Raw genomic sequence first — 72,089 nt, 5'->3', positions numbered from 1 at the left:
ATGTATTACTTAAGCAATTAGAATAATACCAGTTGAATTCAATTCATCTGAGGCTAAGGAGTTAAATTATTGAATGACTTTCAGAACTCAGAAAGATTGAGGATTTTGACAACTTTTCTGAAATAAAATTAAGGGACTGGCTGATGTTGGCATGGGTACTAAAGCACAACAAAACCTGATCTGGCTGGACTTAAAAAATTAGAGTTATGGCCAAATTTTAACTGATAGGTGGGTATGAAACCTCATCTGTAGTCACTTGTTTACTTCTTGAGTATATAATCAAAAAAGAGCTGAGAGGGTTTTTTTTGATAGTCTAAAAAATTATTCTCAATGTCACAGTTCAACTGCTTGACAATATCTCCTTTATTGTAAGAAACTTTCAATATAGTTTCAAAATAATCATAAATCTATGAACCTTGTAAAAAAATGGGGAGAGAGTTTGGTTTTGAAATAAATGTTTCATATAGAAAGACGTTTGGTGTCCATAGAGACCTGGGCTTATTTCTGGGCTTTCTATTCTGTTCCACTGGTCTATGGGTCTGTTCTTGTGCCAGGACCAGATTGTTTTGAGTATGGTGGCTTTGTAGTAGAGTTTGATGTCCGGTATTGTGATCCCTCCTACTTTGTGTTTCTTTCTCAAAATTGCTGCTGCTATTCAGGGTCGTTTATGGTTCCATATAAATTTTTGAAATGTCTGTTCTATTTCTGTGAAATACGTCATTGGTATCTTAATAGGGATTGCGTTGAATCTATGAATTGCTTTGGGTAGTATGGACATTTTGAGGATATTAATTCTTCCAATCCATGAGCACGGTATATGCTTCCATTTATTTGTGTCTTCCTTAATTTCTTTTTTCCCATCAGTAGATGATTGGATCAAAAAATTATGGTACATATACACAATGGAATACTACGCAGCAGAAAGAAAAAAAGAACTACTAAACTTCGCGACAGCATGGATGGAACTGGAGAGCATCATGCTAAGCGAAATAAGCCAGGGGGTGAAAGGCAAATACCATATGATCTCACCTATAAGCGGAACCTAACCAACAATGCAAAGATGCAAGGAAAATATGACCAGCAACACTAAAAGGAAATCAACAGAGACAAGAGGGAAGGGGGGGTGCAGGGAAAGGGAAGGGAAGGGGAAAGTCAAGGAACATATAGCAAGTACTCATGGACAAAACCAAAGGGGAAGAGCTGAGGGAGGGAAGGAGGGAGGGGGCAAGGGAAAGAGGTGGGGGGGAGGCAGAGACAAGTGTATTTAAAAAGTAAATAAATTTAAAAAAAAAAAGAAAGAAAGACAGTTGGAGTCAGAGATGAGATACTAGAGGATAACATTCTCCTGATCACTGTTACAAGGTTAGTGAAATAAAGAGAATTCTCCACTTGAGAGGCGTCCTCAGTATAGAGATTACATATAATTTACACAAGAAGTATTTTATTTTAAATGGGATAGGGATTTCAAAGAACACCCTGAAGATGGAAAGAGGTGGAAGAATAGTCGACGGAAGGTTACTGGAAAACTATGACTGGAAGCTCTGTTTTTCTAACCATAAATTCTTCTTCAGTAAAGAATTATTCTTCAGTAAAGAATTACAGATCAGTGAGCCGAAAGTGGATGCATAAGAGTTTTATTAATAAACCCTCAAGGGAGAGAACAGGCCTGCTGAGAGTGGAGATAAAGGCTTACTTAAAAGCAACAGGAGGGCCTAGATTGGACTGCCTTAGCTCACTGGGAATTCAGAGAAATGGGCCTTAGGGAAGGGTTCAGGGGCTTAGCCTGGGACAAGCTGCCCGCTGCCTTAGCGTTTAGGAGATGCGTGCCTGTGAAGAAAGGATTTGGGGAGAAGAAGGAAAATGAAGATGGCACTGCCTGTTCCGTCTTCACATGCTGGGAGCTCACATGCTGGGTCCTTTTTCTTGAGGCTTTTTATCTTGTTGGCATGTGGGAATCTTAGGGGAAGTGCCGGAAGAGGATTTCAGCAGAATATTCATCAGTTTACCAGGGTGATGATCTTTTCTGATTGGTCGTGGAAGGACAGAGGTTCTTTACTCATTACAGGTGGTTCTAGCATTGCCCACCTGGTTTTGCCACTTTTCTGGGCCTGGAGCTGAATCACAACTGAGCTATAGGTGTTATTTCTGGGGAGGTAACCTTTTATATCTGCAGTAATTGCTCAGCTATTGTGTTCAGTTACCTGTCTCAGTTTCCCTGTTTTACTTGCCAAGAAATATCCCTGGGTTCTTACTATCCTATCTCAAATAGCCAAGAATATCTTGAGGATGAAAATAGAGGAGAGTAGAAAGGACCAGAAAAGCATACATATTTGTCCAGTACAAAAGTAGTTTAACCCTATTCATGCTTATTGAAAAAATCATAATTAGGAATTCCCTGTAAAGGTAGATCCTCACAAGACCGCGATATTGTAGAACTCATTAATTAAAAAAAAATCATTGTCCCTATCTCATGTAGTGCAGATTTTACATTTGCATTTCTTAATTCACTGGATATAAACTAAAGTCTACTATAAATTATGACCTAATTTAGAGGAAAAAAAACTTTTACATTCAGCAATCTTTCCATACTTTAATTTTAAAAAAATAATGAAAAATTTACATACTGTAAAATTTATTCATTTTAACCTAGAGTTCTATGCAATTTGACAAAAGATGCCATATTGTAAGCAAAACTAAAATCAAGATACAAAAATTTATATTACTTCAAAAAATCCCTTTGGGTGACTTTGTTGACAACTTCCCTAACCCAATCCTTTTGAAATTACTGATCTGTTTCTTCCCCCACCCCCCCGCTTTTTGATATATATATCAAAATTTAGAGAGAGGGAAAGGGAAGGAGAAAGAGAGAGAGAAAAACATCTATGCAAGAGAGAAACATTGATTGCCTCTGTTATGTGCCCCGTCGGGGATTGAACTCACAACCTAGGCATGCGCCATGATGGGGAATCAATCTGGTGACACTTTGCTTTGTAGGACAATGACCAACCAACTCAGCCACTCCAGTCAAGGTTCTTTTTGCTTTTATTTGAATGTATACACACACACACACACATACACACACACACATTTATGTACATACACTATATATGTATGTGGGAACATACAGTATATGGTATTTTGGGCCTGGTTTATTTCACCTAGTAGAATGGATTTGCACTTAAATTATGGCCTAGTATATTATCAATACTTATCTCATTTCTATAGGTGAATAGTATTCCATTATATGGATATACCACATGTTATTCATGTATTCACTATTTAATAGATATTGGGTTCTTTCCAATAATTGTTCAAAATTGTTTTTGGCAATTATGATTATAGTCAATATAACATTCATAAACATTATTTTGTGTGATCAAAAGCTTTTTTAAAGTATATTTTATTGATTATCCTATTACAGTTATCCCAACTTTTTTCTCACCTTTATCCCCCTCTGCTCTGAACCTTCTGCCCACCTGAACTCCCCCTTAGTTTATGTGCATGGGTTATGCATATAAGGTCTTTGACTTCTCCGTTTCTTGTTCTACTCTTAACCTTCCCCAGTCTATTTTGTGCCTACCAGTTATACTTCGTATTCTCTGTAGCTTTCTCAGTCATTCTCCCCCTCCTCCTCCCTACTGATAACCCTCCATATGACCTCAATTTCTGTGATTCTGTTCCTGTTAGTTTTTTTTTTTTAGGTTCAGTTGTTGATAGTTGTGAGTTTGTTGTCATTTTACTCTTCATAGTTTTTGATCTTCTCTTTTTATTAGATAATTTCCATTAATATTTCATATAACAAGGGCTTGGTGATAGTGGACTCCTTTGACTTTACTTTATCTGAGAAACACTTTATCTGCCCTTCCATTCTAAATGATAGCTTTCCTCAATAAAGTATTCTTGAATGTTGGTTCTTGCCTTTCATCACTTCAAATAGTTCTTTCCAGCCCCTGCTTGCCTGTAAGGTTTCTTTTGAAAAATCTGCTGATAGTCTTATGGGCACTCCTTTATACCTAACTCTCTCTTCTTGCTGCTTTTAAGATTTTCTCCTTATCTTTAATCTTGGGTAATATAATTATGATGTGTCTTGGTGTGTTTCTTCTTGGATGCAATTTCTTTGGGATTCTCTGAGCTTCCTGGACTTCCTGAAAGTCTATTTCCTTCGCCACATTGCGTAAGTTTTCCTTCACTATTTGTTCAAATAAGTTTTCAATTTCTTGCTCTTCCTTTTCTCCTTCTGGCACCCATGTGATTCAGATTTTGGAACTTTTAAATTTGTCCCAGAGTTTCCTCAGCCTCTACTTATTTTTTTTATTTATTCTTTTTTCTTCATTCTGTTCTGGTTGGATGTTTATGTCTTCCTTTTGTTCCAAGTTATTGGTTTGAGTCCCAGTTTCCTTCCCTTCAGTGTTGCTTCCTTGTATACTTTCCTTTTGGTCACTTTGTATAGCCTTCATTTCTTCCTTCATTTTGTGACCGAACTCAATAACTTCTGTGAGCATCCTGATTACCAGTGTTTTGAACTCTGCATCTGATAGGTTGTCAATCTCTTTGTTGTTTAGGTCTTTTTCTGGAGTTTTGATTTTTTTCCCTTCATTTTGGCCATATTTCTTTGTCTCAACGTATCTGTTAAAATGGGCAGACTCTTAGGTATTCACCAGGGTGGGCAACCCTCTTCGCTGCATTGTGGTGCTATCAGTCTGGATGAATGTTTCTTTAACTCCTTGCTTTTCAGACTTCTATGCAGTTTGATTTTCTGAAAGTTCTGTTTGTTTTTAGTTTTTAAATTGGTTGTTATCCTTCTTCTATTGTGTGAGGAAGAGAATTGTTTCTTCTTATGCCTCCATCTTGGCCAGAACCCCATGATCAAAAGCTTTTACTTCCCACACAGAAATTCTATCACATTGGGATTCCTGAATTTTGTGATAGTTTATGTTGAACTTTGAAATAAAATGCTGCATTTTCCCCCTTATTGCTATCTTTCATTTTATATCCTTGTTAGCTATGAATGAGAGATTTGGTTGCCTTGTCTCCTCAGAAATACTTAGTAGTGCTGGCCTTCTGTTTTCCTAAATTTAGCCACTGTAATAAGGGTGTGATAATACCTCCATTTCCTTTTGATTTATGTGATTTATGAACTGAATATGTGATTATGAAAAATAATATTAAATAGCTTTCATCTGCTTATTCATCATCCTTACTACTTAGTAAAATGTACATTCAGATATTCATGTTTTTCTATTTTGTTGTTTGTTTTCCTACTATTTAGTTATGGGATTTGTATATTCTGAAAACAAGTTATTTTTCAGATGTGTGGCCTGCAAATATTTTCCCTTATTCAAGGGTTTCAAAAGTTTTTAATATTGATGAAATCCAATTATGTTTTTTTGTTTGTTTATAGATCAAGTCCTTGGCATCATATCTAAAAAATTTTACCTCACCAGTATTTCAGACTTTCTAATATACTGTCTTCTAGAAGTTTTATAAATTTAGGTTTAATATTTAGGTCTTTGATAAACACATGGAATACGCTAACTGCTGTGTGCTTCCTGTTTTCACTTTTTTGAATAGAGCTATCTCCTTCAGTTAGGTTGTCTCTCTCATCATTGTATTTTGGGGCTAAGAGGGGATGATGCTATATATCTTTAGTTTTATTTAGTTTTATATATCATTGGTTTTAGATCAAGAGGGACTGCAATCAAAGAGATAAACTAAAAGAGCAAAGAACAGCACATGACAACCTCCATTTGTATGCACATGGAGGCAAGATTCTGAAGTTTTTTTTCTGATTCCATAGCAGGATGCATCTGATAGAAGCTTTGGGAAGAGATTGAATATATTTTGCATGTGGAAGAAATATAAATAACTTGTGGATAGAGGGTGCTGTATCAGTTTTAATGTGCCCACTCATACTTTGACATTTCAGCTATAAAGAGGTAGAGCTTAATTTCCCCTCCCTTGACTATGGAGTTAACATAGTTACTTGCCTCTGATGGATAATTTAAAGCAGAAATGGTGGTTGTAACTTAAGAGAATAGGTAATAGAAACCATTATGATTTTCTTAAGATTGTATTTATTTATTTTTTTAGAGAGGTGAAAGGAGGGAGAACAAGAGGGAGAGAAATATATGTGTGGTTGCCTCTTGTGCACCCCCTACCAGAGACCTGGCCTGCAACCCAGGCATATGCCCTGGCTGGGAATCGAACCAGCGGTGCTTTGGTTTGCACGCCAGCACTCAATCCACAGAGCTGCACCAGCCAGGGTCCATTATGACTTTCTCTGTGTTCTCTATTTTAGATTACTTGCTCTGGAGGAATACAGCCACCATATCATGGGACTATTATCTCCCTATAAAGAGACCCACATAGCACAGATTTGAGGTTACTGGCCAATACTCAGACTCACATAACAAAGATTTGCAGCTCCTGGCTAATACTCATGGCCTCCTGCCCAGAGACATGTGAATGGGCCATATTTATAGTTTCAGTTAATTGTAGCTCCTGTCAACATCTTAAATATAACCATATAAAATACCTTGAGATAGAACCACCCATCTTAACCATATCCAAAATCCTGACCCACTGAAACTATGAGATAATACATGTATATTATTTTGAGCCACTCAATTTTGGGGTAATTTGTTATGCAGCAATAGATAATCAATACACTGGCTCAGGCATGAGTCTCAGTAGGGTTTCCTAAACACTAGTGGAGTAGTAATTAATAAGCTTCTTTATCCTATGCCCTGGAAAATACTATTATTTCATGGAGATTCTTTATAATTGATTTGCATCTCTCAAAGTAATGTATGCTTTGCTTTAAATAATTTATCTTACTTATGTTAAGGAATATTCATAGTTCTTACTGACTTTATTGTTTGACAAAAAACCATGAAAGATTAAAATTCCAAGTCAAATTCTTATCTGTATATTTTTCAGAGGTAGTTATTTGCATAAATATAGAAGAAGTAAACTTCTCTTAATGAAGTTAACTACACTAAATTTTAAGAAGAGATACAGTTCATAGTGGGGTACAAAAGACTCATTCCTTAACTCTGGCCTCAAACATAGGCTTTCCCTGACATAAGAATGAAAACTTATCTGGACAACTTGATTTCTCTGAACTTGATGTACTCTATCAATATCCTTCGATTCTTTTGTGCCCTTAGTACCATGTCAGAATCAAGATGTGTAACAAACTCTGAGAATATTAATGCCTTATGTTAAATGGTTAACTCTGCACTTGATCTTAGCCAAAAGTCTGAGAAACAATCAAATGGTTAAATCTGAAAGCAATAAAAAATTATTTAAGACACTTCATTTAGAACAAATTTTATAACTTCATTGAGAGGAAATTAATTTTCATTTCAAAATGTTTATTTCTGTTGTGTATAGATTTAAATATTATATTTATTTAAAAAGTTATTCAAACAGAGGATTGGTGTTTCCTTGCAGATCGAGCATCTAATTGTCAAGTTCAATTGATGCATTTAGGATTGTTCAGCTCTTGAGTTAAGGATACATATGTAATCAAAAGGTCAAGACCTCACTGGAATAAGTATTTTCCATATAGATTTATGACTGCTGAGTAGCAAATGGGAAACCAATGATCTTTTTCTTTTTTTTACCATCACTGAAAATAAATTCAACCAAGGACAATGACTAGTCAACCATGAAATTGTGCACTTGAGCAGACTTCACGCTGACAACAGAAATGCTAAAGGGAATTTATATCTACTTGCTAGAATCTCTTCTGCTGAGTGTTATTCTGCAAGATCTTTTCCATGATCCATTTGTAGTGAAAACAGCAGTATATCCATTTCCTGTTTCAATGTCTATTTTCAAGATTTATATTTATCAAGGGTAGTTACTTCTGGTTTAAAAAGACAATAACTCATATTTTCACTTCACATTTCTCTAGAAAAGACACTTTTGATTGATCAAGAATAGTCAAATATTGAGAAATAGCATGTAGGATAAAATTATATCATAAATATATATGTGAAATAAATAATTCTCTGTAACAAACATCATAGCTATAATTATTTCTACTGTACATGAGTCAAAAAACTAAAGTATAGAAGTTAAGTAAATAGTCCATGATCATAATTTTGAACCCATTTAATCTTTCTCAGGTATCTTAACCATTGCACAGTTTGATACTTTAAAAAGTATGACACATATATGATAAATACAATGCCTATCAATATTTACATATTTGAAAAATCCAATTTAATATTTTTTGTGTATAATGTGTATAATATTATAATTATGTTAGTTATAAAGTATCTATCACTCACTATTTTTATAATATATACTAGGAACTATATCAAAGGATTCACATAAATTATACAATAAAATCTTCACAATAGTGCTCCATTATTTTACAAATGAGGGAATAATCTAAGGCAGATGGTGTGACTTCTGTGAGCCCAACTGCCAGTGACAGATACAAGATTGAAACACATCCATTTAAAGGACATTAATAAAAACTAATCTTTTATTTTATGGATTTCTTATTACATTACTAGAAACAATTTTAACTCAACATTGATTTTCATGGATTTTTCATTTACACCTGATTTATCTAAAATTAAGTGGTATGCAGCAAGTGGGAATTAAAATTTTACATTGTATGCCTGAAAGGTGAGTGAACAATCAGATAAACGGAAACACAGGAAAAGGATAACTCATAATTATTGATATCTCTTTTATACATCTCATTGTTCTTTTTAAATACCTTTAAAGATACATATTCTATGATCTTTATAAAAATGTTTTTTTAGATAGACTTTTTTTATCTTCTTCAGGAGCATATTTTTTCAACAAAGCAAAAAAAATATACATAGTAATTTAAGAAATATAAACAATCCCTGGCTTGCTCTGGCTGGGAGGTTCAGTTGGTTGAAGTGTCATCCTATACATGGGAAGTTAGCAGGTTTGATTCCCCGTCTGGGCACATACTTTAGCTGTGCGTTCAATCCTAGTTCAGGGCACCTGCAAGAAGCAATCAATGTTTCTCTCTCATATCGATGTTTCTCTCTTTCTCTCTTGCTCTCTCTCTCCCCCATCTTTCTTTCCCTATAAAAATCAATAATTAAAAATGCCCTCAAGTGAGGATTAAAAAAAACAGTCTGTTGTTTAATTAAATGCTGAGTAAAACATGATAAATATGATACCATTATTTGCTATTGTGGATGCACACTTCAACTTCTCTATGATTGTACTTAATATCCTAAGACATAGAACTAAAATTAAGGCAATCAAAATTTACTTTTGACCTATAGTTTGCAACAGTATTTATTAAGTATATTTTATTGATTTTGCCATTACAGTTGTCCCATTTTTTCCCCTTTATCCTTCTCCTCCCTGCACCCCCCTCCCACCAGAATTCCTCCCTTTAGTTCCTGTCCATGGATCATACATATGAGTTCTTTGGCTTCCCCATTTCCTATACTATTCTTAATCCCACCCCCCTCCACTGTCTATTTTGTGCCTACCAATCAACAGTATTTATCACATCATTATTGAACAAGCATAAGCATTGCATAATGTTAATTTAGTTTTACCATGTAAAACTGAATTAGAGATGAAGTTTAAATAAAATTAATATACATATAGTTCTTAAAAATATATGAAATCTTAATTAAATGTTTAGGTTTTCTATGAAATATTATTAATTAAATTTTATATTGAAATTAAAGGCCACTTTGCATCATTAACCTTACCAAATATCCAAAAGAGTCATTAAAAATATTTTCAATTAGTCCATCAAGAACTTAAGTTTTTAGGGTGGAAAAATTTAAAAGGCCAAGGACAGTGTGATGCAGGAAGGAAAAATAAAAATAATTGCTATTGTATGCTAAATATTTCTCTCTAGAGATTGAGTGCAAAAGGGTGACAAAAGGAACAAAATGAAGGTGAAACACAAAATGGTATGGAAATGATGGGCATGAAAAAGCACATTTGCATTTCTGCTTTGCTTTTTACACCAAATATACTCTATCAAAATTATACATTCAGAGGTTGTGCCCTGGCCAGTGTGGCTTAGTTGGTTACAGCATCCTCGCGTAAGTGAAAGAAGGCAAGTTTCATTTTCAGCCAGAGCACATGCCTAGGTTGCAGGTCTGATCCCTTGTTTCAGGTGTGTATGATCCCATGTCTGGGCACATAGTGGAGGTAGCCAATCAATGTTTCTCTCCCTCTCTCTCTCTCTCTCTCTAGAAGCATTGAAAAGAAAGCCTTTGGGTGAGGATTTTTTAAAAAGCTTCTTTTTTGGCAATTTTCAAATCTCTCTTATAATTTTCCATACTTCAAGTCAACATCACATGTTTTATTACACTATTAAAATTAATTTAATATTTTTAAGAAAAACAATAACTAACAACAACTAAACCTTGGTGACTTAGAGATTTCCTACAAGTGATTAAACACAATGGTATCAATTGTTTAGATACTGCTCCTTATCAATATAATCCCACATACTGAGGTCCTTCTTTACATATGTATGACTTAGGTACAGCAGATGTTTATTTCCTTTGAGCAAGAAAACCAAATGTGCCTCTGTCTTGGGATGAACAAGTTTACAACTTTAACTCCTTTTGAGTAAAACTTGTTTAACAACAGAGGAATGTGTTGGCAAGAAATATTGCTTACCCCTTCTAAGTACAGAAAACAGGTTTTCACTTCTTAAAATTCACTCACTGAATTTTAATTCAGTGTCTTTTTCGACAAAAATTTACTTTAACTTTCAAAAGTCATATAAGTGAATGAAAAACACTGTAACCTCAAATAGCAACTTTGGCCAGGGACTGCTCATTGTAAGGTTGTCATTGGAGTAGGTGGCTGCTTGAGCAATAACAGAAACTTCAAGCTCCGGAAATGGCGGGACAGGAAGCAAGGCAAAGCCTCAGACTGCTCAGGTGTCTGTATCTGCACTAGATCTCAGCATTGCCTGAAGCAGCATTATCGTGGCAATAAAGGAACTGGTGGAGCTCAGAGGCACCACGCTTGAGTTCCCGCTCCAGTGATAGCAAGGAAGCAAACAGGACCAGTCTTTTGGAATGGGAAAATCATTTTGTGTAACTATTGCACATACAGTGAAAGGAGTTGTAGAAACCTGTGATAAAAAAGCTAGTCTGCCTGATTTTTGTGAACAGCGATGTTTTTGTTTCCACTTTGTCACAGAAATGTGGTCAATTTCAAAAGCCAAAATTGAAAAATAATTCATGTGTGTGTCCATGTGGTCAAATTTGAAATGTGTATGTTTCTATAGTGCTTATTAGCCTACACACATATGCACAAGAATCTCATTTGATGAAATACAGCTTAATGTGCCCATTATTAAAATATTTGCTCTGTTACCCAACAATTTTCATTAAATTTTATATCTTGGCCATCTTAATGACAGAAACTGTCTCAAGAACACTGTTTTACAGAGGACCAAACTGATGAATCTTTCATTAGTTCTTAAGGGTAAAGATACTTCATTTTAAGTACAAAGGCATTTTCATTATCTGGAAGTGTGCGTGTGCGTGTGTGCGTGTGTGTGTGTGTGTGCATGCAATCGTGTAAGTTTTAGATGTGTTGCAGTGACAGATTTCAAAAAGTGCATTCATGATAAAGAAAATAAACATATTTTTCAGCAGATGGCCCTATAATCTAAATACCAATCCTGTAATTACCTTGCATTTTGATGACTCATTTTACATCATAAGAAACTCTCTACTAATCTCTGATTATAATACTGTTTTTACTATAATTCTCACTTATCTCAATCAGTCAGTTTTCTTCATCATTGCAAGTTTGGCAGAAGCGGGAAATCTCTGTAGGAATTAGGACTGATGTAATCAGATGTTATTGATAAAATGCCCAGATACTTTATTTTTTTACTGTCAACCTCATACAGTTCTTTCTCTTTTACCATAAAACTAATCACTAATCTATTTCTTAAACTCTTCTGCTTTGTCATTTGGATCCCCCAATGATAAAAACAATCCCTTCATTTTATCAGTGAGTGTTATGTCCAACTAGTTCTTTACTGACCCCTAGCTTTCTTAATATATAATAAGGATTTCTTTGAAGCATTGATGAATAAAAGATTCTTTTTCCTATAATTTTTCCTACTAGGTAATAAGAACAAAAAAGTGGCCAATATACTTCTAGCTTATCTCTGTGCATTGAAAACTAATTATTTTTTGTATAGTCAAATTTCTTCAAATACTTAATGTTTCATTTGCTTAGTTACACTAATCTCCCAAATCTAGATCATTTGCCTGTGTTCAGAGAATTGTTTACTTGACACTAATATTCTTTTTACTAACCATTTTAAATTTATTGTTTATGTAAATAAAAAATTAAAAAGTCTATCATAACTTTTTATTAATGTTCGTGGTCATCATAGGTTCCCAAGCAGTGACAAGTATAATAGAGATCCCATACCCTCTACTCATTTCCACCCAGCAATGACAGCCTGCAAAACTTTAGCCCAATATCACAAAATAGGTATTAACATTGCTCCAAGTAAGACCGGGATCCATTACTACAAGGATCCTCATGTTTCCCTGTTTAAGCCAGATCCACTTCATTCAAGTTTCCCTACTCCTTACTCTTGCCCTCAATCCCTGGATTCAAGGGTTCTGTTCTACTTCTTGAATTGTGTTATTTCAAGGATGTCATATAAACAGAATCATACATTAGGTAACCCTTAAGGGGTTGACTTTTTCACTCAATATAATTTTGTACAGATTTATGCAATATGCTGCATGTATTAGTAGTACTTTCCTTTTAATTGCTGAGTAATATTCCATGGACTGTCTATGCCGACATTAACCTTTAAAACACATTTATTTTACTCTCTGACCCATTCAAACAATCATTAATACAGAGCCTTGCTCATACTTTTAACAACTTTGCAATCTTAAGTGCCAATACTTAAGTGCCCCTTTTGCTCTCATCATTTATCCTCTATGTATCAACATCAGCCCACCTGCTCTCTTATAAGACTTTCACTTATATTTCAAATTATAGTCTCATAAATGTTATTCCGTTCTATGCCCATTTTTTTTCATGGGGTTATGAATTTGTCTATCTTACTAGGTTTCCACGCTTTACATGAACTATGCCAGGCATACTTATTTTTCTTGCCTTGTCCAACATTCAAAACTTGCTCAGTAATGTCCCCCAGCACACTGCTTAATCAAATCCTTAATTTTATTCAGTTTATGACCCTTGCACACTTTTCTAGGCAGGTTTTTGCATTCCTCACAAAGGCAATATCAAGGTTACATTAATTTCTGTTACACTTATCAAATGACATTGCCCACAGTTTTCACAGTTAAAATGATATTCATCGTGTAAGAAATCTGTTAAATTCCAGTGAAATATCCTACAAATACAAGTAGACAATGAGCTATCCAATCTTGTGTTCTATCTCTGATCATCTCCACTAGCAATTATTACATCAATCATTCCTCACTTTATTAGTGCTTCCTTTTTCCTTAATTCTGTCTTTTAATTATTGTCATCTAAATTAAATTTACAAATCTGTATTAGTAGATAGGAGCACAGTTATTCAAAAGTCATTTTGAAGAGACAGAATGTCACCTACTGTTTCGGACATGAGTAAAATCTAATTGAATGAAATAATAAGTGTCAGTAAGGAGTGACAACCAGAAGTTTAGAAAGGGTTGGTTACCCATGGAGGAAGAGTAAAAAGAGAATATCAGGAATAATCATTACAAAATGCAACCAAGTACTGCAAGTATTCTAAACCCATCTGCAAGGCCATCTGACTGATTTAAACTTTTCTAATTATGATTTGGTCTCCTCAAATATGTGGAAAAAAGGAGAAAGTACAATACACATGCTGACTAAAAAAAAAGATATTTATGTGGTACTTATGTGTTTTTTTTAATTAAAAATTAACAGATTAGAATTCTGTACGTATGTAATTTCGTCTCCTAATTTTATTCAGTGTGACATCAGTCTGAACTGAATAAGAAAACCCTGCCTTATTTTATTAAGTACATATTTTTTAATTTTTTTAATTGAAGAAACTCAATCTTGTATTTATATAATTCTACTGAAAAATGAATACACACACACACACACAATATCAAGAGCCGTACTTCTTGAATATTTTTGCTAATGTTTATGCCTTCTCTGACCTTAAAACACTTAAGCCAGTCTTGGTCCAGCAGTGAAGTCACACCCAACCTCCTTAGGAAAACAGAAGCCTTCAGAAACTTACTGCATTCAGTTCTGGTGCCCCAAGACATTTGTGTATGCCAAACTCTACTTCTGTCTCCTGGATCAAACAGCTGTCCAAATCTAAACTTGTCACTCTCAGTTTTTCGCACAAAAGTTTCACTCAGAATTTCTTTGCCTTTATGGCTTCTTGTCCCACAGTTTCCATGAGCTTTGCTCCTAACATGGGCTTCTCACACCCTGAACAACTGGAAATACTTTCCCCTCAGAGTTGATGTGCCCTTAGGGATACCCTTAGCCAATGACTTAAGGAAGTCCAGCTCTGCTTCCTGAAGGAGGGCAGCATTCTGGCTTGTCATTTTTATTTCACAGGTTCCTGCAGAATTGGGATAATGCTGGGACTAAACTTGAAATCACAGTTTTTACTTTTTCCATTTTACTACTTTTACTCCCTTATCTGTTTCCTTAATGAATCACTGTACATAAGTCTGCATTTAGTTTCTACTTCCAGTGAACCTGATCTAAAACAAAAGCTAATTATAACCACTCTCTCTACTTGGTATCATATCCCTTCTTGTATTCTACAGGAATTAATCAATTTTCAATTATGCTTACTTTGTTAACATTTCCCTTTCTCTGAACTTTTTCTTTGATCCACGCAACATCTTTCCCTACTTATTACCTACTTTATTTGTTTCCCTCATACTTGGTTTTGTAAAAAATAGTCTGATCATTTCTCACCTTATCACCTCTCATCACTTTCAACTCATTGAAATGTAGGTTGTGTCTTCCTTACTTTATTAAAATTATTTTACTAAGGTTAGCTAAAACCTGCTAATTGAAAAACCCAATCAGGTAATTTTTTGCAAGATATAATACTTCCATCCATTTATTTTTACTTCAAATATTTCTTTCTTGACCTTAATGATGCCAGTGTATTAATGAATTAATTCAATATGTATTCTTTGAGATATTTATTGAATGCCCACTATGCCAAACAGCAGACAAACTGAGAGAGGATAATTGCAATAATAGTAATAACATAGTGTGCTATGGAAGTAAATAATAAACAAACATAATCCAATCTTAACTGTTGGGATAGGGCAATTTTGTCTGAAAGACATAACACTTTGGCTGACTTCTGCATGATTTATGGGAATTATTTGTGACATCTTTTCCCACACCCATCATCTCATGTTGAAACAATAGTCAATCCTAATCGGAAAATTAAAATTTGAAGTAAATGTAATTATCTTCACCTGTGTCCAAACTCCTATCAGTTTCTTTGGAGATTTAAAATCTCCATTTGTAATGATCTCAACTTTTACCATATATATTATATACTGTATATGCTATATATACTATATAACTTAGTAAATCATATGTAATTTTATATACATATTATATATTTTTTTTTCTCTAGGTATGCCACTAGCTCTATGATCTGTTCCTTGAAATCCAGATAGTCGGATAATCTTAGTGCTATAAATACTTCTTATTATGGCAGCTCTCCACTGGCCCCAGCTTCTTAAAATGTCTTCTCAGTGATATTGCTCTTATCTATCATAACAGTTGAGTAAAAAGAAGTCTTATGATAGCAGAATTAAAGTCTCATGTTGGTTCAGAACTTACAGATCTCTACTATTAAAGCATATTGACTGAAGCTAAATCTCGTCTTTGAAATGCCAGGACTGGAAAATGCTAATGGGGAAGCGCAGAAAAACCTTTGATTAAAATATCTACCAATGCAGGTTAAAACTGTAGCCCAGGAAGCTAAGAAAATCTATTTCTGAATTATATAAATTATTGATATTGAATGCATTTAATTGTTCTTTGTTCTGTGTTCTAATGATTTAACCTTAACAAATCTTGGAAGCATAATATCTGCTCAGCTTCCAAATTACTGGCATGTTATTTTAAAAAGCACTGTTTATTTTATATGTGTTAGAAAATCTAGAAAAGTCATTTCTAATAAATGTCTATAATACATAATAGATAAGGAAGTTTTATACTCCTATTATTGATTTATTTGCCAAAGAACAGAGGTTAAAAAATGTGCAAATATTTGAAAAGAATTATTTTTTTATGTCTGGTTGTTGAAGAAAAAGAACTCCTAAAAACAATTCTTAAATCCACACAATAATGCCTTTGTCAAATCTTTATAAAGTTTGAAATATTACTAACTTTAATGGTGGAAAATTTTTTAAAAATATGCATTATATGGTAATTATGTATGTTTTGTGTTCTAGATTTATCTAAAGCTTGCATGGAAATACAATATGTTTACTTTTTATAGTATTAGCACAGGAAAATCATAAAATTTAACACTGATTTTCAACATAATTTATAATATAGATAATCATTGAAAGGCTTTATTTTTATTATTTCAAACAAAGACTGTGTTTTAAGAGGCAACATAAAAATTTTGGACCATGAAAAGAAAATATAAAAACCCTTAGACAAGCTGTTAGCTAACATTTGAAAAGCAAATTAAGCAGGTTTATTATATAATGCAGCAGATGGAGAAAATGTGATCACCCTTTGAATAAATTTTTCTTATCTATCATTTTAACTTAGCTCTGTTCATTTGGTTCTCAGAAAGTAAATCTGCCACCTCCCCCCAACATAACATGGTTCATATTACAATGAAAGTATGTTCTTTCAAGTACTTTCTGACTGTATCTGCTGTAAGTTAAGGGAGAGGGAATGTTAATGTAACAAAATGGTAAGATCATGTGTTTTTTTAAAGAATAGGCAGTTTCATAATTTTGAACAAAAAAATTCATTTATAGACTCACAAACCTTTTCACACAAAGCTGAGAAGTAAAAACACAAAAATTCAAATCTACAGCTTTCTTCCTTTCAATTTTCATTTTGCATTTAGCTAAAGGGTAAGGCATAAAAGTGAAAAAAAGTAAGAGAGACTCTGTAGTGAAGGTGACTGTCACCTGTTGAAATGGGTAGAGACCAAGTGGCAGGTACCACAGCAATCTACAAACAGCAAAATGGCAATATTTAAATATGCAAATATTTTAATTGTCTTTAGAGTCTAGATTAAAGTTTTCCTTAAGAACATAAATAGAATGTCTATAGACATATTTATTATGAAAACTATAGACTTATTAGAACTGACAATTGAATTATTTCCTGAGTATATTGATATTAATAATCTATTTTTTATTTTGCATCTAGGCAGCATTAAGTTTACCTTGAAGCTTGTTAGAAATGTTGTATCTCAAAACCCACCTTAGATTATACAGTCTGCATTTGAACAGGATTCTTTATTTATACCCAAATTATAATCTTAAAAATGTTGACCTTGTACATATAGATTATGTTGGGCAGATGAAGTTGCTCTAAATATTTTCCATAATTACAGTTGCCATGACAGAAGGAAAAAGTCCCCTAAGTCAAACTATGTGAATACAACCATTTTAACCACAAAACATTCACACCATTTTACTGAAAGAAAATCAGATTCGTATTACAATGTGAATTACCAAAATTACCTTATTTAACTTATCTGGAATTTAAAATTTAACATGAACACATCAGAGTTCCCAATTCAAAATTCTAAAACATATGGAACATTAAAAATTTTGAAATGTCAAAGCAGTTTCCCAAAATTTATAGGCATCAGATAAAAGAGATGTTTGACTTTATGATATATTTAATATGAGTTTGCTTCCAAAATTTTAAATATAAGATGACATGTAAATGGTATGATAATAGCCCCTGAAAAAGCTACCTGATAAAGAAAGGATATTCTGTTAATTATATATTTTAGTGAATAATAAAATATTTCTTTCTTATGATTTCTACATTTAAGTATCATGCATTTCCCATTGCTGAAGAAATAATGGAGATTGGGGTTCATAATGTATATTGCATATTAAATAGCTTTATTTGTGAAAAAATAAATAAAATATATTACTATTTAGCAAGAAGTTATATAAAAATAAGTGAATTGTTGTGAAATATTCAAAATGATTTTTACTCTTAAGTACTTTTCATCGTTATTTATTAGAAAGATTACATTTTTGAAAAACTAAATAGGTCTCGAAATAAAGGATTGGCATCTAATAAAATCATTAAAGATTATTATGAAAATATGTGATGATCACAAAAATACCTCCTTTTTTTTTGTTAAAGCAGCTATACTAAGATTTTACTTTTGATATAAATGAATGGACTAACCACAGAGAACATAAAATGTAAAGGATACAATTTACAGCGGTTATTTTTTGAGGACATTGCTACTAGTGATTTATTCAGATCTTTCTATTTTTGATATTATCTTCAAAAATTAGATATAGTACATTGTTAATGAGAAAACATTTTAAGTTACTAAAAAATGTATACATGGTATCTGATGATATTTCAACATCTTAAAGTTTTATTAATATTAGAAAATTCAATGAATATGGTACATAATGTATTTATATAATAATTTTATTATTATCTTTCCTCCTTTAGCATATTAACTTTGAGAAACTAAAGTATTATATTATGGAAATTAATTAAACATCCATACAGACAACATCAGAATGCATTCTATGTGAAATATGTCACCATCTTATGAAATAGATATATTAAGGTGAAATATTTTTGTAATATTCCAATGTGTTTATACAGAATTCTTCTCTTTTGTTTCTAATTGTATTGTCTGTGTCTAGTAAAAATTTGGATACACTTTGATTTGACTGGTAATTGACTATTATATAGAATATCAAGTATATTATAATATACTTTTTCATAAGAGCTTAATGATTAAAAAAGGCATCTATTTGTTCTTTGCTTTAAAAACAATGAAATAATAGGATTTACAAAGATTTATTGGACACTGAATTTACTGTAAATTACATCAAAATATTTTTTCCTATTCTGAATGGTTCAATATGATCTGTATATACAATTTGGGAATTTTTTCTTTCTAATTTGATATAGAAAAGTTGTTTTCTACATACCACTAAAAGTTATCTACCTGAAAGTTAAAAATAATGCTTCACAATATATGTGTGTTACTGCATCACTTGTGCTTCTAAAAACACTTTTGCAGAACCTTATTATTGACCATTTAATGTAATAATTAAACTGAATTTAGGTATCATAAGTAATGATTACATATAATTGTAAATCATGCTTTCCCTCTAATAAACACATTTTTATTTTATGAATTTTGCTTAATTGACTGTAATTGATCTAACATTATTCATTCATTTAAAATACTCAATTTTTATTGACACACTTTCCTAATAATTATACATTAATTATACCTTAATGAACAAAATTTATTTCTAAAACACTCACATCACTAAATTGTATTATAAGATAAAAATATATAATAGACCACAACTTGGAGTTATGAATAATTTAATATAAGCAGCATTATTTTTCTACTATGGGGAAATTTAATTCATGAAACAAAAAAAAATATAAAAGTAATATAAGAATGTCAGTTTTTAAATGGTCTTGATAAGTTTACTAATTTTAGATTTCACCTGAAGTACCTTTAACCAGGAGGCAAATTTTCATTTCAATTTATACATAGGCATAATCAGATACAGTAATTTTCTAGTGACATATGAATTTGTCAGTACATACAATATATAGTCTATGAAGTGTTAGGACTCTGTATACTGATCAATTGCAACAGAAAGCCATAAAAGCACTGAAGTGATACATTTCTTTATCCACATTATTAGAAATTGCTAATTATTTCAAATAGAGTTTTACAAAATATATTATTTACTAATTTAAAATTATATTTACAATAGTGTACCTTTATTGTAATATTTTTGTTTACACAACTGATTATTTTAAACATAATAATTTTCTCAGCCCATTATCCAAATTGGTAATCGTTGCATTCTTAATATTTCTATTTTTATTTCATTCTTTGCAGACAAAAATTTTCTCATTTGACTAGAGTCAAAATGGTAAAAATGAACTTTATTACAAACAGATGTTTATTTTATAACATAAATATTTAAATTAGTGACTTTCATGGAGCTCTTTAATGGAAAGTGTTAACTTTATTGAGGAAAATTTAATTGCGGAATGGTTATTACTGTGACTAAGTTTTTCATGTATGACTATCTACCTGTCTTTTATTTTTATTGCATCATTAGTTTTAATTGCTTTAATTATATCAAGTTAAATCTATTTGCATATTATCATTGTATATAGGTGTATATTTTAGCAAGCACTTTGAATCACAGACATCTATAATATACAGTCCATGGATAATTCTGAAATAGATTTGCATATTTATTATGGAGCTGTATTTTAATCACTGGGAAATTTTCCCAAAATAGAAGAACTCATTTCTGTGAAGGTATTAAGAAGACAGCTGTCATGTAGTGCTTCCCAAGTAGTTTTCAAAGTACATAAACAATATCCTGTACCGAACACTCAGATTAGCATATCAGATGAAGGTGTGGAAATTCTTCCTGAATAATTTCTTAAAAGAAAGACACTTTGAAAAATTAAAATGACAAAGATCCTTTTTCCTTGTCCCACAACACTGTGAGTTTTCAGCCTGAAGTTTGAGGGCCTATTTGCTGGTTTAAGCAACCTCTAAAGTGTTGAAGCCCATGGGATGCATTTCAGTGCGTTTAAAATAAATATGAAGCCACACTGTGGGAACAAATAAATGACAGGAGAATGACACTAACCTTTAATGAAAGTGGCCTTCCAGGCATTTTTTTTTTTTTTTTAATGAAAGGAATCTAAAGCATGAGTTTATGTAGCAGTCGGCGGGGTCGCTTCACCTACCTTTCTGTGCAGTGATGGCCAGAGGGAAGGCGGGGCTAAAATGGGGTCAGGGAAGTAGGGGAGGTAGGTGGACAAACGTGGGAAAATGGGGACATATGTAATAGTGTAAACAATAAAAATAAAGAAAAAAATATAAAATTTCAGAAACTAGTAAAGTGTATATAAAAATAAATATATAAATTTATATATACAAAATATATTGTATATATTCTAAGTATAATATATATTATTTTTAAGTTAGCAGTAGGGGAAACTTTGGGATCAGTGTTGTTAAGAAATAAGTTAACAATTAACTATCATTGATAAAAGCTAAACTATTTATTTACTGCTTCAGGTTATCCAGAATCAAAACGTCATGTATTAAGGCTACTAGGCAGCAATATTTTAAGTGGAAAGGCTGAATTCAAATGGGCGTATAATCTCAGCAGAGACAGAAAGTAAGAGCTTAGATACCTTTTAATAATCATGACCTCGAATGAAATTGCCTTATTGCAAAATTATAATTCATTTAACCAAATACGAATGCGTGTGAAGGTCCTACAGAGACCTGGCGTAGAAAATCCACTCTTGTCCCAGTTCATGAATAAGCTCTATCATTGCCTAGAAATTAACTATGAGTGTTAGCAAGTGCTCCAACTTAAAAAAGGAGAGAATGGTCCTCACAGAAACGAAGCATGGAGTGAGAGAAGCCAAAGAGTCTTATGTTTGTTACGGTCTCATGTTTTGCATGTATTGATCTCTTTAACTATAGTGGTACAAAATGTAATCAAACCAATCAAACGACAGCATTAAGTTAGGGAAAAAAAAATCTTACCTTGAGAATAATTACTATTGAATTTTGACGAAATGCACAAAACTATAACAACTTTTACAAATACGACTATAAAACAGTAAAGATGAGAAAAAGCAAAATTAAATTCTGAAAAGAAAATGGAAATAATAAATTTAGATGAAACAGTAAAAAGGATTGAAGAAAGAAAAAGAAATGGAATACACACCATTCATTTTACCAAAATTTTTCATATGCTACTGGAGATTTGTTTTAGTATATTCTGAATATTAGTATTTTGGGAAAATGCAGAGCAACCTCAAAATTATTTCTAACCCATTTCAAAACTTCCCCTCTGTTGATACACTGAAAGGAGAGGCAAACAAACAAACAAACAAACAAAAAAAAACCGATGCAAAGTGAAAGGTGAATACTCTAGACTTATTTATTTAAAATGAATCAGGATACATCTAAATAATAAAATGCACTCATTTAATCTTACTGGTTGCAGTAAAAATGGAAACAAATTCTAAAAATATATTTTTATACTTTTTAAAGGACTAATTCACTATGCAACTATCACCTCAAAATCCAAGTTAATGGTGCTTTAAAGAAGATCACACCATGATTAACATAGCTTAGTTGGTTGGACATCCTCCCACAAAGGGAAAGGTCACTGGTTTGATTCCCGGTCAGGGCACATGCCAGGGTTGTGGGTTCGGTCCCTGTTGAGGCAACTGGTCAATGTTTTTCTCCCTTTCTTCCCCTCTCTTTAAAAATAAGTAAATAAAATCATAAAAAAAGAAAAAGAAGTTCAGTATCTTTAAAATGAAATTTCATGTATACCAATTAAAATGGATTTTCATTAAAATCCTATGCACCAAGCTCTGGAGTTCTTGGGAACTCATTTGGCTGCTGAAAGTTCCAATTCCCAGGATCATCCAAGCAGAACAGATGCCAGCTGCTCTCAGGGCCAAGGACTGAATGCCTTATGTGGTTAGATACAGAAATGTGATATGTAGTGAGGGAAAGTGATTTTTCTTTTATTTTTCCACAAGAAAGAAAACCAAAAATAGTCACAAAAACAGTAGCTATTTGCATTATCCAAGTGAAGCCAATGTCAAACTTCTAAGGTCACAGACAGTTTACAGAGTAGAACCTGTCTGTTTTGAGGCAAATTCTCACATTATCATACAGTGAGACTTGGTACATGGTGGCAGGCAAATTAATTTAAAATTGATTTTAGAAATAATTTACAAAAATTTAGAAGCATGGATAAAAATAATCAGTAAAATTAATCAAGTCAGTTAAGGAAGTGGCAGGATTAATCATGAATACTGCTTTCACTGGTAAAAATTATGAAATTATTATAAATATTGTGGTTATAAAAATTGTAACATTGTATTTTAAAGGTCTGTTCAAACTAAGCATAGTATTCTTGCTTTAAGGATATAAAATATTAAATGCCAATTTAGTTTACATATTACTTGTATGTAAATGTGTAACATTATAAATATATAAAGTATTTTATAGACAAGCTAAACTTCAGCATGTTACCTGATCAAATTAACACTCTTAATATAGCATTTTCCATCGAGCTGTTTCTGGTCATATTAAACATAACTTTATGTTTATCTTTGATTCTAAATCATTATAAATACATGTGTCTATGTCAGAGAGTAGTTATGTCAATAAACAATTTGTGCTTGTCTTAAACATTTGTGTAAGTAAAACCAGTGAAACGCAATGCTTTTGAAATATAAAAAAGAACTTTAAAATAGCAGTGAAAAAAAGTTACACACAAAATTTTATATTACAACAAGATAGAAAAGCCCAGTCAGAGAACACTATTTTCCCAAGGATGTTCTGCAGGACACCAGGGAGCTGTTAAGAGTAGAAGAGCAGAACAAAATATTTCAAGGTCAATAATTATCCTTATATCCAACACAAAACCCACAGGATCATAGTGCACATTAGAATTTTAATGGCTCTGATGAGCCCTGCTGTAAAGAAGCTGTTTGACTTTGCTTAATGCAGATTTTTTTTTTAGTTGCTTGTTTAATTACTAATATCAAAGAAGTATGTTCTGTGGAATAGAGTACCTGACTGTGACATTTTGTTACAGAAAATTTCAGGACACATGAGGATGATAAAATACTGCAAAAGTAAATATTACAAAAAGAATACCTTTGGTAGCAAAGGCCTATAAAGACATCTTATTAAATTTATTTTCAATGTAATATTATTCCATTTATTTGTATGAATATCTATTGGAGTAATAATAGAGTTAATGCTTAATGTCCAATTTACTTACAGACTCTTTAAAACAGAAAATAGTATCATGAGTCATAACTAATGTAATTATTACAAAACTTACTATTTTAAAGTAACACCTAGAATATATAAGAAATTGCAATTAATAAGAATATGATACAGTACTTGATTCACTCTAAATGTATATTAGAAACCTATGTATGTATGAAAATAAATATGAAAGAGGACATTTCATTAATGACAGGAAAAAAACAAAGTTAAAGAATAGCTTTTGCATGAAATGCTAAATGCTATGTTTAATAAAACTGTGAAATTGCAATACAAGAAATAAGATTTGAAAAGACAAAGCCATGCCTCGATATTGATATGGAGAAACATGAGCTCCGTTAGCACCCAGGCTTTGATTTTGAAATACCATTCTCCACTAAATTTACTCAGGACTTGTGGAGAAGTATCTGGCAGGAGGAAGTCATTGTGAAAACAATATTTTCTTTAGGCTTTCAGATAGTTTATTTACATTTATATTTGCTGTTAGCATGCCAATACCCCTCTTTATCACATTAATTTCTGTCCACTTATCTTGCGTGTATCTTTAGACCATGCCCCCTCTTTGTCATCTTTATATTCCAGAAAGTATGATATAGTATGTTGTAAAATATGCTCTCAGTGAATCATTGCTGAATAACTGTCTGCACAGATATTTTTGTGTCACATTTTCATTGGGGTTTTAACAGCTAATTCAGGCCTTTTACTAAAGAGATATGCAATCAAGAGTCCACTGAAGAATTTGAGCAGGACAGTTATGTAGTTACATGTGTAATTTAAAGAGATTAATCTGAAAGAGGATTTTATAATGCATTGGAGCGAGACATGCATAAGGCAATTACTTCTGTTAGGAGAGTGTTTCAGTAGTCCAAGTGGTAGATGTAATAGAGTAAATTCTAGGTGGCTGATAGAAAATAAGCAAGAAATCAATCACATGGAAATATGCTGTGGAAACTAGAAGGAAGAGAATCTAAAATTTCAACGTTAGGTGATAGAAGGAAAAAAGTGCTCATTTATTTTTAAAAAGTAGACTATTAATTATGTCACATTATATATATGTCACAACAAAAAGTTAATATTCACATCATACAAATAGTAAGTTCACAACATAAAAATTGCTACCTATTTATCCTACATTGATTAAAAATGCTTGAATCATTCTATTTTTTAATATTTTAATTTTGATTCATACAAATAGAATTTGCATTTGCAATATATATTGATATTTTTATAGCTAACAAAAAATTGGTAATAAAATGTGATTTTATTCATAATCAATATCCAAAGTATTAGTTCTATGAAGTTTTAAGGGAGTAACAATATTGTTGCACTATCTAATATAAAAGTATAAATCTAATTATAATTCATAAAATTAATAGTTATTAAAATAGTATGTGGATTTTATTTAGCTATGTCCCGATAATTTCCTAAAAATATAATATTTAATAACTTTGTTTCATTAAAAGTTGAATCTCTAAGTGCAATCTTCAAGGGAAAATATTATTAGATGGCTTTGATTTTCTGCTTAAGTTACATTAAACTCTTTTGAAAGGCACTCAGGGCTCTCTCCTTGAAATTGGTTTTGGATTATCTATAATCTTGAAATTATATGCATAACTGTAGTTATGTATGAATATGTGAACCTTTATACAGCTGTTGCTGACTTTCATTATGTTTTAAAATATGTACAAAAGTTAGGAATCATTGTAATACAGAATGTGTTTTTAAAAATAAATGATAGAATTTTAAATTGTATTAATTATCTAGTCTATATTCTAGTTTAAGGTACATGTTTCATTGAATGTGAAATATGTTCACTAGTTGCAGACAGGAGAATTTACCCCAGCTACATAGAAGGATATTGATTCAAACAAAATGTATACTAAAGATTACCATTAGTACACATGCAAGCTATGCAAGCTATTCATAAAAATATACATGCATGAGAAGATAGCAAAAATTTTTTAAAAAGTCATTTATAGAGCAGCTTTGGGTGCATGGCAAAACTGAGTGAAAGGGAAAGGGTTGAATATATTTTTCATGTTTATTAAACAAGTGGTATGAGAGAAAGTAGAAATTAAGCTGACATAAAGGCCTAGAATTTATGTTTGCCTTTAACACTAAAGATTATATATGGTTTTACTGTAACTGGCTCACCTCGGTTATTATGAACCTATTTTCAATTCTGAGAATTTTGTGAGTTAGGTGTTACATGTAGCCATTATCAACTATTAATACACATAATCATATATAGTAAAACTAAATAAGTTAATTAAAAGGAAATGGTTTATATATGTAAATATATGACAAAGCTACAGGAAATTAAAATTAACACAGGTGGCTTAGAATTTGCCATGGTATTAGTTTTTACACCATGGGAATTTGCAAAGGCTACAGATGATGTCTTTTGTTTCAGGAGAGTCAATTGGAGAACATTTGGCAGAACACTGTGTTTATGTGTGCAATTTGCAAGGATTATGAAATATTTAACTACTGTGAATGACCACTCTTTCCCCAATGAAGGCTTGTAAAATAAAGTGCATTTTAATTTACTAATAATTTGGTCTCTATTTTAATAAACCATCATAAATAAAACATGGAAAACTATGCTTTCACAAATAGGAAATCACAGAAGCTGATGGAAATACATGGTTTAATATGGCTAGGTTCCATAGATATGATAGATGGAGGTGGAGCAATGAACTCATAAGTACATGAGTCAGTCAATGAAAAGCTGTGCAATTAATGTCAATCACACAAACATGGTAATCACAATGTTAATATGTCTATCCAGAAGGAGTTATGAGTCATCCTTTACTTATTACACAGTCCCATAAGATCAATAAAAGGTCTCCAGCACCATTAGTTACTAAGGTAGTAGTGCTGGGTGATTCTTGATGTCTGCAGAATCAAGCTCTCTTGGACCACTCTCTCTAAAAAAGCAAGATCAGCCCACAAAAGCATGTGCCTATGGAAGATGAAGTGATAGCTCCAAGACTCCTTACATTTTACACGAAAATTACAAAATGTTTGAGACCTTGTTCTGGAATACAAAGGGCATTTGACTTCCAATTTCCATTCTCCGCAGAACAAGAGGAGGTCATTCCTTTACTGATATGCATAAAATATATCACATTTTCTGTGCTGTTGATGCCATACATTCAATATCATGTAACCTGAGATCTCTAGCAGTGGAAGGCTTAAACAAGAATGGGTGCTGCTAGAACAATGCTGCTTCCTTTGGTGCGACAACTGAGTATCCATCTCCCTCTCCCTCAGGTGGTTTCTGCAACGCATTAGAGAGGTGAGGAATGGTTTAATATCATAACCAAGTCAGAGTGAAGACATTGGCCACAGAATACACACGCTCCATTTTTTTAAAAAATTCTGACTCTTGGGCAATTGGTCTCTTGAAACCACTTTCAGACTGATACAGACTGACCTGATTTATGCAAGGTTGATAAGCTATTCCGATAGTGTAGCTTTAGTATGCTACACTAGTACATGGTACCAGCAACCCTGGAGTTCATAGATGGACTTGGGACCCAGCGGTTTTGAACATGTATATGGAGTTTAGGAAATTTATTTTCCAACCCCCATTGATCAAATGTTTTTCTTTACCTTGTACACTTGACAGCTAAAAAACCATAACATGGGAGTAATAATGGATTTAATTTACAAAATAAAGTTTTGTTTTGATGTGGGAGTTGTCATGAAGTTGTGTTGAAGTAACGTCTAAGTACATGGGATACTGAGTACCCCTTGAAATGGATTTGTTCAGCCATTTACATTAATGAGCATTTAAGTGCAACAGATATCATTTCAGCTGACTTAACATGAATGAGTAAAAGTCAATGCTATTGGATTAAAAAAAAATTGAATGGAGAAACTCTGCCATACACACACTGTGACTTCTCCATGATGTTACAAGCTTTTGTTTGTCTTATATAAAGCACTCAATTATAGGGTTAAGGAAAAGAGAACTGTCACTTCTGAACACTGCAATTTAATACTTTACCCTTAAAAAAACATTTTATTTCAACTTATATTTAATAAAATTGTATTATTATCCTATATGTTTTCTGAAGAAAAAATATAAAATATTGATTTTCTTAAGGAGAAACCACATGAAAGCATGTATTACATATTTGTCTTTTCCACTAAACTTAAAGTGGGTCATTTCTTCAAAAGGTATTTCAGAGCAGAGTTTATCTCTTTCGGTATTTAATTCATTCTCTACTGGAGACATAAAATCATATGCATTTCCTTGTTTTTTCTCCAACTTTCATAGTAATTAATCAAATGTTCCCAGCTTCTTACTTATCAATAGCTTTGTGTGAGATTTGAGAATTTATCATGATTTCTAAGACATTCTATATCTTCTGTAAATCTTACAGCCTCATTTCATAAGTTAATTTCATTGTTTCAGTGAACTTAATTTGTTTCTGTTGGTAATTAGAGAGAAATGAAGACAATAAGTTGAAATAACTAAAATAAGGACAGTGATAAGTATAAACTAATTGTATAAGGATTCAATTCATTAGTAAATTATTTTATTTCATGATGATTTTTTTGTTGTCACTCTAAGGAGGACCTAATCTTCCTTCAAGCAAAATAAATAGATACATTTGAAGGGTATGGGAACTACCTTTACACAAGCAAGTAAACAATATGACTTACTGATATTCCAGTTGTAGTGAGAAGACTTAGAGCCCTTGATGCTGAAGGGCTAATATATAATTTTAAGGACATTAAAAATTAGGGAAAACACTTTCAATGTACTGAGCCTTTCCTCTCATTCTTAGAGTCTATTATAAAGCCAAATTCCAGAGGGTTTATGCCCCCTTGGAACATATATCTGCAAGATCAAAAAGTAATGTTGTGACCAGTGCTCTTTATTCATACAGAAGGTTTACCTATGTCAGGACTTCAGGGCCTTCAGAAGCAGAAACCATTTGCCTGTATTAAAAATATTCTTGTGCCCTGGCTGGGGTAGCTCAATGTATTGAGCACTAGTCTGCAGACCAAAGGGTCACCATTTCAATTACCAGTCAGGACACATGCCTGGGTTACAGGCCAGGTTCCCAGTAGAGGGTGTGTGAGAGGCAACCACTCACTGATGTTTCTCTCCCTCTCTTTCTCCTTCCCTTCCCCTCTCTCTAACTACAAATAAATAAAATCTTTACAAATATTCTTGAAAATATCTTATTAATAACAATGTTAAATTATCTATTTTAGTGATTATTGGTTTGAGATACTACAATCAAGAGTATATATCATAGTTTTGCCATGACCAAGGTCAGATAGATACCACCAAATGCAAATAATTTACAATGCCAAGTAAATCCAGGAAATGCAGTAAGTACAGAAGGTTTAGGTCCTGTGTGTGTCAGGTTGGTACACATTTTGTTTAGCACTATGTTAAAGGCCTCATTCATTAGGAAATAACAAGAGAAAACACACATGAATCTACTCTGTTAATAACCAAAGGATTAGAGAAGAGGGTATATGTAATATATGTACATTGACCATTGGAAACAGTTCAGATAAAAGTGATATATTTATTATTTTTTAAAGAGGAAAAAATAACAACATGAATTCCTCTAAAAATAAGTTTTTGTAAAAGAGTCGTGGAGAGAATTTGGAAAAATCATGGGGCAAATGTTTCTTTGTAGATAGATTTGGTGACAGATAGATTGACTGATAGGTACATATATACACAAAAAATTTCTATGACAAAACTCTACTGTGTTCCAGTTATAGAAATAAATCATAGTTTCTGCCCTAAAAAATCTTTGAGTGGTTGAAGAAATGTTGTATTCATTACTAACTGCTGCACAATATATTACGAAAATACAGAGTAAGGTAGATTATACACCAGACTTTAGTTGTCAGTATATTTTAAAAATGCATGAGTTCTGGAAACAAAATATTTAAACATAAGGGAGAAACAGCTGATATGAATTTGAAAAGGACTGTGTTGAAAGAGATTCAGATAAAGACATATTTTGAGGAAACTAAAACTTCAGATGCAAAAAAAAAAAATTCTGCATGGATTAGTAATGCAAAAACAACTTCAAGATCTGCCATCATTTAAAGGTAACTAGGCAAGGCACGACAACATAGTGAACATAGAACATAGTGAATAAAGAAGTCAAGGTATACAGTTTAAACCTGCGAATACTAAGTGGAGTTACAGAAAATATGGTAGAGATATGAGAAAAAAACTATATACAGAGAAGATGCCATAGTATAACAACAGTGAAAATAAATTAACATATCATTTATATCAAGAAAGTAAAAAATAGAGTACAATAAAATAAACTAGACAAAACTAAAAAGTAGATAATATATTTAATTTATAAATATATTAAAAAGGGTTAACATCAATTCACAAAAAGAGCGCATTTTTACATATAATAAGATTCCTGGAAATCCATAAAATTAAAGACAATGTATTTAAAAAGCATAATATGATCTAGTTAACAAATGGACAAAAGTTTTGGACAGGCACCTCACAAATGAATATTTCCAAATAGTTTAAACATGTATAAAACACAACGTTATTAAATATTAGAGAAAAGAATAAAAACCCTAGATAGACTCATATACTCAATAATTTATTCACTTTTGGCAAAGGTACAAAGGCAATTCAATGGAAAATGGATAGATTTTTCAGCAAATTACAAAGAAATAACACTTGTATGCAAGAAATGATTATTTTATTCATTTTTATCTACCTATCTATATGTTTATTTTTTATATAGTTACATATCTGTGTATTTATTTATTGTAGATTAAGCTGCTCCATGACGGCACAGTCCTTTTGGTATTTAGTGCTGTAGCGTACCATCCATTTACAAAAGAATGAATTTTTTCAGTTATAGTTACTTCTATATACTAACATTTGTAATCTATTTAACCTAAACATTCCTTCTGCATACTTAATATTTGAATGTAATTTTAGTGTCCTTAAGTTTTTTAAGTATACACATATTTATTAACACTACAGCTTTCATTAGATAAATTAAAATATTATATATTCATAATTAGCATCATTTCTAGATGTAAACAGATTTTTAGTTCTTACCACCTTTTATTTTTCTTTCATAGAGATCTTCCACGTTTATTATTATTTTTTTATCTTTGAGAGCTGGAGCTCTATGAATACAGAAATGTACTAGAATTTTAATAGATACAGGAATCTGTTGTGTAGTTTAACATTCTATGACATTTATTTTAGTGTGTTTATGTCAAATTCTGTATATGTTCTTGTTTATATTTATATATATAAAATAGATATTAGCCAGATAATTAGTTTAAAATAATGAAACATTAAAGTTACCACATATCTTTATTCGGCAAATTTATACATACTGTAACCATCTCCACTCTTCTGAAGCAGCCTTAACTCAAACACATATTACTGATTCACAATACTTTATAGCCAAGTACAGTAACTAATGTCAGTCAGAAGTCATCAAGAGATTTTTTTGTAACTTTTTCTGAAATTTTCCTGAAAACATTGATTTACTCATCATGTCTCTGGCGGCTGTATCTGAAGTTTTTTTCCCCTCTCCTAAATCATAAAGTGATGTGCACAATACTTATTAACTTCACTGACTAGAAATCTTTAGAAGGTGATTGATGCGACTATTCTGAAGAAAAGCAGCCACCAGCATTTGGAACTACAAAGGTGATCAGTGAAGAAGACGGACTGCTAAATTCTGAGGAGAGAATTTTTCTAAGTTATGATAAACGACAGCAAATGCTATGTTAATTTACTTTTCCTTTTGCTTTAACATCTTTATTTTTTTTAACTTAAGCTTTCTAATCCATCTTGAACTCAGAAGTGGTTTATCAAATATTAGTTTAAAAAATAACTGAAAATATTTGCAGACACCTAAACTACCTGTTTAAAGAGAATGACAAAGTGCAGTTAGATAATTTAATCAAATTTAATTTGGTAATTCCAATAAAAACTTGTTAATAGTCTTGCTAAATTTATCAGATTTGTTTTTCTGCAGTCACATATATTAGACTTATAGCATGTGCTAGTCCTAATAATTTTAAAATTCACAGTTCCTCTTAAACAATTATTAGTATACTATTATCACTGCATCCAACCAAAACAATTAGCTTTAGGGTTCTGAAGTAGAATTTAATCTAATTTTCATGTGCTCATAATAAATTATATATTCATATAATGTGAACATATACTTTCTTTTTTGTGTTTTTGCCACTGTGCAGAAATCACATCTTGTCTCAATAGGTACTTTAAAAATAAACTATACCATACCCACAAATACATATTTCCATCTTTGATATATTTATGTAAGCTTAAAAGTGAATGACTGAATCCTACGAACCAAACTATATAGATCAGCCAACAGTTTTAAAACTTGTCCTGTGGATAATAATGAGAGTGGCATATTTTATTAGATGTAGAGTCCCATACTTTTAAAAATATATCATTTACTTCACCAATATTTATGTAAATGGATTATAAAATATTCAGTAAATGCCACATTTCTGTCCTTTTTCTTTTCAGTTACTGATCAGGAAGTTTGAATTATTATGCCAGCTTACTCAAAAATTTGAATAATTTAAATGTTATTTGCTTTCTTCCCCATGCCATAAGTTAACATTAAACTGTGTTAATGACATGCAGTGTTAGCAAACTAGAAGTAAGGAATTCAAAACTGACATATTTTTGCTGGTGTGTAAAACACTCTCAGTGAAATAATCCACCCATGTTAGAATTTTAAAGTTCTTTTGATTCTTGTTAATGGGTGCAGATCTTAATGGCTTCAAATTAAAGAATGACAATAATAACAATAATATAAATATAATAATGGTTAGCATTTATTCAGCTGATTCTATGCAACAGACAAAATATTAAGTTTTATTATTTATTAAAATATTAAGATGTATCATTTAATCATCACAAAATTCTACAAGAATTTCTAATACATTACCTATGACACATGAGAGAAATAATTTGTAGAAAGATTGAGCGACATTTCCAAGGCAAAGCATCTTGTCAATGGAAGGTTTTAAGACAATTTATATCTATTTCTTTCCTCTGATACAATCATGTTTGGCTACATACTTGAGTTTTCGCAATACCAAACATTTTGTTTTTTAAAGTAAGTAGCTCTACTTATTTGCCCTTGTTGAGGGAAGTTCAGTAAGTGTATATTCACTACATTTTAACTGAAGGAATGTGCCAGCCCCAGCGGCCCTAACATGTAACTCAGATTTTGGCATAGGGTGACCGAGGAACCCTTTTAATCAGAGCAGGAGAGGCCGCTCAAGGAGGGAAATGCACAGGTTGTGAGAAGGCGGTATGTTCACTGAAGTTAAGTGCCTGGACTTGCTTAAGGCTGTCCTCAGTAAATGTGAGTTCTTCTAATCATTATTTATAATTTTCTATCTAATTGAAATAGCTTAGCCAGAAAATAACAGTGACATTTATTTTAGTAAGTTCTGTCCTAACTATAAATAAAAGTTACATTTTGTGGGAAAGGGGTGTTACAAATATTTTGATTTAAACATTTGTTCTACTAGATCATCAGTAAAAAAAAAAAAAATCTTCAGAAAATATAAATTGTATTCAGCATAAAGCCTTAAGGTGATTTACAAGAAGACATAAGAGAGTCATATGCAGTACATAGCTATCTTTAGTAATGACAAAGCATTATAATCAGAGTAATTAATTATCTGTTTTTATTTTTTTAATTTATTTTTAATTTTTATTGTATTTTTTCACATTGCCTTTTAGTCCCCTTATACCACCCTCCCTCCAGCACTCACTACACTGTTGCACACGGCCATGGGTCCTTTTTCTTATTTGCTCAATCCCTCTATCCCTTCACCTCCCCCAGCCACTAGCTGTCATCCTGCTCTCCATCTATGAGTCTGTCCCCATTTTTCCGAGCTAGTTCAGTTTGTTCATTAGATTCCACATATGAGTGAAATCATATGGTATCTGTCTTTCTCTGACTGGCTTATTTCACTTAGTGTAATATTTTCCAGGTCCATCCATACTGTCACAAAGATAAAGTTTTCTTCTTTTTTATAGCCAAGCAGCATTTCACTGTGTAAATGTCCCAAAGTTGTTTTATCCACTCATCTACGGATGGACACAGGAACACTTCTGAAAGTCATACTCTGTGCTCTACAAAACCTATAATTTAACCTTGTCATAGTTAAAGAGAGAAGTGTGAATGAAAAAATAAACTAGGTGAGACATGGATATTCTTTTTTAATATTTTATATATAAAATGTTAAAAATAATTTTAAGGCATACTGTATTTCCAATAATGCTCTAAATTTTTTAAAAGGTAACTAGAAATGTTACTTTTTTCCAAAATATTTTTATTAGTTTAATCTCTTTTCTAAATGCAGTTTAAAAAGAAGTGCTGATACTCTATTTATTGAGATCATTAAGAATTTGGACCAACTCTCTTAACAAAGATAAAAAAAACACCCCCAAAACTGGGTAGCATACAAGATAGGGCAAAAGTAGGTTTATATCTGTGAGTACATGAAACAATTTATTCCGTTATTACTATTTATTATTATATTACTTCCATACAAACAACTGTAAACCTAATTTCACACGCCCTGTATTTTTTAAATATTCTTTCATGTCTTGAAGAACTGACATGATATTAAAAGCTGATTAATCAAAAATAAGTAAAGCTGAGAAGCAAGAAGAACATTCCCTGAGAGCAAATCCTGTTTGGAGAGAATGTGAACTTAGATTTCAAGACTTCTTGCGACATAAGCGAAAGAGTTAAGGATCTCTGGTTTGTCTATAATTGGGCAACTAAGAGAAAATTATTCCCAATTATTCTGGAACACATAAAGTGTTTCAACCTAAAGTTAATGGTGAACAAAAAATAAACTATGCACACACATACACAAACAAGACTATGCAAGATATAAGGCCTGACCCTGAGATGGGCAGGAAAGAAAACGTAATTATCAGCTGACCTTTTCACAGCTTTGCAGCTGAAATTCTCATTATCTTCATTATCCAGAATAACTCAAGGCGAGAAGTGTGTTTAATGCAGTTCTGGCCAATGGTGGCACCAGAATCTTGGTAGGCGAATAAAAACCTCTCAACCCTTTTCTTCCTCTTGTCCGTCAGAGGAATCGCCGGGGACATGGACAAGGTCTTCTCAGCAAGGGGATCTCTGCGAGATGCCCAATCCAATGTGGTCTCCGGAGGCGGTGCAGATCTTAGGATCACGGCACTTATTCCCCAACCTGCCAAAGGTGTCTCATGCTGAGGGCTCCGCGCTGAGGCTTCTCTAGAATTTCACTGGATGGCAGAAAGGGGCCACTCCCCGCCCCCTTATGCAGCAGCCGGCAGACAGAAACCCGATTGAAGCTCTGGGTTCAGTGAGTGGACCTCTGAAAGGCTGTCTGAGTTGTAGAAAAGCTCCATCACAGTCCCTCTCCTTCTGCCTAGTTCCTGGGTCCTGACTTCCTTACAGGAGATGTTGTGAGTGTTCCTCAGTGAGCTCCCTGAGCTGAGTCTCAGGAACTACTTTCCAGGAGCTGCAATCTATCTAATGCTGACAAACATGCCCCTAGCGTCATGGGCTGGCATTTACTTCTGATAACTGTGGCCCTCGATAAGATCTCTGCTTGAAGATCCACACAGTTTGTACCCTATTCATTTGACCACAGGTCTCTTCCCTTCCGGACAGTTCCAACACTTAGTCCTAATTCCCCTTTTGAAATGCACAGAGGTATATTTTCACTTCAACACTCTTAGGCCATGGAAGACAAGAAGTCAAATCCTGGGAATACTGGAGGCCTAAACATAACGTGCCACGGTTTAAGCATACTTCTGGACAGCCAAGTTATGTGTGTGGGATTCCTTGGTGAAGCGTCCAGTTAGAATTCTAAGCAGAATGTACCCTTAGGTTCTTAAGTAGAATTTTCACTCTGATCACATCTCTGCTTAGTGCTCCAGGCTTCACTCCATTTCCAAGGTTCAGAATGTCATTTTCCCTTCCCAAGTGGCAGAACTGACTTTACCTCTTGTCCTCTTCCTTACTCTAAGATTTACACTAAAAGGTGTGCCCTGAATTCCTTAAACCCCTGAGTTCCCTAAACCTCTTCTTCTCTTTATAAATAAAAACAAAACAAAAAAGAACTCCCTTTTCCAATGACAACTTTAGATTTTACAGCTATTTTCTCCCATATACCAGGAATTGGAAAATGAGTATTCTCTCCCTTGCCTTGGGTTCTTATTGTTGTCAGTAGAAGTGGGGTTCTTGCAGTATCTAAAGGAAAATAATTTCCTGAGACGCACATGGGAGGACATGACTCTGTGGTGTGGTATATTGAAGGTGTACAATTAAGGGGGGTTCCCCTCTTGACTTCCCAATGTCCCATCTCTGCCTGTCTCTCCATGAAAAATGTCCAGTATTGTCTTCAGTAGGGCCAAGATGAAAGCCACCGTCCAGAGTTTACGCTTCACGGTAGGCCCAGTCCAGTCCAGTGTTTGGGTAGCTCAGTGTGTGCTTCCAGCCATGGTCTGTTGCTGTGCTGCAGAATCCAGGCTGCCTCCTGGAGCGAACAGGTGTGTGAGCCATTCCAGTGAAGGTCACAAGCAAGAGAGCGCTTCTTTGTTCCCTTGGAGGTATATTAAGCTTGGGAGTGGCACAGGCCAGATGCCTTTTCAAAAGAACAAATCAAATTCCCAACTTTTTGCTGGCTTGGATGGGTTTACACCCCCTAGTTAGACTGACCTCTATGGTCCACCATCTCTCCTGTGCCCCCAACATTCCAGTCCTGGAGGGGGGAAGGGGGGAGTGTTGATTCCCTTAGAGGGGCAGTGCTGTGACGCCCTGAAGTATGAAGATGAGGCAAACATGCTTCTGTTCCCCACGTTTTTAAGCTCAGTGTTTACTCGTCTCTGCTCTCCTTTTACTAGCTAAATAACAATGGTAGCATTATCTCACTTGAAAAATGTCTATATCCACATCCATGGATAAGTGGGTCAGAACCAAGAAATTTACCAGTAGTAAAATATATTATTCAAGGAAATGTGTTATAATCCATACATGTATAATATGTAATATAATATACATTTGCACATTTCTTTTGAATAATAAATGTATTATTCAAAGGAAAGCTGAGCAAGCTTTCATTTTGAGAAAAGTCTCAACATTGGTGAAAGCCTTTTCCTGAGGGAGTCTGACACGGACTGACTTGGTCCACTTGAGGAGGTTTACTGGAGTAAAAAGGCAACCAAAACTGCGCTGAGATCCCCAACAGCTTGACCAAACCTTAGGCAGCCTTCTCCTGACTCTGGGCACCAGAGCTCCCTGTTCTTAGACCATTTACTTTAGGAAACTTGGTCCCTTTTCTCTGTCTCTTGGTGATTTAAAATCCTTAATCGTCATAGGAAAATAGAAACTTAGCTTCTGTGGGACATATTGCCCCAAGTTATAAAATGAAGACATATAAAGCATGTTTCCTTTGAGTAAAGCCAATTAAAAACAAATGGCCTTCCACCTACTTAATTCCATCCTAGGCCTTAAAAGCCCTTCTGCCTTTTGCCATGGCAGAAAAGAGTATCTAAGACTGGGTCTCTGTTCTGTCCCATATTGCTAACCAGCCAACTCAGCTGCTGTCTGCTCTTGTTTGAAGTGGTATTTGTCCTCAATAAAGGTCAGGCTATGGAAATATACGTAAAAGCTGGTCTTTTAGAGGGGTGATTTCTGTCAGGTACTTTAAAAGGTATGAGGTTGTGGGCCTCCTGTGTAAGATCTTATGTGCTCACATTCTGGTTGAGTCAAACTGCATGCTCAGATCTTTTCACTGAAGCCTGAACATTTTTTTATTAGAACCTCTTCATAAGAATAGGACGGTCCTAGGTTCTCAAAGAAATATGTCTAGTACCTCAAGGATAACGATGTTTTTAGTTGCACTGTTGGTCAATTAAGAATTTTTTTTGTTTTTTTGTTTGTTTGGGTTTTTTTGCTTTGCTTATAAAGCAAATGCTTAGATGCTGATCTGTACTCATCAAGGGATATTTGTTGATATTTACAGTGTAGATAAATAATTATGTCTGCTAAGTTTATGAAATTATAAATGAAAGTTTCATAGAATGTCAAAATTAGAAGGGATCTTTAAGCAGTGTTTCTTAAAAAAAGAATTTATTATATCAAGGTACTAATTTGTGTGATCTTTGTTGTTCAAGAGGGTGCCTATATATGTATCTTCAGTCACCAGAAGAGTATGAGGCACTGTAGGTGTTATGCAAACAACTAAAAGGTAAATGGCTTCCTCACGTTTTCACCCACTAGTCCTTGTGTTAACCCTTCAAACTCTGCATATCCATTGTGTATTGACTGAAGATGATTTTGGATCTCTTGTTTATGACTTAATGAAGTTGTTTTTTTCCACTTGCTCATGACAAAGCCAAAAAGGTTGTTTTTGAAGAGCTTTTTTAATATAAGAATAAAATAAGTTGTACCAGGTTGTCATCATTGCATCTGTTGTCCTCGATAATCACTTAGTGGTTCAGCAGTTGAGGGGCACTGCTGGGGCCTTATCAATAGGAACATGTGGAGAAGCAACATGGAAAGAGGACAAGACATTTAGACTCTAAATGCTGACAGTTTGTGAGAATTAGTCAAGAGTTTCCATCTGGACAAGACACCACATGGCTGATGTAAATAGCTCTCCAAAGATCCTAAGACATTGGCTCCTGCCATGGCCAAGGCAGCCCTTTGATCCTAGTGGTAGTAAGCTGTGTAGCAGTCTCAGCAAGAAGAGAGACATCTGTTCCAGCCCAGGTGAGGCACTCCTCTTTTGCATTGGTGCGAGCCTTGCAATGGTCCCAAATGGTAAACCTTGGAGCAACACAGTCTGCCTGCCAACATGAGTGGGGAGAGTGTCTTCATTACCGAGAAACCAACTCTAGCAATAAGGGACTTTTGTTTTTTCAGCGCTGGCAGCTGAAAGCCAGCTTCTGGTTGGTTATTATTGCCCCTCCCAATTACCCACTTGTATAAAATGATATACCTCATTTAAATTTTGACTTTATTCCTTTCATCTCCCTTGGCCTGGAACATTAGGGGAATGAATCTATCATTGCTTTGGAGTATATTATTTCTTTATTGGCTTATTAAGAAGCATAATCCTCCTCAAATGGACCAAGTCAGTGAGCCTCTTGAAGTGGACCAAGTCAGTCAGTGGATTTTCATGGGAGTGTATATTCACATGCTATTGCCTTGTGAAATTCCCACAGAGAACCTGGGCAAAGACAAGATCTGTCTATAAGCTTAATTTTACCACCCAAAAAAGATTTTAAAAAAGACCAAGTGAATTCCCTTTCAACAAAAATATTTCTCAAAATATTTGGAATGTATTATTTCCCTGCTTTGTGCTGTCTACCTAAGCAATGTTTCCACTCTTCAATTTCCCCTGCATAGAAGTGTTTTTCCTCAGAAGTAGTATCCATTTAATCCTTTAAATCAACTTTATATAATTATTATTTAAATAATTTTATTGACTGTCCTAAATAAGATACCTAAAATTTCCTGTTATCACTTTCAAAGGTAATAATAAAAATTAAGTGTAACACCCAAATATTATCTTGAACAAAAATACCAGAATAGAAATAACTCGTACTTAAATGAGTTCTGTTTTATTTCAGGCTGAGCTTGAGTGATTAGCTTTCTTGAAAGCCACATCATAGGCAAACTCACAGTGAATTTACTGTGCTGTGAATCACTTAAACATTTTTGTCACATGCTGGTATTAACTCAGTCTTATATCACTTGTAATTTGAATCTAAGCATGGCATCTTCCATGTGTGCATCTCTACTATATTTGATTTGCTCAATTCAACCCATCAGTGCAGGTTATAGAGATCATTTCTGAATTGTAATTGTTCTACAGTGTATTCACTAACCATTCAATCTGCCAGTGACCCACAAATTTAATGAACGTATGAGTTTTCTCTCTATATGATCTTCCAAGTTACTGATTAAAATGTTGAACAAGACACAAATAAAAGCACAGTTCCGAGGCCTCTACTCAAAATGATTTCAGTCTTATAATCTTTTTTGACATTTTTATTTTTTAATCACTTATGAATGTATCTAATTAGTAGTTCTTGCATTTAGTCTGTATAATAAAATGTATGCAATGGTATATTGGCAATAAACTGTGATAACATTTCTTTTTATTGAAGAGATTTAAAAATGATGACATGCTACTTATTTCTTATGTGGCTTACACAGAGGACCTGAAAGCAAAAGTGAAAAGGGTACGCATTTTGCTGTGTTTAATGAGCACTACTTTGCCCACACTTTTGAGGGAAAAATAAAGATGCACATCAAACATTAGTATAATGATGATATACAGCGGGTATAATAATAGGAAGTATAATAATCCCATGTATAATGCACACCCATGTTTTTGTGCACATTATACATGACAGCATATGGTAAATGCCAGCTTTAATAAATTGCATGTCTGTAGCTCACTGTAATCTGTGGTCCCTGACAAAACTGGATTTGTGCCCATGGTTTCATATATATAGAGAGAGAGAGAATGGAATAATTGGGTTTATACATATAAATTTCTCATAAGCTTCATGAAATGGTTTTGGAGCCTTGCTAAAAGTTTGTGTTCCCTAAATCTTAAAACTAAACATAGTCTCCCAACTTCATTATAATCATGATGGAGCAATTCTGATCTTTATCAAAAGTATCAGATGAGGAAAGTGATAGGGTAGATCATTCTAATGAAAGAGGAAAATACTATAAATATTAGAAAAAGTTAATCATACAGTTTTCTTTGGATATAGTTTACATGGATATTATGTTCCATTTTTCCCATTGCAGTACACTATGAAATTCAGCAAGCCTGTATTAAAGTCATTGTCATTTATACTAATTGAGACCTTGGACTGTATATGAGCTCTTTGCAAGTTTAAGTGTTTTCATCTTTAAAAGTTGGATATTATTATATTGAGGTATATATATTCTATATAAAATGTACTTTTATATAGAATATTAAAAGACATAAGTTTTTATAAAGATTGTCTAATAAAGAGTTGTGAACTAAAAGTGATGGAGTGCACATAAAACAAACAACACAATGACAGGTATATAACACAGATTTTTCAATGTGTCCATGCTGTCAAGGATTTGTGTTTTTCTTATTGTTGTATTGTTTTAAGACTGTTCCGTGATCCCCTTCTTTCTTTCCCATTCCAGACAGACAGGGTCTGAGTCATCCTCCTGATTTTGCTAACTATTCCCGTTTAGAATGCAAATGAACAACCAGGTGAAAGCCAAGATAAAACGGGCCTGGGGCAGGCTTCTTAGCTTCTTATGGATTAAGGAATATAAAACATGAAAACTGTTTAAATAACCTTGTTTAATTTACAGTCTTCAGAGAAGAGATAAAGATCTAGGGCTAAATGGTGATTTTCTTGGCATATGTACATGCTGCTTGGAGACTAAGTGGGAGAAATATCTTGGGTCATGCATTTGTTCTATTTAATTCAATAAGTATATTATAAAGCAGCCATTCTAATGGCTGGATCTTTTCTGAAAAGCTAGCCTAGCACTGAATCATCAGAGCTATTTAATCCTATGCCAAAGGTTTTGAAATTCCAGTATATAAAAAAAATCAAGAAAATAATTACGATTTCCATTAAAAACAATACTTATGACTTCTGAAAGCATTACATTGCTCAAAGTGTGTGTGTATGTGTTTGTGTGTGTGTATTATTCTACGTTATAATATAACCCCAGATCTACAGAATCCTACCCATTTCCAATTTTGCAGATCTTGTTCCTTATATATTTATTTTCCTGCTATCCAGAAATAATGGATATGAGACCTAATTAAAATACAAAAACATCTTTTTATAATTCTGAAATTGAATGAAAGTATAAATTTAAAAAATACTTTAAAAACATCTAATATGGGCTAATATGTATGGTTTATATGTTACTGCTTAAATTAGGCAATCAGTGTGTATACATAGCTAATTTCTCCATTTTCCCATTTTTTTAAATGAACATTGATTCATGCAAAGTTAGTCTTCTCTTGTTTAAGTACTTCCAATGTGTTTATTGTTTTTATATTTTTATCTTAAATGACAATAGAAAGTGAAACTGTTATTTATATAACAACTTTCAATATATCATTGACAAAGGTGTCTGTCAAACTCAATAAATAACTTAAATTTATTATGTGTAAAGTATTATATTACCCTCTAGGAGTCAATATAAAGAATCCTCAAACAATAAACCCTTCCTTAAGAGAGGAAAGACATGACCATGTACAGAATTAAAATATGAAAGTTATCCTTGTAGACAAGGTGCGCTACATGTTTTGAGACATTCTCATCGCTTAGCAGATGAAATATGAAAATTTTTGAATATTGCGTGCTGCTGTGGTTGAATTATAGGTTAATTTACAATGGTGAAAATAAAATTTTAAAAAATTAGTTCATTTATTCATGTAGTTAATAAAATATATTTGGCTCTTACAGCACAGATGAAGGCTTGTTTTTATGTCTTCCTCTTTCTCCAAAGATTTTCTTTTATTCTACTGTGCTTTTAAAGAGAAGTATCTCATTTATATTCTTATTTCCAGAACATAAAGTAGGGTGTAGTATATAGATATTCAGTAAATATTAGAATTAATAATTGAGTACAAAAAGTGAATTTCAAAATATCTGACTTTTTGTATAGTATACAATTGTTCTGAGCATCATCTTTAAGTGAGACCCTTTATTTGGAAATTTTGGAAATTTAAAAGCACTATACAAATTATTGTCATGAATATGAATTCATTATTTCTTAAAATATGCAGATGAGTGTTGTATGTCTTCAAGGTCAAGAACGAATCTGTGCAGCTTTTTTTCCTGTTCTCTCATAGAACAAGCTGGAATCTGAGACTTACTTCCCTGCACCGCATAACTAGGCAAACTTAATTTTCATTCATTTCCCATATTCTGCCCTCTTACACCTCTTTGTTCCTTTACTTAAATTGTCCTTGACATTTAGAGCAAACTAATCCCTGCATCTTTTCCATTCCACAATTCTGTCTTCTGTAAGCACTCAGCTGAAATTTTACTTATTCAAAGAAGCAGCCCCTCATTAACCCAGGAACACAAGCCTTCCACTCACTCATCAGAGAGAACATCAATTCTAATTTACATGCATAAGGATCTCTGGCCACAGTGATTTGGGAAACCACAGTTTTGCCTATAACAGTTTTACGAAAACACTGAATTATATCTGTATACCCCAGATTTTAAATCTGCAGTTTTGATGTATTTGGTTTATTTTGGTCCTCTTATGGGATTAGGAAAAATTAGATGTGTTTCTCTTGCCCTTAAGAACATGTGAATAGACCATGGTAGATTCAACAAGGAAAGGCAATCTGAGATGTGTTGCTTTTTTAAATATCCAGTATATGGTTAGGTCTACGCCCAGGATCTGTTCCCTTAAACTGATTATGGTTCCTTTGAATTTAATGTACATTTGTAATAATTTACAATATTATGAGGAAAAGTGTAAGTGCAGAAAGTATGCTGTATCAGGCCAAAAGGACCAAGAGTACCTCATTCAACGTATAACAAAGCAGAGAGGGCAAATTCATCCTAAAAACCATGACCTCAGTGAGGTTGTTTCCAATAGAAGTTGTTTCCAAAGCTAGTACATTCTAAAAATTTTATTACTCTTTTGAGATATATCTATCCCTAGTTTCATTATATATATATATATATATTTGCTTGCTTATTTGTTCCTATATGAACTATCAAGTGACATTTCAGGTTACATTTACTTTTTAATAGAATAGATAATTATAATATTTCATAGGCTATACAGAAAAGAAGATTAACTCAAGTTCTACCATCAAAACTTTATACATATACTCATATATCTTTGTAAAATGTGGATAGGTATAATTCATCAGAAATTTTAAAGTGGCATAAAATACTATTGGTGAGAATTAACATTGCCTGCTTAATATGCAACACATCAAGAAAATAGCTCCACCAGCTTTCAATGTGCTGCAAAATTACTTCAATCAAAGGGAAGACTGTCTTGATTTTAACTGACTTTATATTAAATCAAAAGTGCTCTGCTATCCATAGGCCAGGTTACTAAAAATAAAACATTCAGATACAATATATAATCAATGCCATCTCATATTTTTATTTCTAACAGCAAATGAAAAAAATTGATACTGATGTGCCCTGCGCAGCTATTTCAAAGTGGTAAGTTTGAAAGCGTTATGCATGTTAAGTCAAAAAATATGCTAGACTAGGCAAAAAAGCCAATATTTGTGGGGCTTTGTTGTCTCATTAATACAACTTCCTTTGAGATTTTATTCACCAATTTTATGAGTTATGAATTGAGATTGAGGTGAAAGTACATTTATTTCTATCTAAGCTATCAGTTTTTTTTCAAGATGATAAAAATAAAGCTGTGCACCCAGCACTTAGGACAGTCCTCTGATTATAAGTGTGCCAGAATGAAGTGCACAATGGTTTGCATAAGCCAAGGAGCAAATCTGTAATGTTAGACTTATGAACAGAATTCATATAAGAACTATCCTTGGAGAGTTACTTTTTTATGTATAATAGTGAAATGTGCATACGTGGAAATCTAATTATCAAAGTCTTCTGTCACGATTTTGAGTTGAGGGCTTTCTGTAATATTGAAGAAACACAGCTACTGCAGACCAAAAACATGCAAATTAATAGTTGAATGCTGAGTAATCTAATACTTTAGTTTAATTCAAATTGTACTGAATAGTTATGAGAGTATACACAGACAGTGGTGAAAGAGAAGGAAAATAAAACCAAATAAATGAATTTATGGCATTTCATATATTTCATTTTAGAGATTTAAAAAATATATACATAGTATAAAAACTGAACACCAAAAACCCCAAGCAATCCAATTTTTAAAAAATGAGCAGAGATTCAGAGTTCATGAATAGACATTTTTCCAAAGAGGACATACAGATGGCCATACAAATATATGGAAAGATGCTTAACATCACTAATCATCAGAGAAATGTAAATCAAAACCACAATGAGATATCACTTCATACCTGTCAAAATGGCTATGATCAAAACATAATCAAACAAGTACTAGGGAGGATGTGGAAAAAAAGTGAACACTCATAAATGTTCAATAGGACTGAAAATTGGTGTAGCCAAAATGAAACACAACATGAAGAATCCATAAGAAAATGAAAAATAGAGCTGCCATACAACCACGAATTCCACTTGGTAGTATCTGAAGAAAACAAAAACACTATTTGAAAAGATGGATTCACCCTATGTTCACTGAAACATTACCTACAATAGCCAAGATACGGAAGCAAGCTAGGTGTCCATCACTAGATGAATGGAAAAAGAAGATATAAATATATACCAACGTCTGTCCAGAAAAAAATATCGAGCCAGTGATAATATTATAAGGAGAACAATTTGTCTGGCAGCTACGGAGAGTGGACTGGAATGTAAATGTATAAACAATGATGACTTCACTGTACTAGTCAGTGGGGCAGTAGATGCCATTGAATGAGCATGCACTGTCTGGCCATGGCATTCAAAATGACTGAGTGACTAGAGCTTAATCTGCATCGAATTTTGCATTAAGCTTGAACATTCCTCCACAGGACATATTCTGATGACTCACAAGGCTTTCGGGGTGAGGCAATGAGTGCAACTGTTGATTGGCAGCTTCATCACAACAATGTGCCCACTCACCCATCACATATCCTGCAGAGATTTTTGGCTAAGCATCAAATCATACAGGTGACTTAGCCACCTTGCAGCCAAGATTTTCAGCCCTGTGACTTCTGGAGTTTCCTAAAAATAAAACCCTCTTCAAAAAAGAAGAGGTTTCAGATTATCGATGAGATTCAGGACCATAGGAAGAGACAGCTTGTAGCAACTGGGAGAACTGTATGAGGTCTCAAGGTGCTTACTTTGAAGGTGAATGAGGTGTCACTATCCTGTGAACAAAGCTTCTTGTATCTTCTTCAATAAATGTCTCTATTTTTCATATTATATGACTGGTTCCCCTCTGGACAGACTACACACACACACACACACACATACACATATAATGTAATATTACTTAACAATAAAATAGAATGAAATTCTGCTATTTGTGACAACATGGATGAACCTAAAGGGTATTATGCTAAAAAAAAAATAAGTCAGAGAAAGAGAAATACCATAAAATTTCACTTATATGTGGAATCTCTAAAAAAACATATGAATAAAAAAATAAAGTCAAAACAGACCATTGATATAGGAAACAAGTTTGTTGTTGGCAAACAGACAGGGTTTAGAAGATATATGATATAAAAAATAAACACAAAAATAAGATAATTTATTAAATGTCAACAATATACCTCTTACAGCTGTTTACAGATAAAATGGCAATTTTTTTTCTGATAAAAATCAAAATTTATTTTACTTACATATAGTAGTACACAGTAAAATATCTTTGTTTTCTTATTAAATCTAAGTAATATTCTGATATATGCATAAAATAACATTCTGTGACAGCTGTTTTTGTTCCCAAGATTCCAAGTATAAATAAAGTGCCCTGGCTGGTGTGGTTTAGTGGATTGAGTGGTAGCCTGTGAAACAAAAAGCCTCCATTTGATTCCCAGCCAGGGCACAGGCCTGGGTTGAGGGTGGAGTCCCCAGTAGGGGCGTGTGAGAGGTAACCACACATTGGTATTTCTCACCCTCTCTTTCTCCTTCCTTTATCCTCTCTCTAATAAATAAATAAATAAATAAAATTATTTAAATAAACCTGTTGTGAATGTTTAAAAAAAGTGGCATATCTTATTTATCACAATAAAAGATTAAAGAAGAAATTATAAAATAGTCTTTTGTGAATCAATATAAACAATAAATGATTCTTTATCCATGAAGAGATCTTCCAATAAAAGCCTAAATACTCCTTAATGGTTCTATTTTGAATTGCCTGGGCATTCTATAGTATAATTTTAAGTATGTATAAAATTTGAAATTAAAAATAATATTACTAGTTGCTGAAGAACTACTGATCTACACAAAGTGTCTTTGATATTTTTTTATTAGAATCAGTACAGAAGCTCAACACTATGGCTGAATAAAAAATGAGGCCCACATGATTCATGATAGATTATTGTTAATTAATTAAAAATTGCTTTGAAGCTTTAGCCAGAGATAGTTGGTGGAAACTCTCTCTGGTGTGGCTTTTTTTTCTTATTGTTGTTCAATTACAATTGTTCCACATTTTCACCGTTGCTCTCCTCTGCCCCACCTATCCCCTCGCCACCCTTCCCCAGCTCCCACAGTCAATCTCCACCTAGTTGTCCATGCCCATGGGTCCTCTATATAAGTTCTTTGACTTGACCTTTCCTAAACTTTCCCCCTTATCCACGTGTCCTCCCCTGTGGGCACCGTCATCTTGTTCCTTATTTCCATGTCTCTGGTTCTATCTTGCTCACTTGTTTGTTTTGTTGATTAGATTCCACTTAAAGGTGAGATCACATGGTATTTGTCTTTCACCACCTGGCTTATTTCACTCAGTATAACACTCTCCAGTTCCATTCACCCTTTTGTGAAGGGTAGGAGCTCCTTCTTTCTTTCTGCTGCATACTAATCCATTGAGTAAATGAACCACGGTTTTTTGATCCGTTCCGTTATCGATGGGCACTTAGGCAGTTTCCAGCACTTGTCTGTTGCGAATAATGCTGTTATGAACATTGAGGTGTTGGTGTATAGGTTCTCTTGAATTGGTGATTCAGAATTCTTAGTGTAAAATCCCAACAGTAGAATCACTGGATCAAATGACAGTTCCATCTTTAGTTTTTTGAGGAAATTCCATACTGTTCTCCTCAATGGCTGCACCAGTCAGAATTCCCTCCAGCAGTGTTCTCTTTTCCCCACAAAGTTGCCAGCACTTGTTGTTTGTTGATTTGTTGATGATGGCCATTCTGAGCAGTGCGAAGTGGTGTCTCGTGGTTTTCTTTTGAATCTCTTTGATGGCTAGTGATGTTGAGCATCCTTTCATATGTCTATGGGCCATGTGTATGTCCTTGGAGAAGTGTCTGTTCAGGTCCTTTCCCCATTTGTTACATGAAATGTTTGTTTATCTGATGTGGAGTCCTGTGAATTCTTTGCACATTTTGGAGATCAAACCTTCACCCGAGGTATCATCGACAAATATATTTTCCCATATGGTTGGTTCCCTTTTCATTTTGCTGATATTTTCTTACTCTCTAAAAGACTTTTGAAAACTGGTGCAGACACCTAGCGAAGTTAGGAGAACTACAACTATGGTGTGTCAAGGAAAGGTCTTCAGTATCTCTTTCCTTAACTTGCAGCTGCAACTTCCTTTACTTACTGTTAGTCTTCCCCAAACTCTAGCCCCCCTGAGACTTCCAAAATGCATGTAAACCTTAGTAGACACATGAAATCATTTAGTTTTAGACCAAACCCAAATGGAGATAGTACAGGATAGATAAATCATAACAAACTGACAAAGACTGGGTTATTGAATAACTAGTGGTTTAACAAAACAATATTAATATTTATTCATAAAAAGATTCTTCATTTGGGTCATAAACAAAAAATTTGTTAGATAAATACTTAAATCTGAAAAATAAACATTATTTTTAAGCAAAAAAGTAATAATACTTTTTTTTTAATCAGAGAAGGGTATGTTAAATCAGAAGATTGTAAGATTATGGATGAAAAGACATGAATTTGGAATTAAATTTTCAGTATATCTGCTTCCACTATGAAAATCTGTAAATTACAGGAAACTTGAAAATATAAAATTTGGTGAAGACAGAGACTCCTATAACCATCCAACTTTCACTTAATTATCCTTTCTTTACAGTAGTACATACATCCTAGGTTTTATTTAAAGGAATAAAACACAAGCTAATTTTTTTCTCTCCCTGAGTCTGTTTATGGCTGTATGACTCTGTTCACATCAGTAAAAGATCATTAAACAGAGCTGGTAAATGTGCCTGAACAAAATTCTAACAACTAATTCAAAGAAATGGGACACAGAATTGCAAATTACAAAAAAAAAATTCTAATATTCTAATTACCCAGGGAGATAAACATAAAATGGTAATGGAACTACTTTAAATTCACATTGCATTTTTTTTCAAATCTGACAATAAAAGATTGGTGCAACATGAACTATTTTATATCAATGATAGAGATTTCAATTAACAGTACTGAAGAATGATTTGAAGTATAACTTGGTAAAATCACCAAAATGGTATACTATAACCAATTATACTTTTTATCATTTATCCACTTTACTAGTTTTGTGATAAATTTGGTCATGCTATAGCACTTTGAAATTTTGCATAGTTGTTCTCCAAAAATTATTTATTTTTAAACTACAATTATAGATATTCATATACATTCATTTTCATACATATATACCCAAAATGCTACTAAAATGTAAAAATATGTTTTAATCTTATGATAAAACCTCTCTAGTAATTGAAATAACTGATAAAATTTTGCATACCTTAATCAACAGGTCACAATTACAGCGCTGGCTGGAAAATATTTCAAAAGTTAGTTAAAATTAAATCTGATACTTTGGAAGCTATGCTGATTAGGGAATTGTATTTAAGATGGTAGGAGGCAAGAGTAACAAGTCCAACAACCCTAAATACCATAGTGGTTTTTTTGGTCCTGTTACAGTGGCATGTATGTCGGCAGTAGGGCAGAGTGGATTTCGGTTCCACAGTGATCACAGTCACTCACTCTGATCGCAGTTCCTTAGATCCTGGGATTCTAAGCTGTTAGGGTCTCCTGTCTCTCTGTATTTAACCAGCTCATGGTAGAGAAGAGTGTAGAGGATTTTCTGTACACTTTGCCTTGAGGTGGTATAGGTGACATCTGACTGGACGCAGTCAGTCTCATCAAAATAACTAAAGACAGGGAGTCCAGGGAACACAGTACAGCAGTGAGATCTGTAGGTAAAGACAGAGGTACCGTAAAATATACTTAAATACAACACAATGCCATTTTTGGTTGTCGAATACATAGATTCATAGTGTATGTGTATTAGCCTTAGTTTTCTAGTGTTGTCATAAGTAATTACCACAAACTTGATGAATTAAAACAGGACAGATTTCTTTTTTGAGTTAAAAGTCTCATTATCATAAAAGCAAGGTTTTGACAGGGTGGTATTCCTTTTCAAAAAAATTTAGGAGAGAATGCATTCATTTGCCTTTTCAAGCTTCTAAAGCCTCCTTGCTTTCTTGGTTTGTGGTTTTTCCTTTATCTTTCAAATGAACCACATGGCATCTTCTCTGATTCTACCCTTCTCCTTGCCTCACTTACTTACTTAAAGGACATCTGTGATTACATTGAAGCCACTAGGATAATCCAAATATAACCTCCCTATTATAAATTAATCAGATAATTTCCACATTTATTTCCATCTACATCCTTAATTCTACTTGGCCAGATAACATATCTTATCCACATGTCGAGGGACACAGCACATGCATCTTTGGGTGGCATTATACTGCCTATCTCTATGCATATAAAGTTATTGTCTTATTTAAATAATTATATTATTTGTCTCTCTCTTGGTATGTCCCTTAGGATATTTCAACTTTAGGAAAAAAAGAAAAAGAAAAAAAAAAAATGGCGGAGGAGTGAAAGGGAGTCACGCTGACCTCCTCCCAAAACCAAACTGGAATTGCAACTAAATAATGGAGTAATCACCTGGAAAGCAGTGGAGCGATAGTGGGAGAGGAGCCTTGGTGCTGCGGACAGTGGATTCGACTCTCACACATCCCAACGGGTGAGAAGTGCAGTGGAGGCTCGAGAGGGTGGGCTGGGTGCACACGGGCACTGGCACCAGAGGGACATTGAAACGGCCAGTTAGCTCCCCCCGAGAAGAACGGGGTCTGAATCAAAAACAGGAACCCCTAAACTACAGCAGCTAAAGTCGAGAAAATACAGACAAAACGCAACCCCAAAAAGCTTAGGGGCACTCTCTGCCAGAGACAAGTGGCTGGGGATGCAAAAAGACATTTAAAGGGCAAACGCAAAAGTTGCAGCGGCAGCCACCCTCCTTGATCTCTGGGTAGAGGCGGCAGCAGGGTGGGCTGGTGCCTGGGAAAAGACTGGTGAGGAAAACTTTGGGAAGAGAACTGAGACTGGTGGAGCCCGGGTGATAACGCACTTCCCACTCTGCAGCTACCATCTCGCTCAGGCATAAGGGAATCAATTAACCTGCCTTTTGTGCGCTCCGCACACAGTTTGTATGCGTGTGAGCTCCTGGGTTGAGTGCAGACTGGCTGGGAGAGCCTTGAGGAGAGACTGGAGACGGAGGCATTGGGGAAAGAACGGAAGGAGGAACCGGGGAGTGCTGACTCCCTCCCGGTTCGGTAGTCTCCGTTGTGGGCTGGAAAGGCACGCCCTCAAAGAGGCAGAAGCGGGGCGCGCATGAACCAGACTGCCTGCGATTGAAACGCAGTCCGCACAGGGGTTGGATCCTCGGCCGAAGGGGTCACAGAACTGCCCAGAGGCCCCTGAGGGGAGACTAGAAACGGAGGCATTGGGGAAAGAACGGGAGGAGGAACCGGGGAGTCTTGACTCCTTCTCCTTGCCGAAGTCTCCATTGCGCGGGAAGAGGCCACACCCCCAAAGAGCCAAAAGCCGAAAAGCAAACATAGAAACCCCCAAAACACCCAGAGCAGGCACGCACACTTGCGCCGAGTGACTGGCGAGGGTTGGCGAGCGTGTGTGTGACCCACGCGGGCTGGCGAACGCTTGCACCTGCCGGCAAGGCCTCACACAGACTGGCACCCATACGGCCTGCGAGGGAGTGCACAGAGGGGCAAGGGCAGGCGTAAATTGACCTCCCCACCGTGATTGCGGAGCAGCCCACAAAATAAGTAGAGCTGCCCAGAGTCCCTGGAGAAGAGACAAGAAACAGGATTAACCGGAGAGTCCTAGAGCTGATTTCCTCCCATTTCCGTAGTCCCCATTTGGCGAGGGCAAGCAACGCACCCAAAGAGCCAAAAGCGGGGAAAACACACAATAGAAGACCCTAAACGGACCAGTGCCGTGAAGCTCGCGTGCCAGGGAGGCCAGATGAGCACGGGAGGTCGCGAAAGAGCCCCCTGGTCTGGGGCAAACACCTGCGAGCCCAGGCAGGTGGGGGACCCTGCCGCGCTGGGAACGCGCTCAAGGAGCCCGCGTGAGAGCGCAGAGAGATCCCAAAAAATAGCCCAGCCCTGACCGAAGGGGTCACAGAGCTGCTCCAAGCAGGAGTCAGACACAGGCATTAGACTCCTGAAAGGCTCAAACAAACAACCCAAGGCCCTATAGGGTCAACAACTGACAGCATCAGAGGCAAGCCCAGAAAGAAAAGTAAAGGACAAAAATACTTAACAGACTCTCACAAAAATGGGAAGAAAAAGAAGTTCCCCCCAAATGAGTGGAAAAGGGGACTCCCCACAGAGAGAGCTCAGTGAAATAGAGGCAAGGGAACTCTCAGATATGGAATTTAAAACAATGGTTCTAAGGAAGCTCAATGAGCTCAGCCAGCTCAAAGAGAACTATGAGAAACTGCAGAGAAACTATCAGGATCTTACAGCAAACTATATCAGCCTGGAAAAGGACATAGAAACTATCAAGAAGACACAAGAGGATATGACGAATACCATTTCTGAATTGAAGAACACAGTAGAAGGAATCCAAAGCAGGCTGGATGAAGCTGAGGATCGAATCAGTGAGATGGAGGACAAGGTAGAAAAAAGCTCCCAGAAAGAACAAGAAATGGAAAAATGGCTCAAAAAGAATGAAGAAGCATTTAGGGAAATGCAGGACAACCTGAAACGCAATAATATCCGTATAATAGGGATACCAGAAGGAGAAGAAGAGGAGCAAGGAATAGAGAACCTCCTCGAAAAAGTAATGATGGAAAATTTCCCTAATTTGAGGAGAGAAAGGCTCTCATGGATCCAGGAGGCACAGAGGACCCCACTCAAGAGGGACCCAAGGAGGTCCACTCCAAGACACATCATCATTAAAATGGCAAATGTCAAAGACAAAGAGAGACTCCTCAAGGCAGCAAGGGAGAAGGAGAAAGTAACATACAAGGGGGCCCCGATACGCCTGGGAGCTGACTTCTCAACAGAAACACTACAAGCCAGAAGGGAATGGCAACAAATATTCCAAGCCATGAAAAGCAAGGGCCTACAGCCAAGGCTGCTCTACCCAGCTAGGCTCTCCATTAAAATAGAAGGAGAAATACGGAGTTTCCCAGACAAAAGAAAGCTAAAAGAATACATCTCTACCAAACCAGCACTCCAAGATATGCTAAGGGGACTGGTTTAAGCAGATGAAGGAAAAGAATGAGACAGAGAGGAACACAAGTACAAAGAGAAAAGATGAGTAAGTTTCTATCAGTAATATCTCTCAATGTGAATGGACTAAATGCCCCAATCAAAAGACACAGGGTAGCTGAATGGATAAGAAAACATGACCCACACATATGCTGCCTACAAGAGACCCACCTCAGAGCAAAAGACCTACACAGATTGAAAGTAAAGGGATGGAAAATAATATTCCAAGCAAATGGACATGAGAAAAAGGCCGGGGTTGCCATACTTGTATCAGACAAAGTCGATTTCAAAGCAAAGGCCATAAAGAGAGACCCAGAGGGGCACTTTATCATACTGAAAGGAAGAATCTATCAAGAAGACATCAACATTGTAAACTTATATGCTCCCAATATAGGAGCCCCCAAGTTTATAAGGAAATGGTTGGATGACTTCAAAAAGATATAGACAGCAACACACTGATAGTAGGGGATTTCAACACCCCACTGTCAAAAATGGACAGATCTTCCAAACAAAACATTAATAAACATATCGTGGCGCTGAATGACACACTGAATCAAAGAGACTTAACTGACATATATAGAACCTTACATCCCAAAGAAGAAAAATACACATTCTTTTCAAATGCTCATGGCAGTTTTTCAAAGATAGACCACATGATAGGACACAAAGCAAGCCTCAGTAAATTCAGGAAAATTGAAATAATACCAAACTTTTTCTCAGACCACAAGGCCTTGAAACTCGAAATCAAACTCAAAGAGAAACTTCAAAAACTTGGAAACTCATGGAGACTGAACAGTACACTATTAAACAATGAATGGGTCAATAATGAGATAAGAGAAGAAATAAAAAAATTTCTGGAAACAAATGAAAATGAACAGAAAACTGTCCAAAACCTATGGGACACAGCAAAGGCGGTCCTGAGAGGGAAGTTCATAGCAATACAGGCTTACCTTAAAAAGATAGAAACATTTCAAATAAAAGACCTAACACTACAACTTGAAGAACTGGAGAAACAACAACAAATAAATCCCAGAGCAAGTAGAAGGAAGGAAATAGTCAAGATTAGAGCAGAACTGAATGACATAGAGACAAAAAGAACAATTCAGAGGATCAACCAATCCAGAAGCTGGTTCTTTGAAAAGATTCATAAAGTGGACAAACCTTTAAGCAGACTCATCAAGAAAAAAAGGGAGAGGACCCAAATTAATAATATCAGAAATGAAAGAGGAGAAATAACAACTGATACAACAGAAATACAAAGGATTATCAGACACTATTATGAACAATTATATGCCAAGAAATTTGAAAATCATGATGAAATGGACAAATTTTTAGAAAAGTATAATCTTCCAACACTGAAGGAGGAAGAAACAGAAAGCTTGAACAGACCGATAACAGTTGTGGAAATTGAAGCAGTCATCAAGAAACTCCCAGCACACAAAAACCCAGGGCCAGACGGTTTCCCAGGAGAATTTTACAAAACATTTAAGGAAGAGCTAACCCCTGTCCTTCTCAGAATATTCCAAAAAATCCAAGAGGAGGGAAGATTGCCAGACTCCTTCTATGAGGCCAGCATCACCCTGATCCCAAAACCAGATAAAGACCCTACAAAGAAAGAAAACTACAGGCCAATTTCGCTGATGAACATAGATGCTAAAATCCTCAACAAAATATTGGCAAACCGCATCCAGCAATACATTCAAAGGATTATCCATCACGATCAAGTGGGATTCATCCCAGGGATGCAGGGATGGTTCAATATACGCAAATCAGTAAACGTGATACACCACATAAATCAAAGAAAAGACAAAAACCACATGATCATCTCGATAGATGCAGAAAAAGCATTTGACAAGGTACAGCACCCATTTATGATCAAAACACTCAGCAAACTGGGAATCAATGGGGCATTCCTCAAAGTAATAAAGGCCATATATGAAAAACCTACAGCCAATATCATACTCAACGGGCAAAAACTGAAAGCTTTCCCACTAAGATCGGGAACACGACAAGGATGTCCGCTCTCACCGCTTCTTTTCAACATCGTATTGGAAGTCCTAGCCACAGCGGTCAGACAAGAGAAAGAGATAAAAGGCATCCAAATAGGAAAGGAGGAAGTCAAACTATCATTGTTTGCAGATGACATGATAGTGTACATAGAGAACCCTGTAGACTCTACCAAAAAACTCCTCAACCTAATAAGTGAATTTGGCAAAACAGCAGGATACAAAGTCAACATTCAGAAATCAAAGGCGTTTTTGTACACCAGCAATGCAATAGAAGAAGAAGAAATCAGGAAAAATATACCATTTGATATAGCAAGAAGGAAAATAAAGTACCTACGCATAAATTTAACCAAAGACACAAAAGACCTGTATGCAGAAAACTATGCAACATTGAAAAAAGAAATTAAGGAAGACACAAATAAATGGAAGCATATACCGTGCACATGGATTGGAAGAATTAATATCCTTAAATTTCCATACTACCAAAAGCAATTTATAGATTCAACGCAATCCCTATTAAGATACCAATGACGTATTTCACAGAAATAGAACAGACATTTCAAAAATTTATATGGAACCATAAACGACCTCGAATAGCCGCAGCAATTTTGAGAAAGAAACACAAAGTAGGAGGGATCACAATACCGGACATCAAACTCTACTACAAAGCCACTATACTCAAAACAATCTGGTACTGGCACAAGAACAGACCCATAGACCAGTGGAACAGAATAGAAAGCCCAGAAATAAGCCCAGGTCTCTATGGACATCTAATATTCGACAAAGGGGGCAGAAGCATAAAATGGGGCAATAACAGCCTCTTCAACAAATGGTGTTGGGAGAGCTGGATGGCTACATGCAAAAAATTGAAATTGGATCATCAGCTGACACCATACACAAAAATAAACTCAAGATGGATAAAAGACTTAAATATAAGTCGCAACACCATCAAAGTCCTCGAGGAGAACATTGGCAGGAAACTCTCAGATATCCCACGCAGCAATTTTCTCACTGATATGTCTCCTAAAGCAAGGGACATAAAGGAAAGAATAAACAAGTGGGATCTCATCAAAATAAGAAGCTTCTGCACGGCTAAAGAAAACATCAGCAAAATGAAAAGGGAGCCAACCATTTGGGAAAATATATTTGCTAATGATACATCAGATAGAGGTTTGATCTCCAAGATATACAAAGAACTCACTCGACTTTACTCCAAGAAGACAAACGATCTAGTCAAAAAATGGGCAAAGGACCTGGGCAGATGCTTTTCTAAGGAGGAGATACAGAGGGCCCAGAGGCATTTGAAAGGATGCTCTGCATCACTAGCCATTAGAGAAATGCAGATCAAAACCACCATGAGGTACCACCTCACACCAGTCAGAATGGCCATCATAAACAGATCCACAAACAACAGGTGCTGGCGAGGCTGTGGAGAAAAGGGAACTCTAGTCCACTGTTGGTGGGAATGCAGACTGGTGCAGCCACTATGGAAAGCAGTGTGGAATTTCCTCAGAAAGCTGAAAATGGAACTGCCTTTTGATCCAGCGATTCCCCTGCTGGGACTATACCCTGAGAACACCAAAACGCCAATACAAAAGAACCTATGCACTCCAATGTTCATAGCAGCACAATTTACAATAACCAAGTGTTGGAAGCAACCTAAATGCCCATCAGTAGATGACTGGATCAAAAAGTTATGGTATATATACACAATGGAATACTACGCAGCAGAAAGAAAAAAAGAAGTACTAAACTTTGCGACAGCATGGATGGAACTGGAGAGCATCATGCTAAGCGAAATAAGCCAGGGGCGAAAGACAAATACCATATGATCTCACCTATAAGCGGAACCTAACCAACAATGCAAAGAAGCAAGGAAAATAAGACCAGCAACACTGAAAGGAAAAGAAATCAACAGAGACAAGAGGGAAGGAGGGGCAGGGAAAGGGAAGGGAAGGGGAAAGTCAAGGAACATATAGCAAGGACTCATGGACAAAACCAAAGGGGAAGAGCTGAGGGAGGGAAGGTGGGAGGGGGCAAGGGAAAGAGGTGGGGGGAAGGCAGAGACAAATGTATTTAAAAAGTAAATAAATTAATTAAAAAAATAAAAAATTAAAAAAAAAGGATATTTCAACTTTACTTGCTATCTTATATTTATTTTATTTTTTTATTTTTAAGTATATATTTTTTTATTTTACTCCTACAGTTGTCCCAATTTTTTCCTCCTTTGCCCCTCTCGGCCCAGTACCACCCTTCCCTCCAGCAATGCCCCCACTTAAATCATGTCCATAGGTCGTGCATGTAAGTTCTTTGGCTTCTCCATTTCCTGCACTTTTCTTAACAGCCCCCTGTCTATTTTGTGCTGACCAATTACATTTCTTAATTCCTGTACTTTTTCCTTCGTTCTCCCCCTTTCCCTTCCCAGCTGATAACCCTCCAAATGATCTCTATCGATGATTCTGTTCCTGTTCTAGTTGTTTCATTAGTTTGTTTTTGTTGTTTAGATTCAGTTTTTGATAGTTGTGAGTTTGCTGTCATTTTAATGTTCATAAAAATATAACTGTGGATAAAATTTTACCAAATTATAATTTTTGTTTTGGTGGTGTTTTCATGGCTTGATATTAGTCTTTGGAATTTGCTGCATTTTAATTATGTGAAATAAAAAATAGAGTAAATGTAAATAAAGATGAATGCAGTAAAATAATTATTCATAAGCATTCAATAAAAGGAAAGAAATAACATTTCTTCTAAGTGTAACGTATGTGCATATTTCAGCGAGAAAAAAGGAAAAATAAACATAAAGAAAATACAAGAAGTATGAAGTGTTCACAGAGAGACAATCATTAAGAAAAACTCCATGTGCCTGGAAAATATATTAAATGTCAGTATCATCAGAGAAGAAATAAGTTTTCAGTCAAATTAGAAAATAGTAAGAACCATATATGCATATCTTAAAGACAAAAACAGCAGAAATTGACAGATTTGGAGGCATACAGAATATGTGAGAAACTTCTACTTTAACTTTGAAATTTATTTCTTTAACTTTGAAATTTAAAGTTCTTCCTGACTGACGGAGGGGGTTGTGCGTGCCTGGCAAGAAATAAGTTCAATTACAACCTGCAAATGTTTCCACCTCCAGTAGGAGGCTTTTGATCTGAGGTTGCCGCACATGGTTTGTTTTCTGTTAAGGGCAGATCTACAAATAGAAAAAGCTCCATGGTAAGCCTTGGCAAATGCCATCTGGAAGGTAGGAGGCCAGAGTAACAAGTAAAGTTGTTAGTGAAGAGAGAGGATAAGTTTATATCTCTTTGTACCAGTGAAAATGACCTTATTGAAAAAGACAGAGAAGTGTAAAGTAAAGCGGAGAGGGGCACATGAGAAGAGTAAATGGTAAATTACCTTTAGCTTGCACTTTTATAAATTTTGTAACTTTGGGTTTTAACAATATTCAATAAATATTCATATCTTGGAATGAAATATTGCAGAGTAATTTTTTTTACCTACATATCATGGCATTTCAATATTTTACACTCAGTATTTCATATTCAGAATAGATATAGACTTGACAATATCACCTAATAGTTATGAAAAGTAATATTAAGGTTTCTGTTAAAGTATTAAAAACATCTAAAACTTCTTAGTTAAAAAGGTGCTTTTGGGGAAGAGGGAACATTGATTAGGATAATTTTGGCTGCCTGTCAAATGTTGAGTATTTCACTCTCTCCTAGTGGCTCCATGGAGCTATGTATGATGATATTCTCACATAACTAAACCATGGAGACGAAGTCTCAGTTATGTTTGCATAATAGTTTCTTCAAAAGTATGTATAACAATTTTTCAGGCTCCAGGTAAGATAGCTCTCATTAATTCTGTACATTTTAATTTTTAATTTTTTCAAATCTAAAAGACTAAACATTAAGACCAATTAATCATTGTTTTTATATGAACACATGTAAGAGTCCAATCTAAACCCTTGTTTTTAGATATTTTTACAAAAATAATATGAGTTTAAAAAGTAGGACTGTCCCTCTGTGTTGGCAAAAATATCTGAGGTATAGAAATAAATGAGTAATAAACCTTTAAACTGAAAGGGCATTCAGGGAAGCCACTGTGAGTTTCCTTAAATTCAGTCTACACTTTCATTTATTTTTTATTTTGAATTTTATCTAATGCTTGGCAATATCACAAATGGAAAAAAAATATTTAAAACTCTATTTTATGGCAAAAAAATATTACCAAAAAGGAATAGGACCCTATTATTCTGCTTTTAACAAACTAAGAAAGGAGACTTAGGATACACAAATATCAAGACATTCTTTTCTTCCTCAAAACTTCCCAGATGCAACATAATAGACACTTCTCTTCCAAGAGAAAAAGTAGACTTTTAATGAAAGTTAAATGTCGTATGTCATATTCTCAAGAAATTTGTAATTTAAATAACAGGGTGTTGGAATAGCCCTGCTCATATGAAACCCTTAAAAAACAAAATTGTGGAGGGAATGATAACTTATTTTAAGACTATTTCCAAGGAAGAGGAATTATCACAGGTGTCTATATTAAATGTCTCTTTCTGTCACTTTTTGAAGTCCTGTTTTTCATTTAGATCTAATGACTATTGTTCTAAAGTTGACTTTACTCATATTTTGTTGCAATCTTTCTTTGTATGTATACAATATGCTACAATAGGAAACAAGGGGTTGCCTCCTTAAGCAGAAATTTAGTTTTCTCTTTAAACTTGTTCCAAATACAATTTTCTCTTCTCTTTTTACTGCCTGTCACTAATTAGATTTCAGAAATCTTTGAACCCTTAAAGAATCATGTCATAAATCAGTATACATGCTCTAATGATAGTGGATATATATATATATATATATATATATATATATATATATATAGTTTGCTTAATATAGTTTGGAAATATTTAGTGAAATATTCCACAGTTAAAACAATAAACAAAGCTTTTGAAACTTTTAGTAAATTACAGTTATTAGAAACAAATATTTCAAATAGGAAAATATTTACAATTATCTCTATAAAAGCAAGAGAGGACCTGAAAATATTGGAAAAAAAAAGCTGAAATATCATACATAATTTAATTTTGAATTTTAAATATCTCAACTTGTTGAAAGAATGTACTTTTTTAATCTTCTTTTTACATTAACATTTCATCCCCTTATACCACCCTCCTCCCCAGCAATCACCACACTGTTGTCCATGAATATACTATACAAGGGGAGCCTCCCCAAAACTATGTTACCTTCTGGAGGATGGGTCCCTTGTAGCACAGGTTTCCCTTACTAGGTAAGTTCTAGGAACCCATAAGTATCGGTATATCAGCTGGCGTTGTTGTGAGAGGTTGTGATCCTCTTCAGTGAATTTTTTCGAAGAGTCTTGGGTGATTTAGGAGTGTACCTATTTGCACCTGCCCACACAGCACTGACTGTTCAGCAGTTTCTGACCCCCATGCTCCACCCTCCCTATTGCCCAATTTGCCCCGAGCAAGTTTTTTTTGTTTCCTTGGATGAAAAACATCCTCAAAGGGAAATGTTTTGCTGATGTGGAAGAGGTAAAACAAAAAATGACAGAAGAAGTACAAGGCATCAAAATCAACAAGTTCAAAAACTGTTTTGAGCAGTAGAAAAAACATCTCGATTGGTATACTTCATCAAAGAGAGTACTTTGAAGATGACTGAAGTTGAAACATATAAGAATAAATACAGTTTTTTAATAAATAAATTTCAGAGGTTTTTTGGGGCACCCTCTGTATATGAATCAGGACAACAATGAAAAGTATTGAGTCTACTAAAAGAAATTCTCACTGACTCTATTCTCTGGAATGGCTGAATTAAACTATTTTAAATTTATTGAAGCCTAATGTAAATAACTTTTTTGATTATTACAATTAGATAATGAACTTAAAAAATGAAGCAAATGATTTCTTGTTCAAAGACACTAATGTATATGTATTTTATAGTTAGGCTTGATTAACATAGTATCTCCATTGTTGATTTTTATTGAAACAGAAAGCATTAAAAATAATTTATCATTCTCTTGTATGAGAAGAATGGATTCAGATTAAAGTTACAATTGATACAGCAACAGTTGAAAGAGAGCAAAGCAAAATATGCTATCTCTTTATTAAATAAATAATACATGGTTAAGAACTTCTCCATTAAAGCAGAACTCAGTTAAAGTTGTAGATGACATTTTATTCTCTTGCTAGACAGTAATGTCCTGGCATATATTTTTACAGTATGGAAACAAGTGAAAATTTTAATCTTACAAACGCAAACATCAGAAATCAATTTAACAATTCAGAATGTGTAGAACAAGATACTTTAAAGCCAATTGCAGATGAATTTTTCATTGTTTCTATAATCAAATATCCTTCCCAAGCATAAGATATTTTGACATGGATTTGATATATCTATGTTTAAGTTCCAGCCAAGCGTGCTACTTACTGTTTGTATGATTTGTGCAGCTGTATGTTTCTTTTCTTCATTTTTGTAATAACTACTTTACAAAGTTGTTATGTGGATTATAAATATGAAAAACTTATAAATAGTAATGGTTTATATAAATGTGTTCATTTATCCACAAAGAATGGCAAAATCTTAATTGTTACTGCAATAGTGTAAGCAATTCTTTTTCAAATGTGTTAGAACAGTGGTGCTTTGAAACATTTGAAATGTAAGTGAAGAAACTTCCACTCAAGTTGAATCTATTGAAACTTGATTCTTTCATCAATATTTCTTCCATAATAAAAATAATAATTTACACTGAATTTTTTCCTATTATCTACTGATTATTTTGAATGTGCATTACTTTCAACCAGGTTATTAGCCACCTGAGGAAAGACTAATGAGGTTTCAAATGGCTAAGTAATTTAGGAAACCAGAATAGTCATGCTTCTATCAAGGACAGTGTATTGCATTTCTTTGTGGGTAATGATACCTAACATGATTCATTGCACATCATTCCATTTGTTATTAATGCATAAAAAATTACTGCACAATTTAGCATCTTGAAACACCATTTTCTTATGTTTGCAAATTCCATGGTTCAGAAATTCTGATCAAAAAAAGAAGGGACCCCTTGCCTCTGTTGCATGTTATCTAGAGCCTCAACTGGGAAGACTTGAAGACATGGAGTCTCTTGATGCCTGGGTCCTGGAGTCACTGAAGGCTTATTTCACTTTTCCCATGTGGGCTGGCATGACTTGAAGACTAGGATGGCTATTCAGAGCATCACCATGTGGCCTCACCAAGTGGGCGGGGCTTCCTCCTTCATAGCATGGTGGCTTTGGGGCAATTGTACTTTTTACTTTTCAACTCAAGATTCTAATACTGAGAGTTTCAGTGACATGAAAAGAAGGGTGAATTGCTTTTTATAATTTAGCTTCAGAAGTCACAGAATATAATTTTTGCCATACTCCTTTGAATAAATAGTCAAAAGTTTGTTAAACAAAAAAAGAAAAATGCAATTTTCCACCTCCCAATGACAGAAATGTCAAGAACTTTCAGCCATATCTTAAAACCACCATACACATACTATATACACATATATATGTATAGATTATACAAATATGTATGTTTAAATAATGGTTGTATTTAAAAGTAAGCATCATAGTTTAGTATGGAGAGCCAATGATGAATGTATATCTTACATCTTTGGAAAGTATTTTCTTAGGTGTGAAAGCTATTAAAATTAAGTGTTAAACTGAAGTTAGAACCAGGTATTGTAATTCAACTAAATTTTTTTAAAAATGTGCAGAAACATTGCTCTCTCTAAAATATTAGAATTGTTTTAATAATAGTTTATTTGTAAAATATATCAACTCAGTAAGATTTATCTTCATCCTATATTTAAATTTTAATTTTAATATTTTTAACAGAGAGTATATTGCAATTGTCTTATATATCATTATTAATTAATAATAACACATATATTTGGGTTGAATGCTCATATATCTTTAAATGATGAGGTATAAAATTAAAATATCTAAAAACCACTATCTTATAAAAACCCCAGGAAGCAGGCTTAGACTTGATTTAGATTGACGTAATTTCCACTAAGCTGAGTACTGAAGCTCTCAAATTAAATTAGGCACCTGCTTTTGCCCCCTGTACATCTGACCACCTGTGGGCTGGGTATGCAGCAGAAATCTTTTCAACTTTCCAGCAGCTGTAGAAGCATCACTAATGAAATAGTTCTACTTTGCACTACAATATACTATTTCACTAAAAGCAAAGCAGGCAGTTTACCCATGATCATCCATTTTCTGTAAATGTATAAAACCATTATTTAGGGGTACAGACGGCTCAAATATCCATTAAAATCAGTAAATTTTGGGTAGTTGAGTTTATTTTCACCTCACAGTGTTTTCCCTTAACATTCAATCCAAACTTTTTAGTTCTTGAATATTGGGTTTAGAAATCTGGGCAATGTATATGCTCCTAAGTAACATCCGGTTATTTTCAATGTCTGTCTCCTAACTTAAATTGAATATCAATGCTCCATTTGTAACCTGTACCTAGAAACAAAATTACTTGCAGAGCCATTTGAAAAATAAAGTTAACATTCTTTCCTTTTCATGGCTCAGCATCTGTTTCTTAAGACATAGAGAACTTCAATTAGAATCTTAAGATTATTTGTCAACTTCCCCAACCCCTGCCCTTTTTCTTTTGCTTGAAGGGCTATCATACCAAGTGCAGAATAAAGACTAGAGCTTCATACAATGATCTGATTAAAGCTTGTTAAGAACAGACTTGTTTTCCACTCATCACTCCTTCTTTAAGTTTTTGTTGAGATGTGCTCTTTTAGAAATTTTGTTGAGTGGGAGGATATGAACGTACATAAGCACACATTGAACAGCTGAACTGAAACCTTTATAGCCCTGAACAGGAGATTACTCATTGACACTAGTACAATGCTCTGGCATTTTTATGCATAGCTTGTAATTGCAATATTGTATTGGAGGAAAAATGTTTAATAAAGAGTGAAAACAATTCTACAGTTGTTCAGGAAGATAGCATTAATGAAGCTAACCAGATCAGTTTTTCACATAGTGCTTTCTATTTCCTCAGGTTTATAGAACATTAGGTTATAAAGCATGTTGAAATACTAAACTATAATCAAACAAAACATGAATAAATTAATTTTGATTTATCCAATTGAGTATAAAAAAGTATATTGTTAAATTCTGAATGTATATAATAGCCTATAGAATGTATATAATTACCTATAGACAAAATTGCTGAATTTTCTTGACATGTATTTTACTATTTTTCTTCATCGGCAGAAAACTAATATCAATTACAATCCTATTTTTTATCGATCTATTCAAATGTTTTGTTGTAGCTGAAAAAAAATAATTCCATACTGTATCATTTTACTTAAACCAAATTCTCACAAATTCTCCTCAACTTGGTCATTCATATTTCAGGACTTTATGTAAAATGAAATTTGACTCTTTGATTGATAGATTTAACTTATGAAGTCTTAGTAAGATGTCTTTTAGAATAACAGATAGATTTCAGGTGTCCGTGTTTCCATTTCATAATTCTTCTGCTGCAGTTTGTGTGGTTCTAAGGGTAGGAACAGTGTTTTGCAAACACTGATGTGGAAGCAGCACCATATTTCTGCTCTGAGTCAAGGCTTGGCAGAGCTGGAAGGAATGTTTCTCGCACCCTTAGAACAAAATTAAAAGTTACACCAACTACAAATTTATAACTTTTCTTGAAAACATTGGAGAACTGTAGATCAAAAACTTACCTAAAATCTAAACAAATATAGATACCTGAGGGCATAAATGAAATTTAAGGATTTTTCTGAAGAGGAGATTTACCTAGCAAATTTAAATAAGTTGCCAAAGACTGAATATGGGCTGGCATGAAAGTGTAAAGTTCTAGCAGATAAGAAACAAAGGGAACTTTGCATGCACTTACAGGCTGTTTCTCCTGGAGCTCCATCAAGTGCTCATTTGGAAGATCGGAAAAGTACTTGGAAAGTTTTCTCATGTGGCATTTACTAGGCAGGGGCAAGAGGTACATCAAAAATCCATCCAGACTGATCTCATAATTATGTATAAATTTGTCTGTCCTTATCCATAGGGCATACGTTCTAAGACATCCCAGTGGATGAGTAAAACCAGGGATAATATTAAAACATGTATACTATTTTCTCTATAAATAAACAACTTGATGAAATTTAATTTATAAGTTAGGCACAGTAAGAAATTAAAGGCAACTAAATAAAAATAACTATGATCTCTCTTCTCTCTGATAAACCCTGTGATCACGGAGAGGGCTAAAACGTGATTAAGGGGTGGGTAGACTATGGAGTGTGGGTACCCTGGAGGGAAGATTCAGTCCTGGATGGAATGGACTCGGACCCTGGGAGATTTCATCACCCTACTCAGAACAGTCTACAATTTAAAGCTTAAACATTGTTTATTTCTAAAATTTTCTATTTAATATTTTTAGACCACAGTTGACAGTGCACAACTGAAACCAGGGAAAGCAAAACCAAATACAAGTGACAACTTCTGTATATTATTATACCATATTATACTATATTAATTATATGTTATATATAAATTTATATACATATCTATTGATATACATGGATAAGGGAAAAATGTAGTCTGTGGGCATTGGTGGAAACCCACTGTAGTAGAAAGAGGAGAAGAGAAATAGGGGGACAGTCCTCACTCTATTTCTGGAATAAGTGGCGGGGTGGGGATGAAAGAAGTTCATAGGGAATAGTCTAAAGAACAGAATTGAGAAAAGAGAAGAAAGCATCAGTGAACATAAAGTAGAATTTTAGAAACTGCCCAATCTAAAGAGAGGAAATAGGCCAAAAACAATGAACGAAACCTCAGAAACCTGGAAGAGCATAATGAAGAATCTTACACTTGTATCACTGGAGTTATAGAGGAAGAGGAGAAAGAGGATGGACTGAAATATATATATATATGAGAAAGTAATAGGCTAAATTTCCTGAAATTTGATGGAAGTATATAAACCTGCAGGAAAAAAAAAATAGCTAAGTGAACACCAGACGGGATAAATCCAAATAAGTGCATGCCAAGGAACTTCATGATCAAATTGTTGAAAAATAATAAAGACAAAGGAAATAAATCTCGAAACCAGCAGAAATGATACCTTACCTACAGGGGAGAAAACAATTGAAATGAGAGCCTATTTTGCAACACATGTCATAGAAGTAAGAAGTAAATATCACATTATTTTTCAAGTGCTGAGAGAATAAAACTTCCAGAATCTTAAATCCAGAATTTAAAAAAAAAATTCCTTCAGGAATGAAGTGGAATTCAATTAAACCTCATAAAATTTAAACTGAGAACTTTCTGCTAATGCAACCTACCCTAAAATAAATATCCTTTAAATCAAACTAATACAAAGGAATTAATAAATAAATTGAAGAGACGATTCAAGTATTTACACAAACTTTCTGGTTTGTAAACATAAAAGGAATAGAGGAATGGCAAGAACTGTCCTCAGCCAAACTTCAGTCAGGCTCCTCTGGGTCTTTTTGCTGAGGCCACATCCTTAGGCCTCATCGTCAAGAGCAAGAATCCCACTAAGTCAGTTTAGCTAGAACCCTTGAAATCTAATCAGATTATCATCCCCTACAGTCCTCCACGAGACACCCAATTGCCTTGGCCTGCCTATAGCAAACTTGTCGCATTATTTTAGTCAGAATCCACTATTACCACCCTGATTCCTCTTTTTAATTGACATCCACTGATCCCCCTCCGTGTCCCTCCACAACACACACACCCTATTCCTTGGCTGTAAATCCCCACTTTCTCTTGTTTTATTTGGAGATGAGCCTGATCCCTGCCCCCTACAGAAGTAGAACCTTCTGAATAAAGTCTTCCTTATCATCTTTGATAAGTGCCATGAATGTTTTTCAACAATTAGTAGAAATTCCACATTGTAACACCATAGTCATCCTCGTGGACTAATGAATGTTAGAATTTGTGGTCAAAATCTTTAGGAGGTGCAGAATATTTGCATAGCTTCAAAGTATCTTCCAGAAAATATTTAATTACTATGTGAGTTTCATATATATCCAGAAATGAAGGTTGATTTCCCTTCCTCTGGAGTGTGGGCTAACCTTAGTGAGTAGCTTCTATCAAATACTGTTTGGGAAAAGAAAAGCAGTCACTTTACAATAGAGAAACCTGACAAATACCATATTAACCAAGTGATCAAAGTTATGGCTGGGCATGAGACACGTGGATATCATGTTCCCTCTAATACAATGGGATGAGAACACCCCCTTCGGTGGTATTCAGACATATCCGAGTAGGATAGCGGTTTTTAGGTTATTTGGCTGGTATCCTTCACAAGTATCTAGATTATAAAACAAAAGGAAAGAAATTGTCACAGATTAAAGAAGCTAAGGTAACCTGATGTCTGAATGCAGCAAAATATACTGGACTGAATCCCAGAGTGGAAAAAAAAAAAAACAATAGTAGAAAACGGGAGAAATCAATATAGTCTATAATTTAGCTATTATTGTACTAAATACAAGGATTAATTATTCAGTTTTGGTAATAGAAAACATGTATCAGTCTATAAAAATCAGGAAGTTGAAGGAAACACAAGGTAAATCCAAAGAATGTGCCAGGACACGTTATAAGATTTTAACACTAAAGGAAGCTGAGTGAAGCATACAAAGGGACTCTCTATGCTCTCTTTGCTCTTCTTCTGAAATACATCTTTATTTCTCAACTTAAAAATTGTTTTTATTTTATATCCTGAGAAGACTATCTGTGGTATTGCCGACGTCAACTCTTCTCCTTCAAAATGTTCTCTTATCTGACCCCTGTTGTAACCACAGCTCTAGTGAGATCTGAATTACATTGTGATACCTATAAAAAAAGACAATGTTGAAATATGTAAGCAAAATACACTTTTTGAAATATTTAGATCTAAGAAACACATTCATGAATTTAAATCCTTTCATGCAATCCTTCATTTGAATATAAACAGGAATAAGTCAATAATACAAATATGCTACATCATCGTAGAACAGTTGTTCTGACAGCACCATTCTCTCACCTAAAGGAACACTCTCATGAACATAAACGGGCTCCTTAAGGAACAACTACCTATTTCTATGGTTAGGGACACTTTCTGTTTCTGCTGTTAGACTGCTTCTGGGAAGATACCCTCTCACATGTTATATAGCTTCAGTAATACCGCTTTCCCTTTTCCAGAATCCATGGCTTATGTATTTATATTTCAGCACCTATGTTTTTTTTCATTCTTTTAGGTAATCTAAGGACTTGGCATAGAGTTATGTTCCACGTTCTTAGGCTCTTCATGAGGAAAATATCATAAGTCATTTAAGTGCCTTTGGAAATGTTTTTATTTTTTGATCAACACTATTTTCTAGACAATGTTTTCGTATTGTTCTTGCACCTTATATACAGAGATACGGATATATTATTTCAAAATTGAAAATATGAATTCATGGCTATAAAAATCAAAATCACTACATGACAGCAAAGCAGCTTCATTTTTACCTGGAAGTTTAAACTTTACATAGAAAGACTGTACATTTTTCACATCTCCCTGTGCCTAGTTGCTACTCCACAAAATCAGTGATGAGTTAATCCATTCTCCTTTGAGATACTCTATGGGTTTTTTTTGCTTTGTTTTGTTTTGTTTTCATTCTAATCAATTAACTTAAGCATATTTGTATCTACTTTCTCTCATAATGATCACCATAAATAACAGGTGCCCAAATTATCCAAAGTCTATACCTTTTAAAAAGTATCAATCCAGATTCACTTCCCATAAAATATTTTCTTTGAACATCATCTTCCAGCCAAGTCACTTCATTTGAAGTAATAAAATGTTCAAAGAGAAAAAAAAAGGAAAATATGTATCATTTACCCTGTACAGTGCTGCACCGTTTTACTATCTTGTTAATTCTCCTATTTACTCTGAAATATGGATATTTTCAATCTCCCTTTGAAGGAAAACTTCAAATACTGAGCACCCACCTATAATGTTTTTTTCCATGCCCTTTTTTTTAAGTAATTTTTTGCATATAACCTTTACTTTAAACTCTTCTGACTGCTCAAGGTGTAAAATGCATATGAATAGTAGAGTGCTTAGAATATAGTGATTTTTTAAAAGATATCATAAAGTAGTAAGAGCAAACTTGTGCCAATAAACTTGAAAAAATTAGATTAAGAAAATAAATTCCTGGTAAATTATAACTTACCAAAATAGATTCAAGAAGGAAGAGAAAACTTGAATTAACTGAGAATCATTTGTTTGTTAAAAATGTATTTTTCATGAATTTCCATTTAATAAAATGGAGCATTAAGAGAAAAAAACGAATATAGTGAAACTGAAAATATTTTGTATTATTTTTAAAGAGTTTGTTCTTTTTAAAAAATATTTTATTCATTTATTTTTAAAGAGAGGAGAAGGGAAGGAAAGAGAGATGGGGAGAAACATCAGCGTGTGGTTGCCTCTCACACGCCACTTACTGGGGACCTGGCTGGCAACCCAGGCATATGCCCTGACTGGGAATTGAATCAGCAACCCTCTGGTTCGCAGGCCAGCACTCAGTCCACTGAGTCACATCAGCCAGGGATAATTTGTATTAGTTTTAAAACTATCAAAAGAAAGAGTGTCAGAAATTGTTTGAGCAAAAATGAAAATATATTAAAGTATTAAACTTGTAAGCATTGATAGAGTCTAATAAATTTATATTACCATTGCCTTTATATCTTAATTCTATGTTGCTCAAGATTTTGGCAAATTAGCCTGTATGAAAAGTTCCCACCTCTCACCTCTACAATCTACACTCACTTATAACAAATGAATGCAAAAATTTTGTATGGTTCATTGAAGTATCATTAACTTCTTCCTGGTTTAATATCTTTCTTTTCTTTTTTTAAACATAGATAACTTCTTAATGTTGATTAGGTCAGATGTGATTACTTGTAGCCCCCAAGTACATGGGTCAGTTCTGATTTTCACAGTTGATTTCCTGGATAGATGAAAAGAAAATTAGGTCATGGTGTATCTGTCTGGCTTATCATCATGGGAAATCTCATATATTGATTAGCTCTCAGAAAAATAGCATCTTAAAATTCTTTGCAGGAGGACACTGGAAGCTACTTAACATCCAAGATACAACCCAGGAAAATGGAGAAGCTTGTTTAGTAGAGAAAATATAACTACAGTTTCTTTGACAAGCAAGGATAACATGCTTACAATCCCTGTGACTTTCTTAGTATGTGTAATATTCACTCTGAGATTAATGATTTTACTTGCAAGAAATTGATTTTTCAAAATTATGCCCCTTGTAGATACTGAGGACATTAACCTTATCTACCAAAAGAATTGAAGTTAAGAATCTGCTTTACTCCCTATCCAAACTCCCTGTTTTCACAAAAGTAACTATAGAACAAAATCATTATGCTTACCTTTGAACCTGTAGAACAACAGTGCACTTATAAAGGGGAAAGGTATTCTCTGTGTTCTGAACATGATCTGAGTTCTATGAGGGTCATACACGCAGTGTGCTAGCCCTTTGCACAATGTTAAGGCCATGTGCCTGTGATAATCTATGACAGGCATGATAGAACCTCGTATTTTTTTTAAAACTCTAGATTAAACCAGTGCATCAGAAGCTTTAATGCATGCAGAGATTCATCATCTAAATAAAATTATAACTATATTTCCCTTGAGTTTCCTTATGTTTTCACAACTTGAATACTGTATAATTTTGTAGGATCCCTTCACAGGGACGAGAGTTATGACCCTTTTCCAATCCATGCTATTATTCCTTTTTTGCTATTATTGCTATGGAGCCTTTTTAAATTAAATACCATAATTCCTTTCAAAAAGATATTTTGGGCTATAATTTTTTTTGAAAACACAGAATTTAGGGGATATGTATGTACTTTAAAGGATATGCAAAGTGATGAATGATTTGTTTTCCTAAAATAGTTGTTTCACAGATGGAAAGGCCTAATGTAAGCATCATGCAATTTTCTAGAGTTATTCAGAAGGCCTGTATATACAGAATGACCTTCACAAGGAGGAGGTCATCACAGATGCTTTCTAAGATTAACATATATAATTGACTTGCATGTCTTAGTGGAAAGTTTGAGAAGAATCAGAAGGCGAAGGGAATGAAGGAGCATAAATGTAAAATATGAACATTTATATTTCAAGTGAGGACCAACAGAACTTTTTGATCAATTAGGTTCAATGGTGAAAGGAAGAAGGAAGGAGGGAAGGAAGGAAGGAAGGAAGGAAGAAAGGAAGGAAGGAAGGAAGAAAAGAAAACAAGAGAAAAAAGAAAAGAAAAGAAAGAAAAAGAAAAAGTCTCTTTCTGATTTTGGTTAACTGTTCAAATTGTAGAGAATACAAAGATAACAGGTAGAGAAGGTATAAGAAGACAAACTTCAAAAGTGTTTTATTTTACATACTATGCTTATATAACTTAGAGTTATCAAATAAGCACTAATAAATATGCAGTAAATTAAATATTTATTTAATAAATAAAGCTTGGAG

This window comes from Pteronotus mesoamericanus, unplaced genomic scaffold (assembly GCF_021234165.1).
Source record: "Pteronotus mesoamericanus isolate MK-2021 breed Mesoamerican mustached bat unplaced genomic scaffold, CSHL_Meso_final contig_75, whole genome shotgun sequence".
Taxonomy (NCBI): Eukaryota; Metazoa; Chordata; class Mammalia; order Chiroptera; family Mormoopidae; genus Pteronotus; species Pteronotus mesoamericanus.
This window is presented reverse-complemented; position numbering follows the sequence as displayed.